At 46.9% G+C, this 54,265-nt stretch overlaps 2 protein-coding genes across 2 annotated transcripts; both read right to left on the bottom strand.

Moving 5' to 3' along the window:
* Positions 1-18,075: 18,075 nt before the first annotated feature.
* Positions 18,076-25,790, bottom strand: LOC311126444 (uncharacterized protein; the record flags this gene model as incomplete). The annotated part of the gene is made up of 8 exons (XM_084200439.1): positions 18,076-18,223; positions 18,540-18,775; positions 18,872-18,935; positions 19,018-19,108; positions 19,633-19,896; positions 20,172-20,258; positions 20,364-20,423; positions 25,661-25,790. The coding sequence occupies 8 exons, from the start codon at positions 25,788-25,790 to the stop codon at positions 18,076-18,078; spliced, it is 1,080 nt and encodes a 359-aa protein (XP_084056565.1).
* Positions 25,791-35,052: 9,262 nt separating this feature from the next.
* LOC311126443 (B-cell receptor CD22-like) lies at positions 35,053-41,461 on the bottom strand (the record flags this gene model as incomplete). The annotated part of the gene is made up of 12 exons (XM_084200438.1): positions 41,426-41,461; positions 40,318-40,395; positions 39,699-40,040; positions 39,345-39,542; positions 38,794-39,120; positions 38,380-38,634; positions 37,926-38,186; positions 37,554-37,817; positions 37,254-37,344; positions 37,092-37,155; positions 36,769-36,995; positions 35,053-35,131 (listed from the first exon to the last, which is right to left on the bottom strand). The coding sequence occupies exons 2-12, from the start codon at positions 40,370-40,372 to the stop codon at positions 35,053-35,055; spliced, it is 2,163 nt and encodes a 720-aa protein (XP_084056564.1). The 5' UTR covers positions 40,373-40,395; positions 41,426-41,461.
* Between the last annotated feature and the right edge of the window lie 12,804 nt (positions 41,462-54,265).

The raw sequence follows: 54,265 nt of genomic DNA, 5'->3' as shown, positions 1-54,265 counted from the left end.
GGACAGGTTGGACCCGAGGACGAGAGGAATGAAGGGAGGGGACCATCGTCAGAACACATCCATTAAGATGTTAAAATGACATCAATTGCACTGGTGTTATCCAGACCTGGGTTCAAATAGTATTTGAAATCATTCAAATATTTTGAGCGTTTGCTTGTACCTACTTGTGGTGTCAGATTTATGTTTTTTGCACTTTTGGGACTATTCTGTTGGTTCCATTGCATCAAACAAGCTCAATCTTTAAGTACAGCTAGTTTGAGTATAGGAAATACACTATTTTCACCCAGGTGTGGTTCCCACCCCTTCTAAATTGGTAATGCTACCTGGGTAATGTTCTGAGGCTTACCCAGTGTTCCCAGGATGTTGCGTAAATAGTGTGTCAGGCGGGTTGACAGTAATAATACTCATTTATGTTGTACTGATAAATAAAGAGCTATTCGAAGGGACTTTTATTTGGAAAATTCCTTAGGGATGATGTTGAAAAATGTGCTATGACTGTTGTAGTGAATGATACTGCAACACTAATGAAGGGGTTATGACTGGTTACATAAAGGTGTAATGTATACCCCCTTCATATGATGTGGTCCTGAGGGAATATGGGACATTATTTTATCACATTATCATCATGGCTGACCATTATTATGTTTGATTGCTGCATACTATTTAGACAAGTCATTTATGTCAATCACCAGTAATACATCAAATATGCCTATGGTACACATTTCAGACTGATTAACTGAATAAGGAAAATGAAACATGTGTTTGACAGTTTGACGTCTCAATGTGTTACTCATGTGATGAGTGTGATAGAAGGAGTCAGGCGCAGGAGGGTAAATCACCGAATACAGAGTTTATTCCGTCGTACACAATTGCGCTAGATAGCGACACACGAAAACAGGCACAGGGGAAATATCTACCCTGGCAATAACAACGTGCGAGTAGCTCCACCGAGCTACACTACTCTCACAATAAACAATCACCCACAAGGACAAGGGGGACAGAGGGAACACTTATACACGGACTAATGAGGGGATAAGAACCAGGTGTGCGTAATTGACAAGACAAGACAAATGGAATGATAATATATTGAGCGGCAGTGGCTAGTAAGCCGGTGACGACGACGCCGAAGCCTGCCTGAACAAGGAGGGGAGCCAGCCTCGGCGGAAGTCGTGATAGTACACCCCCCTTGACGCGCAGCTCCAGCAGCGTGCCGACCCTGTTCTCGGGGACGGCCAGGAGGATGCGGAGCAGGTCGAGCCGGATGGCGACGGTGGAAATCCCGCACCGGGAGCCAGCACCGTTCCTCCGGACCGTACCCCTCCCACTCCACGAGGTACTGAAGGCCCCCCACCCGACGCCTCGAATCCAAGATGGAACGGATAGAGTACACCGGGGCCCCCTCGATGTCCAGAGGAGGTGGAGGAATCTCCCGCACCTCAGACTCCTGGAGCGGACCAACCACCCCCGGCCTGAGGAGAGACACATGAAACGAGGGGTTAATACGGTAATCAGGGGGAAGTAATAACCTATAAGTGACCACGTTGATTCTCCTCAGGACTTTGAACGGCCCCACAAACCGCGGGCTCAGCTTCCGGCAGGGCAGGCGGAGGGGCAGATTCCGGGTTGAGAGCCAGACCCGATCCCCCGATACGAAGACCGGGGCCTCACTGCGGTGGCGGTCAGCATTGGCCTTCTGACGACGCACGGCGCGCTGGAGGTGAACTTGGGCAGTGTCCCACGCCTCCTCCGCGCACGGAAACCAGTCATCCACCGCAGGAGCCTCGGTCTGGCTCTGGTGCCACGGTGCCAGAACCGGTTGGTAACCTAAAACACATTGGATTGGCGTTAGGTTAGTCGAGGAGTGGCGGAGAGAGTTCTGGGCATATTCTGCCCATGGCAAGAACACCGACCACTCCCCCAGCCGGTCCTGGCAGTAGGACCGCAGAATCCTACCCACATCCTGATTTACCCGTTCCACCTGCCCATTTGACTCGGGGTGGAACCCAGAGGTCAGGCTGACCGAGACCCCCAGACGTTCCATGAACGCCTTCCAGACATTGGACGTGAACTGGGGACCTCTGTCGGACACTATATCCTCTGGTACCCCGTAGTGCCGGAAGACGTGAGTAAACAGGGCCTCCGCAGTTTGCAGGGCCGTGGGGAGACCGGGCAGAGAAAGAAGGCGGCAGGACTTTGAAAAGCGGTCCACAAAGACCAGGATGGTGGTGTTACCTTGGGAGAGGGGAAGATCAGTCAAAAAATCAACACTTAGGTGAGACCATGGTCGTTGTGGAACTGGTAAAGGTTGTAACTTACCCGCTGGGAGGTGCCTAGGTGCCTTACTCTGGGTGCACACCGAGCAGGAGGAGACATACACCCTCACGTCCTTAGCCAAGGTAGGCCACCAGTACTTTCCGGTCAGGCAGCGCACTGTACGACTGATACCTGGGTGACCAGAGGAGGGTGACTTGTGTGCACAGTAGATCAGACGATCACGGATAAGAGCAGGCACGTACCGCAGCCCAGCTAGACACTGAGGTGGAGATGGATCTGTAAGTAATGCCTGCTCTATATCCGCGTCCATCGCCCATACTACCGGCGTCACATTGCAGGAGGCCGGGAGTATGGGGGTGTTGTCTCTGGGCCTCTCCTCTGTGTCATACAGCCGGGACAGTGCGTCTGCCTTCACGTTCTTCGATCCCGGAATGTATGACAGTGAAAAATCAAACCGGGTGAAGAATAGGGCCCACCTGGCCTGGCGAGGATTCAGCCTCCTCGCTGCCCGGATGTACTCCAGGTTACGGTGGTCCGTCCAGATGAGGGAAGGGTGTTTCGCCCCTTCGAGCCAATGCCTCCACACGGTCAAAGCTCGGACAACAGCCAACAGCTCCCGATCACCAACGTCGTAGTCCTGCCCTGCCGGGCTGAGCTTCTTAGAGAAGAAGGCACAGGGGCGGAGCTTGGGTGGCGTGCCCGAGCGTTGAGATAGGACAGCGCCTATCCCTACCTCAGACGCATCCACCTCCACTACGAACGCTAGTGATGGATCGGGGTGGGCCAGTACCGGGGCTGAGGTGAACAGACCCCACAGTCTACTGAAGGCCAGGTCAGCCTCAGCAGACCAGCGGAGCCGGGACTGCCCACCCTTCAACAGGGATGTAATGTGAGCTGCAACCTTGCCAAAGCCCCGGATAAACCTTCGATAGTAGTTGGCGAAGCCAAGGAGGCGCTGCACCTCCTTAACCGTGGTTGGAGTCGGCCAATTACGCACGGCTGAAATGCGATCTCCCTCCATCTCCACACCTGAGGTGGTAATGCAGTATCCGAGGAAGGAGACGGACTGCTGGAAAAACATACACTTCTCTGCCTTGGCATGAAGGTCATTTTCCAACAGTCGGGCCAGCACTTTGCGAACCAGGGACACATGCTCGGCGCGCGTAGCGGAATACACCAGGATGTCATCGATGTAGACCACCACACCGCGACCAAACATGTCCCAAAACACCTCGTTCACAAAGGACTGGAAGACGGATGGAGCATTCATCAAACCGTAGGGCATCACCAGGTATTCATAATGCCCCGTGGTTGTGGTGAATGCTGTCTTCCACTCATCCCCCTCACAAACACACACCAGGTTGTATGCACTCCTGAGATCTAATTTGGTGAAGAAGCGCGCCCCATGCATTGACTCAATCACTGAAGGAATGAGGGGGAGAGGATAACTCAATCTTATCGTCTCCTTGTTCAGTGATCGATAATCAATGCACGGGTGCAGACCACCGTCTTTCTTCTTCACAAAGAAGAAACTCGAGGAGGCGGGTGAAGTGGAGGGACGTATATACCCCTGGCCCAGGGGACTCGGTGACGTATGTTTCCATAGCCACCGTTTCAGCCATGCGACAGGGGGTACACATGACTCCTGGGAGGTACAGCGTCTACCCGAAGGTTTATCGCGCAATCCCCCGCCCGATGAGGTGGTAATTTTGTCTCCTGCGTCTTAGAAAACGCGTGCGCCAGATCGAGGTATTCGGGGGGAATGCGCACGGTGGATGTACCGTCTGGACTTTCCACCGTGGTTGCACCAACGGAAACACCTAGACACCTACCCTGACACTCTTGCGACCACCCCGTGAGAATCCTCTGCGGCCATGAGATGGTGGGGTTGTGGAGTGCTAGCCAAGGGATACCCAATACCACAGGGAAAGCAGGAGACTCAATAATAGAAAAAGTAACCTGCTCACAATGAGTCTCCTGGGTGATCATGGTGACTGGTACAGTAACTTCCTTAACAAAACCGGACCCTAATGGTCGACTATCAAGTGCTCTGATGGGGAGTGGAATGGATAGGGGAACCAATGAAATGCCTTAACGGCGTGAGAATGCCCTGTCCATAAAGTTCCCAGCTGCGCCTGAATCGACTAGCGCCTTACACTGGGGAACTACCATGTGATCGGGAAAGTAGATAGGTAGGGTACAGTGCACAGCAGAGGGCACTGAATTAGTGTGGGTGTTCGATACCTGGGGTGATGCGAGAGTGCCCTGCCTGCCGCCTCCAGACCCAAAAGACCGTTGACGACTATGTGTGGTGTACTGTCCCTTCGTGCCACCGGAGTGGCACTGTCGCTGTAGTCCTCCGCTCTCTCGGACGGCGGCTCCACCCAGCTCCATCAGCTCAGGATCCGAGTCGTCCGGGGTGGAAACGGGCAGACCCTCCCAGGACGTCCTCTGGCTGCCAGCAGGATGTCCAAATGGATGGCCATGTCCACCAGTTGCTTCCGCAGATAGCACCGGAAATGATCGATTAGGGCCCGCTCGTTCCACCTGGACCCCGCTGCAAGCGTCCGAAACTCCAACGCGAAGCCCTGCGCGGTCCTCGTCCCCTGCCTCAGGTGGACCAGCCGCTCGCCCGCCTCTCGACCTTCGGGCGGGTGATCGAAGACCGCCTGAAAGAGGCGAGCGAACTCCCCGTAGTTCTCCAACGCGGCTCCTCCTTTGTTCCAAACCACGTTGGCCCACTCTAAGGCTTTCCCCGAGAGGCAGGAAACAAGGACGGACACCTTCTCCCGCTCCGATGGGGCCGGCCTGATGCTGGAGAAGTAGAACTCCAGTTGGAGGAGGAATCCTTGGCAGAGTGCCACCGTCCCGACGAACGCCCGTGGTCGGGATATCTGGATCCCTCCGGGTGCTGGGGTGTAGGTGGCTGGATCCTGTTGGCCAGCTGGTCTCGACAGATCGGGTTCTCTCCTCTCCAGGCAATGTACGAACTGAAGAACCCGATCCATCGCTTCCCCCAAGCTGGCCAGCATCGTGGAATGCTCCTGGACCCGTGCCACGACTCCAGGCATGCGCTCCTCTCCCGCTGACTCCATAACGGGTGGGTGATTCTGTGATGAGTGTGATAGAAGGAGTCAGGCGCAGGAGGGTAAATCACCGAATACAGAGTTTATTCCATCGTACACAATTGCGCTAGATAGCGACACACGAAAACAGGCACAGGGGAAACTATCTACCCTGGCAATACACAGTACGGGATACTCCAACAATATACAGGCACAGGGGAAATATCTACCCTGGCAATAACAAGGTGCGAGTAGCTCCACCGAGCTACACTACTCTCACATTAAACAATCACCCACAAGGACAGGGGGGCAGAGGGAACAGTTATACACAGACTAATGAGGGGATAAGAACCAGGTGTGTGTAATTGACAAGACAAGACAAATGGAATGATGATATATGGAGCGGCAGTGGCTAGTAAGCCGGTGACGACGAACGCCGAAACCTGCTCGAACAAGGAGGGGAGGCAGCCTCGAAAAAAGTTGTTGCTCACCTGACAACATAATAACCACCGGAAAACTTATTACAGTGAACAAAAATATAAATGTTCCATGTTTCATGAGCTAAAATAAAAGATCCAAGAAATTTCCCATATGCACAAAAAGCTTATTTTGCTGAAATGTTGTGCCCAGATTTCTTTACGCATCTGGTGAACAGGTCAGGGTTCCATAGCCACAGGCAGAACAGCAGAAAACAACACAGGCCCTGATAGAACAGCAAAACACAGGCCCTGATATCACAGCTAAAACACAGGCCCTGATATCACAGCTAAAACACAGGCCCTGATGTAACAGCACCTTTGGCAGCGATTACAGCCTTGTGTCTTCTTGGGAATGACGCTACAAGCTTGGCACACCTGTATTTGGGGAGTTTCTCCCATTCTTCTCTGCAGATCCTCTCAAGCTTTGTCAGGTTGGATGGGGAGTGTTGCTGCATAGCTATTTTCAGGTCTCTCCAGAGATGTTCGATCGGCTTCAAGTCCGGGCTCTGGCTGGGCCACTCAAGGACATTCAGAGACTTGTCCCGAAGCCACTCCTGCGTTGTGTTGGCTGTGTGCTTAGGGTCGTTGTCCTGTTGGAAGGTGAACCTTCGCCCCAGTCTGAGGTCCTGAGCGCTCTGGAGCGGTTTTTCATCAAGGATCTCTCTGGACTTTGCTCCGTTCATCTTTCCCTCAATCCTGCCTAGTCTCCCTGTCCCTGCCGCTGACAAACATGCCCACAGCATGATGCTGCCACCACCATGCTTCACCGTAGGGATGGTGCCAGGTTTCCTCCAGACGTGACGCTTGGCATTCAGGCCAAAGAGTTCAATCTTGGTTTCATCAGACCAGATAATCTTATTTCTCATGATCTGAGAGTCTTTCGGTGCCTTTTGGCAAACTCCAAGCGGGCTGTCATGTGCCTTTTACTGAGGAGTGTCATCCGTCTAGCCACTCTACCATAAAGGCCTGATTGGTGGAGTGCTCCAGAGATGGTTGTCCTTCTGGAAGGTTCTCCCATCTCCACAGAGGAACTCTGGAGGTCTGTCAGAATGACCATCCGGTTCTTGGTAATCCATTTTAGAATAAGGCTGTAACGAAACAAAATGTGGAAAAAGTCAAGGTCTGAATACTTTCCGAATGCACTGTAACAGCTAAATCACAGTCCCTGATATAAGAGCTAAAACACAGCTCAAAACAAAACGAAATGTTAAAGGATACGTTAAGACATACCCTCAAGAAAAATTACTCAAGTGCACACTTCGGGAAGGTTGAAGAATCAGGACGCAGTCAGAAAGGGCTGGGGCCAGGGACAAGGGGCAGAGAGGAAGAGGTGAAGCTGAAATCTTTGCCAGGGGCCAGAGAACCGGGTGAAGGATTTACATTTTCCACAAAACTCTTTCATCAATGGGGAGATGGAGGGGAAGGGGTCATTGCAGGTCAGACCCTACAATGACCCCCTTTAGTGTCTACAACATGGTCGTCGTAAAGGTGGTTGCCTGGCAACCCCTCAAGGTTCTAATGATGACATCATCTCCATTATCTGACATCAACAATGACATGTTTCACAGCTCAGGCCGAGGGAGAGAAGGGGGAAGGAAATCAGAGGAGCACTTCACACACTCATACTGTATGTCCAGTGTTCGGTTTGTGTTGTGTGTCAGAGGTCTACAAAAGGGGTGACACCCCCAACACCCCATTCTATCCAAGCCTCCTGTTCCCTTTTAAAGTAGGTACACGGTCCCTCCTCGTCTTCCACAATCTTAATATTCATTATTCTGTTCTTCGTCCTCCTCTTCCTCCCTCTGTAAGGGTGGTCAGAGTTGTCAGGGTGGTCAAACAACAACACAATTAGACCCAACCAGATCATGAGAAAACAAAAAGAGAATTACTTGACACATTGGAAAGAACAAACAAAAAAAAACAGAGCAAACCAGAATGCTATTTGGCCCTAAACAGAGAGTACACTGTGGCAGAATACCTGACCACTGTGACTGACCCAAATTTAAGGAAAGCTTTGACTATGTACAGACTCAGTGAGCATAGCCTTGCTATTGACAAAGGCCGCCGTAGGCAGACCTGGCTCTCAAGAGAAGACAGGCTATGTGCACACTGCCCACAAAATGAGGTGGAAACGGAGCTGCACTTCCTAACCTCCTGCCAAATGTATGACCATATTAGAGACACATATTTCCCTCAGATTACAGCGATCCACAAAGAATTCGAAAACAAACCCAATTTTGATAAACTCCATTATCTACTGGGTGAAAAACCACAGTGTGCCATCACAGCTGCAAGATTTGTGACCTGTTGCAACAAGAAAAGGGCAACCAGTGAAGAACAAACACCATTGTAAATAAAACACATATTTATGTTTATTTATTTTCCCATTTGTACTTTAACTATTTGCACATTGTTACAACACTGTATATATACATAATATGACATTTGAAATGTCTTTATTCTTTTGGAACTTCTGAGTGTAATGTTTACTGTTAATATTTATTGTTTATTTCACTTTTGTTTACTATCTACTTCACTTGCTTTAGCAATGTTAACACACATTTCCCATGCCAATAAAGCCCCTTAAATTGAATTGAAATTGAATTGAGAGAGTGAGAGAGAGAGAGAGAGAGAGAGAGAGAGAGAGAGAGAGAGAGAGAGAGAGAGAGAGAGAGAGAGAGAGAGAGAGAAACTTGAAAGTGAAAGTGCTCAATGGTGCTGCCCATGCTAAAACTTGCTTTTGGGCACTAGAGTCCTCTATCTATCTCTATGGAGGACACATGAAAACACCTTTAACCGCATGCCAGTGCTCCCGCCTGCACAATCTGGCATTTGTCTGTCATTTTTTCTGTGTCAAAAGTTATGATATGAGTTGATTGGTAAAACTTCAGAATAACTCATAATTAACCAATTATAAATGCTTATATATGATTATAAATGATAGTTGATGTTTTGACAGAGACAGATGTCCTTACCCTGTGGAGGCGTATTGGGAGGCTGAGGAGGTGTTGAGGCCTCTAGGGTTGGTCCTCTGGGGAGAGGGAGGGGTTCTCTGCCTACAGCGGTCTGGGTACCAGATCACCAGCCTGGTGCTCTCCAGCTCCACCCCCTGGACAGGAGGACAAACAGCAGGCAGAGTCCAAATACATACAATGGAACTAATAGCATAGTCCTAAAAGGTTGTGCAGCCTGTCTATACTATCCACCCTGTGGTGGGGTCTGGTAGTGCATCCTGTCTATACTATGTCCCCTGTGGTGGGGTCTGGTAGTGCAGCCTGTCTATACTATGTCCCCTGTGGTGGGGTCTGGTAGTGCAGCCTGTCTATACTATGTCCCCTGTGGTGGGGTATTGTAGTGCAGCCTGTCTATACCATGTCCCCTGTGGTGGGGTATTGTAGTGCAGCCTGTCTATACTATGTCCCCTGTGGTGGGGTCTGGTAGTGCAGCCTGTCTATACTATGTCCCCTGTGGTGGGGTCTGGTAGTGCAGCCTGTCTATACCATGTCACCTGTGGTGGGGTCTGGTAGTGCAGCCTGTCTATACTATGTCCCCTGTGGTGGGGTCTGGTAGTGCACCCTGTCTATACTATGTCCCCTGTGGTGGGGTCTGGTAGTGCAGCCTGTCTATACTATGTCCCCTGTGGTGGGGTCTGGTAGTGCAGCCTGTCTATACCATGTCCCCTGTGGTGGGGTATTGTAGTGCACCCTGTCACTACAGACCCTGGTTCGATTCCAGGCTTCATCACAATCTGGCCATAATGGTGAGTCCCATGGGGTGGCGCGCAATTTGCCCAGTGTCGGCAGGGGTAGGCCGTCATTGTAAATAAGAATTTGTTCTTAACTGAAATGACTACTTAAATAAAAAATTCACAGGGTCTGAGCTCTCCACCTGAAATGAGACAACACAGTTAACAGTGCGTGTGATTTCTGATGAATTATTATTGATCTATGATAGTTTATCTCCTGACAGTAATGGCTACGTGGTTCAATAGAGCCATCATGTGTCCAATAGGCAGAAATACAAGAAACAACATCGAAGTGGAAATAGTCAAGAATCAATGTATTAATAGTTAATCAAATAATCAATGTCTATATTGTCTAATTTTTGTTTTATTTACAACATTATGTTTATCCTGTATTGACACTGAACATCACTGTAAAAACTGCAAATGTAAAAATATTTGATGTATCTAAATAGTTAATAATGTATATTTTTTAATAATAAAACAAGCAATATCATGACACTGAACAATATGGTATTACATAATATAAAATGCGGAACAATGTCTGACAACAATACAAAGTAAATCATCATTAAACACATCAGGAGCAACTTGGCCCAAGAGCTACAAGTATTAAAAAGCTGTTAACAGTATTATTCATGTTAGTCGCTGAAAAGTATCATCCTGCATCCTTTGACTCTCTATATCCCCTATCATCCCGGCCGGCTCGGTCCTCCCCTCCTGCTCCGTGGCTTGACGACTCATTTCGAGCTCACAGAACAGAAAAATTGACTCCCTGCGGACCTGGCATCTTTTCACTCCCTCCTCTCTACATTTTCTTCATCTGTTTCTGCTGCTAAAGCCACTTTCTACCACTCTAAATTCCAAGCATCTGCCTCTAACCCTAGGAAGCTCTTTGCCACTGTCACGAACGTCGTATGAAGGAGTGGACCAAAGCGCAGCGTTAGTTGCGAACATACTTGCTTTATTTAATTAAAGCATACACACGAAATAACAAAACTATAAACGACTCGTGAAGTCCACGGTGACAAAGACCGACAAGGAACAAAAACCCACAAACACAAAGTGAAACACAGACAGTTAAATATGGCTCCCAATCAGAGACAACCAGCACACAGCTGACACTCGTTGCCTCTGATTGGGAGTCACTCAGTCAAACATAGAAAATGACGAACTAGAAACACCCAACATAGAAACAGAACACATAGAATGAACACACCCTGGCTCAACATATAGAGTCCCAGAGCCAGGGTGTGACAGTACCCCCCCCTAAAGGCGCGGACTGCGACCGCGCCTAAATACGAGCAAAACAGGGGAGGGCTGGGTGGGCATTCCTCCTCGGCGGCGGCTCCGGCTCCGGGCTTGCCCACCACCCTCCAACAAACCCCCCATAGCGCCCCTGGTCCGGTCTGGCCCCGCTGGCTGGAGCTGGACTGGACGTAGCAGGAGCGGTAGGCTTCAGCTCCTTAGTGGAGCAGTTGAGCGGTACCTGAATTGGCACCGATGACCCAGGCACGGGTTGTGCCGGACTGACGACTCGCACCCCTGGCTTGGTGCGAGTGGCAGGAACGGGCCGGGCCGGGCTGGCGACGCGCACCGTAGACTTGGTGCGAGTGGCAGGAACAGGCCGGACCGGGCTGGCGACGCGCACCGTAGACTTGGTGCGTGGAGCAGGGACAGGCCGGGCCGGGCTGGCGACGCACCCCGTAGGCTTGGTGCGTGGAGCAGGGACAGGCCGGGCTGGCGACGCACACCGTAGGCTCGGTGCGTGGAGCAGGAACAGGCCGGACTGGGCTGGCGACGCACACCGTAGGCTTGGTGCGTGGAGCAGGGACAGGCCGGGCCGGGCTGGCGACGCACCCCGTAGGCTTGGTGCGTGGAGCAGGGACAGGCCGGGCTGGGCTGGCGACGCACACCATAGGCTTGGTGCGTGGAGCAGCAACTGGCCGGACTGGGCTGGCGACGCACACCGTAGGCTTGGTGCGTGGAGCAGGAACAGGCCGGGCTGGGCTGGCGACGCACACCGTAGGCTTGGTGCGTGGAGCAGGGACAGGCCGGGCTGGCGACGCACACCGTAGGCTTGGTGCGTGGAGCAGCAACTGGCCGGACTGGGCTGGCGACGCACACCGTAGGCTTGGTGCGTGGAGCAGGGACAGGCCGGGCTGGGCTGGTGACGCACACCGTAGGCTTGGTGCGTGGAGCAGCAACTGGCCGGACTGGGCTGGCGACGCAAACCGTAGGCTTGGTGCGTGGAGCAGGAACAGGCTGGGCTGGGCTGGCGACGCACACCGTAGGCTTGGTGCGTGGAGCAGAGACAGGCCGGGCTGGGCTGGCGACGCACTCCGTAGGCTTGGTACGTGGAGCAGCAACTGGCCGGACTGGGCTGGCGACGCACACCGTAGGCTTGGTGCGTGGAGCAGGGACAGGCCGGGCTGGGCTGGCGACGCACACCGTAGCCTTGGTGCGTGGAGCAGCAACTGGCCGGACTGGGCTGGCGACGCACACCGTAGGCTTGGTGCGTGGAGCAGCAACTGGCCGGACTGGGCTGGCGACGCACACCGAAGGCTTGGTGCGTGGAGCAGGAACAGGCCGGGCTGGGCTGGCGGCGTGCACCTTACACTTAGTGCGGGAAGCAGGAACGGGCCGGACCGGACTGGTGACGCACACCACTTGCTTGGTGTGAGGAGCGGGACTGGGTTTCGTCATAACCCCCCGCTCCCTCAGCTGCCTACCGAGTTCCTCTCGCCATGCCTCATTTCTCACCCTTTCCCTTATCGCCTCCAAATGCTCCATCCTATGCAACACTACCTCCTGCTCCCTCGTCGTCCCTGCCGTGTGCCCCCCCCTAAATTTTTTTTGGGGTTGCCTCTCGCCTGTCCGACGTTGACCCTGCTGACGCCGCTGCTCCTCTCTCCGTCGCCTCTCCACCGTCTCACTCCATGGCCGGCGATCCATCCTGGCCAGGATCTCCTCCCAGGTCCAGGACCCTTTCCCGTCTAATATCTCCTCCCATGACCAGGCTGCCTGCTCCTGGACACGCTGCTTGGTCCTGGTATGGTAGGTTTTTCTGTCACGAACGTCGTATGAAGGAGTGGACCAAAGCGCAGCGTTAGTTGCGAACATACTTGCTTTATTTAATTAAAGCATACACACGAAATAACAAAACAATAAACGACTCGTGAAGTCCACGGTGACAAAGACCGACAAGGAACAAAAACCCATAAACACAAAGTGAAACACAGACAGTTAAATATGGCTCCCAATCAGAGACAACCAGCACACAGCTGACACTCATTGCCTCTGATTGGGAGTCACTCAGTCAAACATAGAAAATGACGAACTAGAAACACCCAACATAGAAACAGAACACATAGAATGAACACACTCTGGCTCAACATATAGAGTCCCAGAGCCAGGGTGTGACAGCCACCTTCTCCTCCCTGCTGAATCCTCCTCCCCCTCCACCCCCCCCCCCCCCCCTCCCTCTCTGTGGATGACTTCGCCAACCATTTTGAAAGAAGGTTGACGACATCCGATCCTCGTTTGTTAAGTCAAATGACACTGCTGGTCCTGCTCACACTGCCCTACCCTATGCTTTGACTTCTTTCTCTCCTCTCTCTCCAGATGAAATCTTGCGACTTGTGACGGCCGGCCGCCCAACAACCTGCCCGCTTGACCCTATCCCCTCCTCTCTTCTCCAGACCATCTCCGGTGACCTTCTCCCTTATCTCACCTCGCTCATCAACTCATCCTTGACCGCTGGCTATGTCCCTTCCGTCTTCAAGAGAGTGAGAGTTGCACCCCTTCTCAAAAAACCAACACTCAATCCCTCTGATGTCAACAACTACAGACCAGTATCCCTTCTTTCTTTTCTCTCCAAAACTCTTGAGCATGCCATCTCTCTCAGAATGACCTTCTTGATCCATACCAGTCAGGTTTCAAGACTGGTCATTCAACTGAGACTGCTCTTCTCTGTGTCACGGAGGCTCTCCGCACTGCTAAAGCTAACTCTCTCTCCTCTGCTCTTGTCCTTCTAGACCTGTCTTCTGCCTTTGATACTGTGAACCATCAGATCCTCCTCTCCACCCTCTCCGAGTTGGGCATCTCCGGCGCGGCTCACTCTTGGATTGTCTCCTACCTGACCTGTCGCTCCTACCAAGTGGCGTGGCGAGAATCTGTCTCCGCACTACGTGCTCTCACCACTGGTGTCCCCCAGGGCTCAGTTCTAGGCCCTCTCCTATTCTCGCTATACACCAAGTCACTTGGCTCTGTCATATCCTCACATGGCCTCTCCTATCATTGCTACGCAGACGACACACAACTAATCTTCTCCTTTCCCCCTTCTGATAACCAGGTGGCGAATCGCATCTCTGCATGTCTGGCAGACATATCAGTGTGGATGACGGATCACCACCTCAAGCTGAACCTCGGCAAGACGGAGCTGCTCTTCCTCCGGGGGAAGGACTGCCCGTTCCATGATCTCGCCATCACGGTTGACAACTCCGTTGTGTCCTCCTCCCAGAGTGCGAAGAGCCTTGGCGTGACCCTGGACAACACCCTGTCGTTCTCCGCTAACATCAAGGCGGTGACCCGATCCTGTAGGTTCATGCTCTACAACATTCGGAGAGTACGACCCTGCCTTACACAGGAAGTGGCACAGGTCCTAATCAGGCACTTGTCATCTCCCGTCTGGATTACTGCAACTCGCTGTTGGCTGGGCTCCCTGCCTGTGCCATTAAACCCCTACAACTCATCCAGATTGCCGCAGCCCGTCTGGTGTTCAACCTTCCCAAGTTCTCTCACGTCACCCCGCTCCTCCGCACACTCCACTGGCTTCCAGTTGAAGCTCGCATCTGCTACAAGACCATGGTGCTTGCCTACGGAGCTGTGAGGGGAACGGCACCTCCGTACCTTCAGGCTCTGATCAGTCCCTACACCCAAACGAGGGCATTGCGTTCATCCACATCTGGCCTGCTGGCCCCACTACCTCTGCGGAAGCACAGTTCCCGCTCAGCCCAGTCAAAACTGTTCGCTGCTCTGGCACCCCAATGGTGGAACAAGCTCCCTCACGACGCTAGGACAGCGGAGACACTTGAAACCCCACCTCTTTAAGGAATACCTGGGATAGGATAAAGTAATCCTTCTATCCCCCCTTACCCCACCCCCCCAGAAAATAAAAATAAAAAATAAAAACATATTGTAAAGTGGTTATCCAATTTCACAACTCTTAGTACAAAACTCAAAACAGATAATCAAAAAGGTGTTTTTTCACAACTTTAAGCTCATTTTCAAATGACTGAGTAAAACACAAAAAATCACACAGTAACTTTTTCACCAAACATAATCAGTATTTCATCTAGAAATACCTTTCATATAAAGTCATTGCCCTTCACAATGCAATGCTCACAATACTTTTCATATGATTCTCTTCTCATTTGTTTAAATACATTTGACCATCACTTAATCCAGCTGTGCTTAATGGTTAATCACTTAACCGTTTGGTAAACCTATAGATTTTTAACTGGTTTGTCTACTATATTATGGATTTTGAGAACTACAGAAATAAAATGTGTGTTTGTAAAGTATAAACATCTAAATTACATGTATGATACATGATAATCATACATAATGACAACTCGTTATTGCTAACTGATATCACATAGTGGTAACCACAATTGGTCACCATATAAAAGGGGGTGTGTGAACACTTGCAATTTCTTTCAACATGGAGCAGGATAGACAGCAAGGGAGAGGAATAAATCAAAGAGCTCGTGGACAACGGACCCATCATAGAGGTCAAAGAGGTGGACATGGGCCCCATCAAAGAGGTCAAAGAGGTGGACATCAGAGAGAGGGAGGCAGACGGCAGGGAACTGTCGTGTCTAATGAAGTCCGGGCCAAGAGGCCTTGCCATGGCAGAGGCTGCCAGATTAGTTCATCCCAATCTGAAAAAGATCAGCTGTTAATTAGATTATGAAAACATTTCGCCAAGAAAACCGGTTAATCTGCAGGATATGCACTATGCTTTACCATTACATTTAAAGTAAATTACACATTGTAATGCATGTGGTGACCGTGGTAGTGTGCTGACCTACCAGCAGGAGTGGCAGTTGTGGAAATGGTGAGGGCCAGGAATGACATATGGCTGTCTGAAATAAAGCAGGCCATTGAGGAGAATGATGACACCTTTGCCAATGTGCATCCATCAGCCTACTAATAATCACCTGCCTTTTGAAGAGGCAGCAGGTATCTATGGAACACATTTACCTGGTGCCTTTTGAGAGGAACAACCACCAGATAAAACAGCTGTATGAGTATGTTCAGGTACAGCACTATATACTGTATCACTGTTACTATGTGATGCACATGCTACTTCACAATACATTACTGGAACTATACTATAAAAGCACTAAAGATGGTGTGGTAGGACGTAGGCCATGACTTGGATCCTACAACGCTGCACACCTCATTGTGTTTCTCAGTGAAATTGAGCAGGCCTGTCAAGGTGAAGGGGTCACCTATGTCATTGTATGGGACGATGTCAGGTTCCACCATGCAGAGGTGGTTCAGGTATGGTTTCGGGCCCATCCCCGATTCGTGACCCTATACCTGCCCCCATACTCTCCTTTCCTCAACCCTATTGGGGAATTTTTCAGCATGAAGGTGTATGATGTCCTGCAATGCATGAACAATGAGGACATTCACTATGATGTGGATGAGAATTTATAGCCAAATGCTCAAGACAGGCTTGATGCAAATTAATGCGTGCTAAAGGTTGTTTAATTTTCATTCATTTTATTTGTTTCATTTTTGCATGAATTATGTGTAGAGGATGTCTTCATTGATCACCTTTGATTGCACATTGGATATATATTATGGAAATTATAGCTCTTCTGTCAATTTTGTTGGGTAATGTAAGTGTATTGCCTAATGTGAAAACGGTGCAATTTACAGTACAGTAGCATATTACTTTCAGCACTTCTAAGGGCGATTTGAAACACATATCTTGCATTGTTTGCTATTGGATTAACTGGTAGTTAAAATGACTAAATTGAAAATATAGTATGTTGTGTTTTGGTGATTAAACCAATGTTCTCATTACATTTCAGAATGAACTTATATTTTGAATTAATGGATGTGTGGTGATAGATGTTTACAATCAAAATTAATGTACAATGACAGGTTTTGAATGAAAGACTGGCTGCGTTATAAGTGTGACCAGTTTGGAGTTTTGTACTAAGAGTCGTGAAAATGTACCACGTATGGGTGAAAATAAAACCAAAACGATTTTAAAAAACGAGAACCTTTTGCATGTAGTGTTGATAAAACACGTTTGTGTGCGTGAATGTTTGTGTGTGTCTGTGTGTGTGCATGTTCATGTGTATGACTGTCTGTCTGTGTGTGTGTGTGTGTGTGTGTGTGTGTGTGTGTGTGTGTAGGCATTTGGATTTGATGTTTAACAAACATATAGATGAGCTGGTTAAGAAGATAAGATTTAAAGTTGGCTTTTTTTACGGAAACAGGTCGTGCCTTTCTCTAAGCACTAGGAAGCAGATTATTCAGTCAACCTTTTTATCTGTTCTTGATTATGGTGATATTATTTATCAAAGTGCAGCTGCTACTACTCTTAACCCTTTGGATGCCATCTACCATAGTGCCCTTTGTATAATAACAGGAGACAGATTTGATACTCATCAACGCATACTGTATCAAAAGGTTGGCTGGCCTTTGCTAAAGACTCCACTGAAGATAGTGTTATAATAAGGTCAAAACAATGACAATTACTTTTATTCTTTAAAATGTATCAGAAAAAATGTCACACTTTACACAGTTTACAAAAAAAAACATTTCATAAAAGCGTTAAGAAATGTTGCATCAAGCAGAACCCTTTCCTGGACATTGAGGCAAAATTGTGCCATAGTTTGTAATAAAAACAATTAAAAATATTTATAAAAAAATCAAGCAAACTTCTAGGATGTGTATCATCTAATAGTAGCATATGAAGTAATACAATATAATAGAAACACAATAACTAGGACCTTGAGGTTGCCTACTTCAGAAATACATATATTTTTTAAAGATCTGGTACTCAGAAATATTAACGATTTTACTTAAGAAATATTAAACTTATAAAATGTTCAACTATATTATTATATACTATTATAAACTGGTTAGTTTGGGTCTTGGATGCTGACTGACTGAAATTGCATTTCAGAAGTGAATACTGTATATCAGACAATATACCACGGGTATGGCGTAAAAAATACTATTTATGTTGGTAACCAGTTTCTAATAGCAATCAGGCCAATATACGACGGCATATCCGCTTTGTGTCAAGAACAGCCCTTAGCCGTAGTATAAACACCCCAGTTTATAATGGCCAATATTCCACACCCCCTCAAGCTTTATGGCACTTATTTTGAATATAAGGGTTTTTGTCAAACTTGTTGAGTTCAGGTCTTCTTGGTTCTGGGTTTGTTGTGTTCAGGTCTTCTTGGTTCTGGGTTTGTTGAGTTCAGGTCTTCTTGGTTCTGGGTTTGTTGTGTTCAGGTCTTCTTGGTTCTGGGTTTGTTGTGTTCAGGTCTTCTTGGTTCTGGGTTTGTTGACTGCCTTGACTGTAGATCACAGAGGGGTCCTCCTCAGCTGATTGTGCTGCTGCAGGTCTGAAGAGAGAGAAACAGAAATGAAACAAAGGTGCGTCCCAAATGTTGGCACCCTATACCCTTTATAGTGCACTGCCTTTGTAGTGCACTAAATAGGGAATTTGATGCCATTTGGAACGCAAAATGAGCAGTTCCTCAAAACCATCATTACATCAATACATGTCATAGTAATTTTCTTGAGATGTCCATTGTTGCGTTCGTAGTTTAAGGAAATGACATCACTAGTGGTCACTATGGGTCAACTGTTTTCCTTATTGATGACATCTCCTACAATAAGCAGCAGCATATGAATTACCTTAATGCAGAATATGCTTACTGGGTGGCAGCAGTGGGGCGGTTGAATTTCACAGCAGCGTACTGGACATCCTCGTCCTGTTTCTGGGGTTGAGGCAGTTGGACGGTGGAGTACAGAGGGACTTCCTGGTTTTTGGAGCGAGAGAAGTGGACGCTGGTGTAGTGAACAACATCCTGGTCTACGTTGGCTGCTGTCTGTGTTGCAGTAGGGGTCATGGCCATGCCTGAGACGTTGTCATACACTGGACTAGAGTCTCCCTGATGGGGTGAGAGGACAGACAACATGAGGAGTGGAAATGTTCCACAAAGCAATACCCAGACATCACAGTCATCTTCTGATTCAAACAGACTCACCTGTCCATCGTCTGCTGTGTCTCTTGTGTCTCTCGTGTCAGAGGTGGATTTGGAGGACTTCTTCCTGTTTGTTAACTAATGAATTAATCAATCAATCAATGTTACTAAAGTTAAATAATAAATAATAAATAATACAATTCACTCACCTAAACCACGTGAAGCCAGAGAGACAGAGGATGAGAACCAGAACAACCACTATGATTCCAACAGCTGTAGTCATAACTGAGGTTTGTTTCCCTGTAATATAATATGGATGATGTGAGTACATGGCATGATATAATAAACTAAAAATAAACTGAAATACAGGACATTAAAGCAATACTTGTTAAGGGATCTTATAACATTACATTTACATTTTAGTCATTTAGCAGACGCTCTTATCCAGAGCGACTTACAGTTAGTGAGTGCATACATTTCTTTTTCCATTTTTTTTTTTCATACTGGCCCCCCGTGGGAATCGAACCCACAACCCTGGCGTTGCAAGCGCCATGCTCTACCAACTGAGCTACATCCCTGCCGGCCATTCCCTCCCCTACCCTGGACGACGCTGGGCCAATTGTGCGCCGCCCCTTGAGGTCTCCCGGTCTAGTGGCACAGCTAGCACTGCGATGCAGTGCCTTAGACCACTGCGCCACTCGGGAGATTCAAAAATATAACCCAATGTATAGTTATAAACTAAGGAGTAATAACACAAAGTATAATGATTAAGATTAGATTGAAACATGTAGTTTTGTAATGAAGTATTGAAGATGAAACTTGACCTGCTACAATGATCATCAGAGCTGTAGAGTTCTTAGATGCTATTTTATTCCGGGCCTCACAGTAGTATTCTCCACTGTCCTCAGAGCGTATGTTAGTGATATTGTAACTCTGTCCTGATGCTTTTGGTGAGGTTATGTTCTTCTTGTACCAGGTGTATTTGTACACAGGTGGGTTGGCATCACTGCTGCAGGTCAGAGTCACTGAACTGCCCTCCACTATTTCGCCAGAGGGACTGACTGACACTGAGCTGTCCTTTGGGCCATCTGGCAGACAATATGTATCAACACATTGTTCATACATATTGCTTTACATGAGGAGCATCATGGAACTTACACTTATGATTGAAATAATTGAAATATTAATATAAATATGTGTAACTTAGAAAATAATGTAACAATACAGTGTTTGTGTAGTACCACAGTAGTGAGATGAGTACAATCATGGAACTTGGACATAGATTGAAATAATAGATAGATAGAATAGATAAGAGAAGATGTTACTAAAAGAATACAACTGGAGATGGATCACACATACTCACATCTGACAGTGAGAGTCTCTTCAGGAGAGTGGAGATCCTCATGGCCTTCCACAGCACAGGAGTATCTGCCTGCATCCTCACTGCTGGCTGGGTTTAGGAACAGACTGTTAGATTGGTTGGTTACATGTCCGTTCTTGTACCAGATGTAGGTGGGGTTGGGGTTGTCACTCAGAGTACAGGTGGTGGTGCTACAGGTCAGTGTCACCTTCTGTCCCTCTGTCACAGTGGCAGGAGTCACCTTCACCTGCAGACCTAAATGAAAGGGGATTAAAACACATATCATGAAGTAATAGTTTGCAGTATTGATAAGATGTGACATGCAGTGTTTGTCAGAGCTGGCGTAGGTGTGGTGTGGGAATCAGATGCAGGATGCAGAAGTAGTCCAAAATACTTTAATAGAGTCCACAGAATGAACGGCTATAAACAGAGCCGGAGGCACAAGAAAAATAACGCACTCAGCCTAATAAACAAACAGGCACAATAGTGCGGACTCTCTTACAGAAAAATTAGCACAAACTTGACATGGAAACACCTGCTGACAAAGAACAACTACACACAACCACAAGACAGAAACAATGAGAACTTAAAGGACACATAATCAAGACAAAATGAGAAACAGGTGTACCAAAACAGACCAAACCAAACGAACACAGAAACAACGAACGGTGGCAGCTAGTACTCTGGGGACGACGACCGCCGAAGCCTGCCCGAACAAGGAGAAGGAGCAGCCTCGGCAGAAACCGTGACAGTACCCCCCCCCTTGACGCGCGGCTCCAGCCGTGCGCCGACCCCGGCCTCGGGGACGACCAGGAGGACGCGGAGCAGGGTGCGTGGGATGACCACGATGGAACTCAGTCAGAAGAGACGGGTCTAAGATATCTCTCCTCGGCACCCAGCACCGCTCCTCCGGACCTTACCCCTCCCACTCCACGAGATATTGGAGACCCCCCATCCGGAGTCTCGAATCCAGGATGGACCGAACTGTGTACGCCGGAGCCCCCTCGATGTCCAGCAGGGGCGGAGGAGTCTCTGCTATCTCACAGTCCTGGAGTGGACCAGCTACCACCGGCCTGAGGAGAGACACATGGAACGAGGGGTTAATATTCTCATAATCAATAGGAAGTTGTAATCTGTAACACACCTCGTTCAACCTCCTCAGGACTTTAAAAGGCCCCACAAACCGCCGACCCAGCTTCCGGCAGGGCAGGTGGAGGGGCAGGTTTCTGGTCGAGAGCCAGACTCGATCTCCCGGTGCATACACCGGTCCCTCACTGCGGTAGAGATCGGTGCTCGCCTTGTGTCGACGGATGGCTCGCTGCAGATGTACGTGAGCAGCGTTCCATTTCTCCTCCGAGCGCCGCACCCACTCATCCACCGCAGGAGCCTCGATCTGGCTCTGATGCCAAGGTGACAGAGCCGGCTGGTACCCTAGTACACATTGGAAAGGAGTGAGTCTGGTGGAGGATTTGCGAAGGGAGTTCTGGGCCATCTCGGCCCAGGGAACATACCTCGCCCACTCCTCAGGCCGGCCCTGGCAATACGACCTCAGAAACCTACCCACATCCTGGTTTACCCGTTCAACCTGCCCATTGCTCTCCGGGTGGTACCCCGAGGTAAGGCTCACCGAGACCCCCAAGCGCTCCATGAACGCTCTCCAGACTCGAGAGGTAAACTGGGGGCCTCGATCAGACACTATATCCTCGGGTACCCCGTAATGCCGGAAGACGTGAGTAAATAGTGCCTCAGCGGTCTGTAGGGCAGTGGGGAGACCCGGCATGGGAAGGAGACGACAGGCCTTCGAGAACCGATCCACAACGACCAGGATGGTGGTATTTCCCTGGGAGGGGGGAAGGTCAGTAACGAAATCCACCGAGAGGTGAGACCAGGGTCGTTGTGGAACGGGCAGGGGTTGTAGCTTACCCCGGGGCAGGTGTCTGGGTGCCTTACACTGGGCACACACCGAGCAGGAGGAAACATAAACCCTCACATCCCTGGCTAACGTTGGCCACCAGTACTTAGTGCTAAGGAAGTGCACCGTCCGACCAATCCCTGGATGTCCAGAGGAGGGTTACGTGTGAGCCCAATATATAAGTCGATCCCGAACCTCGAGCGGAACGTACGTCCGACCCACAGGACACTGTGGAGGGCTAGGATCGGTACGCAACGCCCGCTCGATTTCGGAATCGACCTCCCAAACCACCGGTGCCACCAGGCAAGACGGCGGGAGTATGGGCGTGGGCTCAACGGACCTCTCCTCCGTGTCATACCGCCGGGACAGGGCATCTGCCTTACCGTTCTGGGACCCAGGGATGTACGTGATCTTAAAAACTAACCGGGCCAGAAACATGTTCCACCTAGCCTGGCGAGGGTTCAGTCTCTTAGCTGCCCGGATGTACTCCAGGTTTCGGTGGTCAGTCAAAATGAGGAAAGGGTGTTGAGCCCTCTCAAGCCAATGCCTCCACACCTTTAGGGCCTGGACCACGGCTAGCAACTCCCTGTCCCCCACGTCATAATTTCGCTCCGCCGGACTGAGCTTTTTAGAGTAAAAAGCACAGGGGCGGAGTTTCGGTGGCGTGCCAGACCGTTGCGAGAGCACGGCCCCTATACCAGTTTCAGATGCGTCTACCTCGACCTGGAATGGTAGCGCGGGATCCGGATGCGCCAGCACCGGCGCCGAGGTAAACAGGTCCTTCAGTCTCCCAAAAGCCCTATCAGCCTCAGCAGACCACTGCAAGCGCACCGGATCTCCCTTTAGAAGAGACGTTATGGGAGCTGCCACCTGTCCAAAACCCCGGATAAACCTCCTGTAGTAATTCGCAAAGCCCAAGAACCGCTGCACCTCTTTAACAGTGGTTGGAGTTTGCCAATTACGCACGGCCGACACACAGTCAACCTCCATCTTTACCCCTGACGCAGACAACTGATAACCCAAAAAGGAGACAGACTCCTGGAAAAACAGACATTTCTCTGCCTTGACATATAGGTCATGCTCCAACAATCTCCTCAACACTCGGCGCACCAGGGCTACATGCTCGGCTCGGGTAGAAGAATACACCAGAATGTCGTCAATGTACATGACCACTCCTTGCCCCTGCATATCCCGGAAGATCTCATCTACGAAGGATTGGAAGACTGAAGGAGCATTCATTAACCCGTATGGCATGACGAGATACTCGTAATGACCCGAGGTGGTACTAAATGCTGTCTTCCATTCGTCTCCCTCCCTAATACGCACCAAGTTGTATGCGCTCCTGAGGTCCAATTTTGTGAAGAACCGCGCCCCGTGTAAAGACTCCGTCATAGTCGCAATCAGAGGGAGTGGATAACTGTATTTCACAGTAATCTGATTGAGACTGCGGTAATTCAATACACGGGCGCAAACCTCCATCCTTTTTCTTCACAAAAAAGAAACTCGAGGACGCAGGGGAAGTGGAGGGCCGTTTGTATCCCTGTCTCAGAGACTCGGCTATGTAAGTCTCCATAGCTCTCTTCTCCTCTTGAGACAAAGGATACACATGGCTCCGCGGAAGCGCAGCTCCTACCTGGAGGTCTATCGCACAATCCCCCTGTCTATGTGGTGGCAATTGCGTCGCCTTCGCATTACTAAACACAAGTGCTAAATCCTCATACTCGGGGGGAATGTGCAATGCGGGCACTTGGTTTGGACTCTCCACCGAGGTCGCCCCTACGGAAACGCCCAGACATCGCCATACACACTGGGCAGACCACTCCTTAAGAGCCCTCTGTTGCCACGAAATAGAGGGATTATGGGTAATCAACCAGGGAAGCCCCAGCACCACTGGATACGCAGGAGAGTCAATAAGATATAGCTGTATAGTCTCCTCATGACCCTCCTGCGTCCCCATCCTAAGTGGAGCTGTGACCTCCCTAATCAACCCCGAGCCCAACGGACGGCTATCTAGAGCATGTACAGGGAAAGGATTGTTGACAGGAAGGAGGGGAATCCCTAACTCTGCACAAAATCTCTGATCTATAAAATTCCCAGCTGCGCCTGAATCTACTAGCGCCTTATGCTGGGAACGAGGTGCATCCTGTGGGAAGCAAACAGGTATGGTTAGGTGCACAACAGAGAGCTCTGGGTAAGTGGGGCGCCTACTCACCTGGAAGGACTCCCCAGTGCGTGGCCTGCCGTCTCGTCCCCTAGGAGACCCCCCCCAGCACCTGGCCGCAGTGTGTCCTCCACGGCCACAGTTGGAACAGGGGTTGGTCCCCCTGGGGCTCCTTCTCCTCTCCTCTCTAGCGCCAGCACCCCCGAGCTCCATAGGACTAGGCTCGGAGGTGCTGGAGGGTGGAATGGACGACCCCCACTCAGGACGTCCGCGGGTGGCCAGCAGGGTGTCTAGGCGAATGGCCATATCCACCAACTGGTCAAACGTGAGGGTGGTGTCCCTGCAGGCCAACTCTCTGCGGACGTCCTCCCGGAGGCTGCAGCGGAAGTGGTCTATGAGGGCCCGCTCATTCCACCCTGCGTCTGCCGCTAGAGTCCGGAACTCCAGTGCAAACTCCTGTGCGCTCCTCTTTCCCTGTCGGAGGTAGAATAGACGTTCTCCCGCCGCCTTCCCCTCAGGTGGATGGTCGAATACAGCCCTGAAGCGACGGGAGAACTCCGCATAGGTGATCGTCGCGGGGTCTATTCTCCTCCATTCGGCGTTGGCCCACTCCAACGCCTTGCCGGTGAGACAGGAGATGAGGGCGGAAACGCTCTCGTGTCCCGAGGGCACCGGGTGTACGGTGGCGAGGTAGAGTTCAACTTGTAGGAGGAAACCTTGACACCCGGCAGCGGTACCATCATACGCCCTCGGGAGCGAGAGCCGAATCCCACTGGGTTCCGGAGCGTGGACAAAGGGACTGACTGGTAATGGTGGTAATGTGGGAGGAGACGTGGGTGCCCAACTGGTCTCCAGGCGATGCAGGGTATTCATTACTCCCTGAAGAGCGTTGGTGATTTGAGCTATCCTGTCATCCTGTCCGCGGACGCGCTCCTCCCATGACGCGGTCGCTGCTGCTGCTCCTGCTGATTCCATGAGTGGTGTGTAGTTCTGTCAGAGCTGGCGTAGGTGTGGTGTGGGAATCAGATGCAGGATGCAGAAGTAGTCCAAAATACTTTAATAGAGTCCACAGAATGAACGGCTATAAACAGAGCCGGAGGCACAAGAAAAATAACGCACTCAGCCTAATAAACAAACAGGCACAATAGTGCGGACTCTCTTACAGAAAAATGAGCACAAACTTGACATGGAAACACCTGCTGACAAAGAACAACTACACACAACCACAAGACAGAAACAACGAGAACTTAAAGGACACATAATCAAGACAAAATGAGAAACAGGTGTACCAAAACAGACAAAACCAAACGAACACAGAAACAACGAACGGTGGCAGCTAGTACTCCGGGGACGACGACCGCCGAAGCCTGCCCGAACAAGGAGAAGGAGCAGCCTCGGCAGAAACCGTGACAGTGTTACCTGTGACAGTCAGAGATGTTCCAGGGAAGGTGGGCTCCCAGTTTGTCTGATCTGTTATGACTCTTAACTTATACTCAGCTGAATCCTCCTCTCTCAGGTCTGTGATTCTCAGGGTGGAGTCACTCTGCATATTTCTCAGGTACTCCACACGACCTCCATACCCCGGGCTCAGGATTTGTGGCGCCTCATCAAGTTTTCCTTTGTATACCAGTTTGTTTCGGAGACTCAATGACCACTGGGATATGTATAAGAGCAGGATATGTCCACAGATGACCCCTTCAAGGCACAGATACTCTGATGGGTGTAAGTCACGTGGAAATAACTGTGACCCCCAACATCTGAAACACAAGTACATTTTTCAAATGGAGTACATATTTTGAACTGTCAACATCCATTCATCGAAATGAAATAGCAGCCCTATTTCATGTCTGTTTCACTGCACATCAACACTGACCAATGATGTATTGGATGATTTTGTAAGACTTTAAAAAGTGTATTAGTCACACTCACACACTGCAGGAGAATTGATGCCTTTTACAGCACAGTAGAAGCTGTCTTCAGTTTTTAAGTAGACTGAGTATGAGGGGGAGGAGTCCTCTTGTACAATCTTACTGTTCCTGTACCAGATGTAGGTGGGGTTGGGGTTGTCAGTCAGAGTACAGGTGGTGCTACAGGTCAGTGTCGTTGACCACCATGTAGTGGTCACCTTCACCTGCAGGTCTGGAGTAGATAACAACATTAAATACCTCAATTACCTGTTGTCTAGTTCAAATGAGGCAGGAGTGGACGTTCTCAAATCATCAATTCAGACATTCCTATTTTACGCATACTTTCATATTATTTATATTATTTAAATACAAATTAAGACAATTTTCCAGAACCAATTAAACAGATCAGCACTATATATAACATCACTGTACCTGTAACAGACAAAGTGACTCCAGGATCCCTTCGGTCTGATCTGTAATAAATCTGAACTTGTACGTAGTGGAGTCACTCTCTCTCAGGTCTGTGATTGTCAGGGTGTGGCCATTCTTCTTATCTCTATGGTACGTCACACGACCTTTGTATACTGGGTCATCACTCAGACTCACATAATTCTCCACAGCAACAATTTTTAGTGAACCAGAAGGTTGTTGTGACTTTATACCAACTGGGATATGTGTAAGAGCAGGACAGTTCCACTGATGACCCCTTCAAGGTACAAATACTGTGGTGTTAGTCACACTCCAGCCATTCTGCCCCAGTACAGCTGAAACCCAGTTAGACATCACAAGGACATTACATTAACTTCAATGTCCTTTGACTCACACTAACACTTTGTTCCCGTAGTAGCTGAGTTGAGACATAGATACTCTTTGGTTGAGTGTGAATGGAAACCGTTTAAAGTGAAGCGGACACGCCAAATGTGTCACTAGTAGAACATGAAAATGTTTTGCTTTTAGAAATATCTGTAGATTGACAAACCAGGCATCTAAAAGATACGAATGAGACCATACCTGCTACAGAGCAGAGAAAGACCACCAACACACTTCCTGCTGTTCTCAAGGCCATTGTTGCATCTCCCACCCTGCAGTCTTAGAAACATAAACAACAGCTCACTCTATAGCTGGTGAATAACTACACCTGATACATTGAAGTATAAACTGTAAATGGGGTACAGGGCCTCATTACTGAAAATGAACCAGGCTCATATTGTGTTGAGTTGTATTGTGCTATATGGTTGTCTATGTGATTACTGTCTGTCTGTTAGTCTATTGCACTATATATGTATGTATGTATGTATGTATGTACTGTATGTATGTATGTATGTATGTATGTATGTATGTATGTATGTATGTATGTACAGTTCAAGTCGGAAGTTTACATATGCCTTAGCCAAATACATTTAAACTCAGTTTTTCACAATTCCTTACATTTAATCCTAGTAAATATTCCCTGTCTTAGGTCAGTTAGGATCACCACTTTATTTTAAGAATGTGAAATGTCAGAATAATAGTAGAGAGAATGATTTATTTCAGGTTTTATTTATTTCATCACATTCACAGTGGGTCAGAAGTTTACATACACTCAATTAGTATTTGGTAGCATTGCCTTAAAATTGTTTAACTTGGGTTAAATGTTTCGGGTAGCCTTCCACAAGCTTCCCACAATAAGTTGATTGAATTTTGGCCCATTCCTCCTGACAGAGCTGGTGTAACTGAGTCAGGTTTGTAGGCCTCCTTGCTCGCACATGCTTTTTTAGTTCTGCCCACAAATGTTCTATAGGATTGAGGTCAGGGCCTTGTGATGGCCACTCCAATACCTTAACTTTGTTGTCCTTAAGCCATTTTGCCACAACTTTGGAAGTATGCTTGGGGTCATTGTCCATTTGGAAGACCCATTTGCAACCAAGCTTTAACTTCCTGATTGATGTCTTGAGATGTTGCTTCAATATATCCACATCATTTTCCTTCCTCATGATGCCATCTATTTTGTGAAGTGCACCAGTCCCTCCTGCAGCAAAGCACCCCCACAGCATGATGCTGCCACCTCTGTGCTTCACGGTTGAAATGGTGTTCTTTGGCTTGCAAGCTTCCCCCTTTTTCCTCCAAACATAACGATGGTCATTATGGCCAATCAGTTCTATTTTTGTTTCATCAGACCAGAGGACATTTCTCCAAAAAGTACGATCTTTGTCCCCATGTGCAGTTGCAAACCGTAGTCTGGCTTTTTTATGGCGGTTTTGGAGCAGTGGCTTCTTCCTTGCTGAGCGGCCTTTCAGGTTATGTCGATATAGGACTCGTTTTACTGTGGATATAGATACTTTTGTACCTGTTTCCTCCAGCATCTTCACAAGGTCCTTTGCTGTTATTCTGGGATTGATTTGCACTTTTCGCACCAAAGTACATTAATCTCTAGGAGACAGAACGCGTCTCCTTCATGAGCGATATGACGGCTGCGTGGTCCCATGGTGTTTATACTTGCGTACTATTGTTTGTACAGATGAACGTGGTACGTTCAGGTAGTTGGAAATTGCTCCCAAGGATCAACCAGACTTGTGGAGGTCTACCATTTTTTTTCTGAGGTCTTGGCTGATTTATTTTGATTTTCCCATTATGTCAAGCAAAGAGGCACTTAGTTTGAAGGTAGGCCTTGAAATAGCTGCTATCCATATATAGTCTAATGTAGACTGTTATCAATATATAGTCTAATGTATTCTGCTATCCATATATAGTCTATGGTAACATGTTACATATATATTGTCTAATGTAGCCTGTTATCCATATATAGTCCAATGTAGCATGTTATCCATGTATAATCTAATGTAGCCTGTTATCCATATATAGTCTAATGAGGCATGTTATACATATATAGTCTAATCTAGCCTGCTATCCATATATAGTCTAATGTATTCTGCTATCCATATATAGTCTAATGTAGCCTGCTATCTATATATAGTCTAATGTAGCCTGCTATCCATATATAGTCTAATGTAGCCTGTTATCTATGTATAGTCTAACGTAACCTCTTCTCAATATAGTCTAATGTAGCCTGTAATCGATATATAGTCTAATGTAGCCTGCTATCTATATATAGTCTAATGTAGCCTGCTATCTATATATAGTCTAATGTAGCATGTTATCCATATATAGTCTAATGTAGCCTGTTATCCATATATAATCTAATGCAGCCTGTTATCCATATATTGTCAAATGTAGCCTGCTATCTATGTATAGTCTAATGTAGCATGTTATCCATATACAGTCTAATGTAGCCTGTTATCTATACATAGTATAATGTAGCCTGTTATCCATATATAGTCTATTGTAGCCTGTTGTCAATATATAGTCTATTGTAGCCTGTTATCCATATCTAGTATAATGTAGACTTTTATCCATATATAGTCTAATGTAGCCTGTTATCCATATATAGTATAATGTAGCCTGTTATCCATATATAGTCTAATGTAGCCTGTTATCCATATATAATCTAATGCAGCCTGTTATCCATATATTGTCAAATGTAGCCTGCTATCTATGTATAGTCTAATGTAGCATGTTATCCATATATAGTCTAATGTAGCCTGTTATCTATACATAGTATAATGTAGCCTGTTATCCATATATAGTCTAATGTAGCCTGTTATCCATATATAGTCTATTGAAGCCTGTTATCCACATCTAGTCTAATGTAGCCTTTTATCCATATATAGTCTAATGTAGCCTGTTATCCATATATAGTCTAATGTAGCCTGTTATCCATATATAGTCTAATGTAGCCTGTTATCCATATATAATCTAATGCAGCCTGTTATGCATATATTGTCAAATGTAGCCTGCTATCTATGTATAGTCTAATGTAGCATGTTATCCATATATAGTCTAATGTAGCCTGTTATCTATACATAGTATAATGTAGCCTGTTATCCATATATAGTCTAATGTAGCCTGTTATCCATATATAGTCTATTGAAGCCTGTTATCCATATCTAGTCTAATGTAGACTTTTATCCATATATAGTCTAATGTAGCCTGTTATCCATATATAGTCTAATGTAGCCTGTTATCTCTATATAGTCTAATGTAGCCTGTTATCCATGTGGTCTAATGTAGCCTGTTATCCACATATAGTCAAAGGTATCCTGTTATCCATAAATAGTCAAAGGTAGCCTGTTATCCATTTATAGTCTAATGTAGCCTGTTATCCATATATAGTCTAATGTATTCTGTTATCCATATATAGTCTAATATAGCATGTTATTCATATATAGTCTAATGTAGCCTGTTATCTATATATAGTCTAATGTAGCCTGTTATCCATATATAATCTAATGTAGCCTGTTATCCATATAGTCTAATGTAGCCTGTTATCCATATATAGTCAAAGGTAGCCTGTTATCTATATATTATCTAATGTAGCCTGTTATCTATATATAGTCTAATGTAGCCTGATATCCATATATAGTCTAATGTAATCTGTTATCCATATATAGTCTAATGTAGCATGTTATCTATATATAATGTAATGTAGCCTGTCGTCTAGATACTGTAATGTGAATATAAACTGCATATATTGTCAATATAAAGAAGTATAGAATTACATATTATAACTATTAACTAGTAATTTTTAGGATCTCTGTTTAAAGAACTCTGATTGGTCTATCTAGGACGGGAAGTTAGGACAGGAAAATGACGCTTAGTGTGATCTAAACCAACAAAACCACAACCCACCATCACTGTGTTTCATGTTAATACTACTCCTAAACACAACCCACCATCACTGTGTCTCATGTTAATACTACTCCTAAACACAACCCACCATCACTGTGTTTCATGTTAATACTACTCCTAAACACAACCCACCATCACTGTGTCTCATGTTAATACTACTCCTAAACACAACCCACCATCACTGTGTCTCATGTTAATACTACTCCTAAACACAACCCACCATCACTGTGTCTCATGTTAATACTACTCCTAAACACAACCCACCAACACTGTGTCTCATGTTAATACTACTCCTAAACACAACCCACCATCACTGTGTCTCATGTTAATACTACTCCTAAACACAACCCACCATCACTGTGTCTCATGTTAATACTACTCCTAAACACAACCCACCATCACTGTGTCTCATGTTAATACTACTCCTAAACACAACCCACCATCACTGTGTCTCATGTTAATACTACTCCTAAACACAACCCACCATCACTGTGTCTCATGTTAATACTACTCCTAAACACAACCCACCATCACTGTGTCTCATGTTAATACTACTCCTAAACACAACCCACCATCACTGTGTCTCATGTTAATACTACTCCTAAACACAACCCACCATCACTGTGTCTCATGTTAATACTACTCCTAAACACAACCCACCATCACTGTGTCTCATTTTAATACTACTCCTAAACACAACCCACCATCACTGTGTCTCATGTTAATACTACTCCTAAACACAACCCACCATCACTGTGTCTCATGTTAATACTACTCCTAAACACAACCCACCATCACTGTGTCTCATGTTAATACTACTCCTAAACACAACCCACCATCACTGTGTTTCAGGTTAATACTACTCCTAAACACAACCCACCATCACTGTGTCTCATGTTAATACTACTCCTAAACACAACCCACCATCACTGTGTTTCAGGTTAATACTACTCCTAAACACAACCCACCATCACTGTGTCTCATGTTAATACTACTCCTAAACACAACCCACCATCACTGTATCTCATGTTAATACTACTCCTAAACACAACCCACCATCACTGTGTCTCATGTTAATACTACTCCCAAACACAACCCACCATCACTGTATCTCAGGTTAATTCTGCCCATAAACTCATCATTCTTACTCTTACTGTTACTCATAATTCAGGCCATTTTCTAAAAAGTCCCCACTATATTATATTCTTCTCATCACCATGCCCATAACAGAGGAATATGGTTCATGGATACAGACATATAATAATAAAATATACATATTTTAAGATATTGTCAAGCATACTTACAGAGTGAAGGGGAGAGAGGTCTTGTGATGAACTTTCTGGCAGTCTAAGGAAACAGACACTGACTGTGAGGTTTTAGGTCTGTGGTTGACACAACTTTGAAGTAATGAGAGACCATAGAGTTGGATAAAAGACACACTAGCTACAAAGACTGTTTAAGCATTGACATGACATTGTATGCATCCTTTCAGTATGTTTATCGACTGTCATTATACTCATGGAGGTTGAACAAGAAGAAATTGACAACTTTAAAATGGAGATAGCCCTCAAATGTGCTGCCGATGTTGTAACAGAAGCCAGCATGAAAAGATGCCAAGCTGTGCCCTCTGTCCAACTCTATGTCAGGGACCAAGACGCTGATTCAGAGATGGCTTGCTTCCTCATTCACAGAGGCTGTATTCAAGAGCATCCAAACTGTGACGTGTCATGGGTAAATTGTGACTGACTGACTGATCTACAAATCACCTTGCATGATAAATAACTACTTCATATTATTTGTAGATCAGTCAGTCTCGACTTTAAAGTCGGCTGCAATGTCGAACGCGGCCACATTTACATGCTTGACAACCAATGATGTCATACGATATTATAATAACTTTCTACAGTACTGTGGAAAGATGTTTAACTTCTGTTTCTTTTTTGTTTTATTTTAAGGAAACAGACGATATAGAATGACAGGATAACCTGCAATATTTAAAAGAAAAAACATTAGTATGTATTGTCTTTAGCTTTGAGCTTATTTACAACATGATGCATACATTACACTGAATCACACTTCATCTAAAATAGGTAATAATGCATAATTTTACAATAAAACAAGCGTGATTATGGTATTAATATTCCTTCTCATAAATGCCATTGCTCAATAATGTCTGACAGCAATACAAAGTAAATCATTTTAACACATCAAGATAAACTTGGTCCAAGATTGTACACATTAAAAAGCTGTTATCAATGTTATCAATATCAGTCACTGAGAAAAGTACATTAGGTAATTAAAAAATCTGGAAATGTCAAAACCCCATAGAAAAATAGCAGAAGCATAATCTATCCCATTTATCATCAATATACATAATTATCATTACAAGGAAAGAGAATTCAACTCCACATTTACTCAAAAGTTAAAGCTATGGAAAACATTCTGGATCTGATAGCAATATGATAGTAGGAGAATAGAGGTGTGAGGCCTAGTTTTGGACTCCATCACATTGTAGAAACATCTCAAGTATGATCAATGGAAACAGGATGCACCTGAGCTCCATTTCTAGTCTCATAGCAAAGCGTCTGAATACTTATGTAAATAAGGTATTTCTGTTTTTATTTTTAATACATTTGCAAAAATGACTGAAAACCTGTTTTCACTTTGTCATTATGGGGTATTGTGTGTAGATGTATTTATTATTTTTATTTAATACATTTTAGAATAAGGCTGTAACAAAAATGTGGACAAAGTCAAGGGGTCTGAATACTTTCCGAATGCGCTGTACACTACAAGGTTTTTGTGAAACTTGTTGTGTTCAGGTCTTCTTGGTTCTGGGTTTGTTGTGTTCAGGTCTTCTTGGTTCTGGGTTTGTTGTGTTCAGGTCTACTTGGTTCTTGTTTTGTTATGTTCAGGTCTTCTTGGTTCTGTGTTTGTTATGTTCAGGTCTTCTAGGTTCTGTGTTTGTTGTGTTCAGGTCTTCTTGGTTCTGGGTTTGTTGTGTTCAGGTCTTCTTGGTTCTGGGTTTGTTGTGTTCAGGTCTACTTGGTTCTGGGTTTGTTGTGTTCAGGTCTTCTTGGTTCTGTGTTTGTTGTGTTCAGGTCTTCTTGGTTCTGTGTTTGTTGTGTTCAGGTCTTCTTGGTTCTGGGTTTGTTGTGTTCAGGTCTTCTTGGTTCTGTGTTTGTTGTGTTCAGGTCTTCTTGGATCTGTGTTTGTTGTGTTCAGGTCTTCTTGTTTCTGGGTTCGTTGTGTTCAGGTCTTCTTGCTTCTTGGTTCTGAGTTTGTTGTGTTCAGGTCTTCTTAGTTCTGTGTTTGTTGTGTTCAGGTCTTCTTAGTTCTGTGTTTGTTGTGTTCAGGCCTTCTTGGTTCTGGGTTTCTTGTGTTCAGGTCTTCTTGTTTCTGGGTTCGTTGTGTTCAGGTCTTCTTGCTTCTTGGTTATGAGTTTGTTGTGTTCAGGTCTTCTTAGTTCTGTGTTTGTTGTGTTCAGGTCTTCTTGTTTCTGGGTTCGTTGTGTTCAGGTCTTCTTGCTTCTTGGTTCTGAGTTTGTTGTGTTCAGGTCTTCTTAGTTCTGTGTTTGTTGTGTTCAGGTCTTCTTAGTTCTGTGTTTGTTGTGTTTAGGCCTTCTTGGTTCTGGATTTCTTGTGTTCAGGTCTTCCTGGTTCTGGGTTTGTTGTGTTCAGGTCTACTTGGTTCTGGGTTTGTTGTGTTCAGGTCTTCTTGGTTCTGTGTTTGTTGTGTTCAGGTCTTTTTGGTTCTGGGTTTGTTGTGTTCAGGTCTTCTTGGTTCTGGGTTTGTTGTGTTCAGGTCTTCTTGGTTCTGGGTTTGTTGTGTTCAGGTCTTTTTGTTTCTGGGTTCGTTGTGTTCAGGTCTTCTTGCTTCTTGGTTCTGAGTTTGTTGTGTTCAGGTCTTCTTAGTTCTGTGTTTGTTGTGTTCAGGTCTTCTTAGTTCTGTGTTTGTTGGGTTCAGGCCTTCTTAGTTCTGTGTTTGTTGTGTTCAGGTCTTCTTAGTTCTGGGTTTGTTGTGTTCAGGTCTTCCTGGTTCTGGGTTTGTTGTGTTCAGGTCTTCCTGGTTCTGGGTTTGTTGTGTTCAGGTCTTCCTGGTTCTGTGTTTGTTGTGTTCAGGTCTTCCTTGTTCTGTGTTTGTTGTGTTCAGGTCTTCCTGGTTCTGGGTTTGTTGTGTTCAGGTCTTCCTGGTTCTGGGTTTGTTGACTGTACTGTAGAAAACAGAGGGGTCCTCCTCAGCTGCTTGAGCTGCGGGTCTGAAAAGAGAGAAACAAAAATGAAACAAAAGTTGTGTTCCAAATGGTGGCACCCTATACCCTTTATAAAGCACTATCTTTCACCAGGGCCTATGGGCTCAGGATAAAAGTAGTGCACTAAATAGGAAATAGGGTGCCATTTGGAACTCATCCGAACTGTTCATCAAAACCGTCATCACATCACTCCCTCATTATAGACATGTCATAATAATTGTCTTGAGATGTCCATTGTTGGGTCCATAGTTTAAGGAAATGACATCAGTAGTGGTCACTAGGGGTCAACTGTTTTGCCTATTGATGATATCTACAATAAACAGCAGCATATGAATGACCTTATTGCAGAATATGCAGAATATGGCAGCAGTGGGGCGGTTCCATTTCACAGCAGTTTATTGCACTTCCTCTTCCTGTTTCTGGTGTTGAGGCATGAATGCACAATATGCATCACTCATGACATCATCATTGTCTACTCCTCCAATGAGCACATGGCCGTTACTACGTTTGAGGACACAGAGGTCGTTAATGTTTTTCTAATTTGGAAATAATAATAATAATAGCCTAATACAAATACTGTACACAGTAAAGAAAATGAATTACGGATCAACATCTAAATATTGCTCCCAGCGTTGGTCAAAGCTCAGAACGCTTATTTTCTTGATCTGACTAATCGCGCCTGCCTCTTTGTGAATGAGTGGAATCATGAACAGTGGTTTGTTTTGTTATGATCTCTGGCATCCCCCCAGATATGCCTCCCTAATTTTATCAGCACATTCACCACTCTCTCAAACGGCTAATTCCCCTTCTCGTGGCACTTGCCGAGGGCGACGTGAAACGAACTACCCCAGGCCGCAGGTTGCTCTGCTGACAGTGTGTTTGCGAGATGCTGTGTCCCGCGACTCCTGCCTTGTCTACAGTCAGTCAGGTCTAGAAGGATAAAGTAAGAATCTAATGTTAAACGGAGCCTACCTCAGCAGGAGAAAACCAAACACTACTAAGCTAGGCTACTGAGACAGACAGTGATGTGGTGCTCATTGGAGAGGCTGAGGCAGGCTGCAATGCATGCAGGTGGAAGTAGAGGAGACAGAGAGAGAGAGGAAGCAAGCAGAGAGAGAGGTTTTTACAGTGGTTCCCAAACTTGGGGTCTGATCAAACAATTTAGGAACATAAAAAAAGATATGTTTCAATATGAATATCTCCACTTGGCCTATCTTCCCTATAGGCATACATTAAAATGCTATCAACATGTGAACAATACAGTTATAAAAATGTCACACGTTTTTGTTTTGTTGCTGATGCTGCGTGTCAGTGTGAATCATCTCCCATATTTCCTCCCTTTCAGGGGTATAACATTACAACTGTATAGCTAATAGGCTATGTGTTTGTAGATGGACTGAGGTGAATGAACCTACAGCAGCCAAGGTGATAATGGCTGGGGTCATTTTTGCTTGTTTTTGCTGTTTTCCAAATAACATTTTAAAGTGTTTTAATTGTATAGAAATGCAGTAAATAAGAATCTACTTTCCAACCCCCTGGACATCCAGATTTGGTTGTAAACAAACAAACGTATCCTTAAATGCTGTGTGTTTCCAATGTTCTAGTATTGGTTCTATGTTGCTGTAATGGCAGAATATGCTCACTTGGTGGCAGAACTGGGGCGATTCAATTTCACAACAGCGTATTGGACATCTTCGTCTTGTTTCTGTTTCTGGACGGTTGAGTACAGTGGGACTTCCTGGTTTTTGGAGTGAGAGAAGTGGACGCTGGCGTAGTGAACATCATCCTGGTCTACGGTGGCTGCTGTCTGTGTTGCAGTAAGGGTCATGGCCATGCTTGAGATGTTGTCATACACTGGACTAGAGTCTCCCTGATGGAGAAAGAGGACAGACAACATGAGGCGTGGAAATGTTCCACAAAGCAATACCCAGACATCACAGTCATCTTCTGATTCCAACAGACTCACCTGTCCATTGTCTGCTATATCACTTGTGTCTCTTGTGTCAGAGGTGGATTTGGAGGCCTTCTTCCTGTTTTGCACATTGATTAATTAATTAATGAAGTTAACAACAAATCAGAGTGCTACATTTAAAAAATAAACAACATAAAAATATGAATTTTCACTCACCTGAACCACATGAGTCCAGAGAGACAGAGGATGAGAACCAGAACAACCACTATGATTCCAACAGTTGTAGTCATAACTGAGGTTTGTTTCCCTGTAATATAATATGGATGATGTGAGTACATGGCATGATATAATAAACTAAAAATAAACTGAAATACAGGACATTAATGCAATACTTGTTAAGGGATCTTATAACACAATGTATAGTTATAAACTAAGGAGTAATAATCCAAAGTATAATGATTAAGATTAAATTGAAACATGTAGTTTTGTATTGAAGTATTGAAGATGAATCTTGACCTGCTACAATGATCATCAGAGCTGTAGAGTTCTTAGATGCTATTGTATTCTCAGCCTCACAGTAGTATTCTCCACTGTCCTCAGAGCTGATGATAGTGATATTGTAACTCTGTCCTGATGCTTTTGGTGAGGTTACGTTCTTCTTGTGCCAGGTGTATTTGTCCACAGGTGGGTTGGCATCACTGCTGCAGGTCAGAGTCACTGAACTGCCCTCCACTATTTCACCAGAGGGACTGGCTGACACTGAGGTGTTCTTTGGGCCATCTGGTGTTGAAGGTGACAGAAAATAATCAACTCACGTAACATGGAAGGTACCAAGAGATCATGTGCATGATTCTCTGATCAAAAGATGAGATGGTTCGGTGAACTTACACTGAACGTCCACAAACACAGAAGAGTTGAGACGTCCATATTTATTCTCAGCCTCACAGTAGTATTCTCCACTTTCCTCAGAGCTGATGTTAGTGATGTTGTAACTCTGTCCTGATGCTTTTGGTGAGGTTATGTTCTTCTTGTACCAGGTGTATTTGTACACAGGTGGGTTGGCATCACTGCTGCAGGTCAGAGTCACTGAACTGCCCTCCACTATTTCACCAGAGGGACTGACTGACACTGAGGTGTTCTTTGGTCCATCTAATGTAAAATACAGTGGATTTAAAAAGAGTAAAAAATATTATATATACTTTCCACAATTGTACTTTTCCACACAATGACTTTTAAATTCACCCTCTTATTGAAGATGATCAATTCAAGTAGCAAGTGGAGCTAATATCTGTCACTATAATGTTAACATAGCAAACTAAAGATTTAAACCACATGTACTTACATCTAACACTGAGAGTGTCTTCAGGAGAGGGGAGATCCTCATGGCCTTCCACAGCACAGGAGTATCTGCCTGCATCCTCACTGCTGACTGGGAATAGGCTATAGACAGGAGAGGAGGTGTTGCTGTTTGGTATAGGCTGTCCATTCTTATACCAACTGTAGACTGTGATGGGGTCCAGTGTACATTTGGTTCTACATGTCAGTGTGACTCTCGCCCCCTCTGACACAGATGTAGGATCCATCTCCAACACAACATCTAGAGTAAAAGGAAACACATCATTATTCTCCTCCTATATATGTCCTCTTATATGATATACTAGATTTGTTTTTTTCTGTCACATACCACTACTGTGTCTGGATGACTGCGATTAATAAGGTCATTACAGTAATAGATGTGAGATGAGTGACAGATTACCTGTGACAGTCAGGGAGACAGGTGAGCCAGCAAACTTTCCTCCGGATGTTATGAATCTGAACCTGTATCCAGCAGAGTCACTCAATCTCAGGTCTGTGATTCTCAGGGTACAGTCTCCCTTCTTATCCCCAAGGTACTCAATATGACCCTCATACCTTGGCACTGAGCTCAGATCTTCAGCATCTATACCAGACCATTTAGTAAACCAGAAAGCTTTTTTGATCTCATGATAACTGGGATATGTGTAAGAGCAGGATATGTCCACTGTTGACCCATTCAAGGCACAGATACTCTGATGGGTGTAAGTCACACCCCAACACCCCTTACCTGAAACACAAAAAGACAACAGAACACCTTATATACATCTTTAATTACAATATCTACTGGTATACACTGATGGTTTTTATAAAGTAGTAGAAAACAAACTAGTTACACACTTTACAGTAGTGAAAACCTTCAATATTGAATAATGATCAATATTTATTATTTATTTATTAGTCTCACAACCTGAAACAAAATTGTATTTGCATTTTTAAAAAGTCCACACTCACACACTTGGCCTTTTACAGCACAGGAGTAGCTGTCTCCATAGTTACTGTAGACTGGGTCTTTGTACTGGGGGGAGGTGCTCTCATCTAGATGTTGTCCGTTCTTGTACCAGATGTAGGTGGGGTTACCAGGCAGAGTACAGGTGGTGCTACAGGTCAGTGTCTTATCCTGATGTCCACCAGTCACCTTCACCTGAAGACCTGGAGAAAAACAATATCACTGTAAATCCCTTTCATCACTGACTTATCACGCTAATACAAAGAAATCTTATGTTATACAGACATAAATACAAACCAAGACAATTCTCCTGAACTAAATGGAATTCAATAGTTTAGCTTTATTGAATGTAACTTTACCTGTGACAGACAGAGTGACTCCAGGTTCGCCAGTATATCTCCCTACGGTCTGATCTGTTATAAATCTGAACTTGTACGTAGTGGAGTCACTCTCTCTCAGGTCTGTGATTGTCAGGGTGTGGACAGTCTTCTGATCTCCATGGTACGTCACACGACCTTTGTAGTCTGGGTCATCACTCAGACTCACAGGATTCCCAGCAGCATCATTTTTAGTGAACCAGAGGGTTGTTGTGACTCTACCACTGGGATATGTGTAAGAGCAGGACAGTTCCACTGTTGACCCCTTCAAGGTACAGATACTCTGAGTGGAGTAAGTCACACTCCAGCCATCTACACCCATCACTGAACAGTCACACAACACAAGGGTTTTACATTAAGCCAAGGCATATTGGCTCACACTGACAGTAAGGTTTGTCCACACTTTGTTGCCTAGTTGCTGAGTTGAGTGTCAATTAAAACCACAGATAAGCATCACTCAGTGAGGTGTGAAAGATAACTATTTAAAGTGAAGTGGAGACGCCTTACAGAACACACCAGAATAATGTTATGATTCTTAACCTTTTAGACATATTTGTAGATTGTTAAACAGAGCAACTAAAATATAAGAATGAGACCATACCTGCTACAGACCAGAGAAACACCACCAACACACTTCCTGCTGTTCTCAAGGCCATTGTTGCATCTCCCACCCTGCAGTCTTAGAAACATAAACAACAACTCATTCTATAGCTGGTGAATAACTACACCTGATACATTGAAGTATAAACTGTAAATGGGGTACAAGGATTCATTACTGAAAATGAACCAGGCTCACACACACATGTACACACACACACACACACACACACACACACACACACACACACACACACACACACACACACACACACACACACACACACACACACACACACACACACACACAACCACACACAACCACACACACACCCACCCACAGGGAAGGCCCATAAGGCCCATGGAGTCTGTATCAGATTCTAGAGAAACACACATCCTACACAGTATAGATGTCAACCCTACTCCCTATCAGTCTGGTCCTAAAGGGCCCTCAGCAATACTGAACAAAAATATAAACGCAACATGTAAAGTGTTGGTCCCATGTTTAATGATCTGAAAGAAAAGATTCCAGAAATGTTCTATATATATATATATATTCTACCAACAGCCTGACCAACTCTATGTGAAGGAGATGTGTCGCGCAACATTAGGCAAATAGTGGTCAAACCAGATACTGACTGGTTTTCTGATCCACACCCCTACCTTTTTTTTAAAGGTATCTGTGACTAACAGATGCATATCTGTATTCCCAGTCATTTGAAATCCATGGATTAGGGCGTAATTAATTTATTTCAATTGACAAATGTCCTTATATGAACTGTAACTCAGTAAAATCTTTGAAATTATTGCATGCTGTGTTTATATTATTGTTGAGTATAAATCCACTGTGTCTCACACACACACACACACACTGAGCAGGGATTCAAATGTATGTTTGCATGTCTTTTTTACCCTGGTTAATAATCTCATCCCTATGTAGATCAACACTCCTACACTGAGACACTTTATGAATACTGGCCCTGATGGAACAACCAAAACACAGCTCAAATAGTAACAAGAAGTAAAATGATACATTACCCTCAAGTATATGACTTACGACTAAAAACAAATAACTAAAAACTATTTTTCAAGATATTGTCAAGAGTACTTACAGAATGAAGTGAAGGGGAGAGGTCTTGTACAGTGAGTCTACTGACTGGCAGTGCGGGAACTGCTAGTAAGTGTCAGTTCTGTGGTTGATACATATTTAAAGTAGTCAGAACACAAGTAGCTGAAACAGAACTGTCCTTTCCTTCCTCTTTAAGACATTAACATGCATGATGACAAGAACAGCATGTGAGAGAAGGGAGGTTACTGTATTAGAGTGGGCCCTACATTTCTAAAATGGACAAAATGTCCCCCATTTCCACTTTTCTTTAATACAGAACCATGATAACCCCCTAAGGTTGATGTAGCATAATCCAAAAATCGCCATACAAATCTGTCAGTTTAAGGTAGAGATATCTGTTTTTGGTCTCAATCCACCGCGTTCACCTATGTTGCACTTCTGCATCTGTGGTGAAAGGTGACAGAGCTAGACCATGTTTGTCAGACCATGTGTCACACCCTGGCTCTGGGACACATTATGTTGAGCCAGGGTGTGTTCATTCTATGTGTGTATTTCTATGTTGGTAATTCTGTTGTGTTTAATTCTATGTTTGCCTGAGTGACTCCCAATCAGAGGCAACGAGTGTCAGCTGTTGGCTGGTTGTCTCTGATTGGGAGCCATATTTAAACTGTATGTTTTTCCCTTTGGGTTTGTGGGTTTTTGTTCCGTGTTCGGTCATTGATACCGTCACGAGTCGTTTCTTGTTTTGTATTGAGTTTAAACTTTAACTAATTAAAGTATGTTTGTTCATCACGCTGCGCCTTGGTCTGTTCCATATGACGATCGTGACAGAAAAACCCACCATGCAACGACCAAGCAGCGTGTCCAGGGGCAGCCCTTGGGCTGGACATGGGAGGAAGCGCCGGGAAAGGCCCTGGCGAAAGAGGAGCAGCATGTCCAGGAGCAGGCAGCCTGGACATGGGAGGAGATATTGGACGGTAAAGGGTCCTGGACTTGGGTGGAAATCCTGGATGGATGGATCGCCGGCCATGGAGTGAGACAGTGGAGAGGCGACGGAGAGAGGAGCAACGGCGTGATCAGGGTCGTCGTCGGACGGTCGAGAGGCAACCCCAGAAAATGTTTAGGGGGTGGGCACAAGGCATGGACGACGGGGCTGACGGAGGAAAAAAAGGGGCGGATCCAGAAGGCCACCAGGCCAGGGGTACACCGTCCTGTACGTCCTGTGCGGATGCCTCACACAGAGTGTGTGAGGGTAGGCATTCAGCCAGGACGGGTTGTGGCCGCTCTTCACTCCAGGCCTCCTATCCGTCTCCACAGCCCGGTTCGGCCTGTCCCTGGTCCACGCACCAAGACTACGGTGTGCGTCGCCAGCCCGACCTGTCCCTGCTCCACGCACCAAGCCTACGGTGTGCGTCGCCAGCCCAGTCCGGCCTGTCCCTGCTCCACGCACCAAGCCTACGGTGTGCGTCGCCAGCCCAGCCCGGCCTGTCCCTGCTCCACGCACCAAGCCTACGGTGTGCGTCGCCAGCCCAGTCCGGCCTGTCCCTGCTCCACGCACCAAGCCTACAGTGTGCGTCGCCAGCCCAGTCCGGCCTGTCCCTGCTCCACGCACCAAGCCTACGGTGTGCGTCGCCAGCCCAGACCGACCTGTCCCTGCTCCACGCACCAAGCCTACGGTGCGCGTCGCCAGCCCGGCCCGGCCTGTTCCTGCCACTCGCACCAAGTATACGGTGCACGTCGCCAGCCCGGCCCGGCTTGTTCCTGCCACTCGCACCAAGTATACGGTGCGCGTCGCCAGCCCGGCCTGTTCCTGCCACTCGCACCAAGTCTACGGTGCGCGTCGTCAGCCCGGCCCGGCCTGTTCCTGCAACTCGCACTAAGCCAGGGGTGCGAGAAGTCAGCCTGGTAAGGCCCGTTCCTCCTCCACGCACCAAGCCAGGGGTGCGAGTCATCAGCCTGGTAAGGCCCGTCCCTCCTCCACGCACCAAGCCAGGGGTGCGAGTCGTCAGCCTGGTAAGGCCCGTTCCTCCTCCACGCACCAAGCCAGGGGTGCGCGTCGTCAGTCCAGCACAACCCGTGCCTGGGTCACCGGTGCCTGGTAAGGTACCGGTCAACTGCTCCACTATGGAGCTGAAGCTAACCGCTCCTGCTATGTCCAGTCCTGCTCCAGCCGGCGGGGCCAGACTGGACCAGGGGCGCTATGGGGGGTGTATTGGAGGGTGGTGGTCAAGGCCGGAGCCAGAACCGCCGCCGAGGAGGTATGCCCGCCCAGACCTCCCCTATTTTGTTTAGTTGAGGCGCGGTCGCAGTCCGCGCCTTTAGGGGGGGGTACTGTCACACCCTGGCTCTGGGACTCTATTTGTTGAGCCAGGGTGTGTTTATTCTGTGTTTATTTCTATGTTGGGGGTTCTAGTTTGTTGATTTCTATGTTTGCCTGTGTGACTCCCAATCAGAGGCAACGAGTGTCAGCTGTTGGCTGGTTGTCTCTGATTGGGAGCCATATTTAAACTGTCTGTTTTCCCTTTGGGTTTGTGGGTTTTTGTTCCGTGTTCGGTCATTGATACCGTTGGACGTCACGAGTCGTTTCTTGTTTTGTGTTTAAACTTTAACTAATTAAAGTATGTTTGTCCATCACGCTGCACCTTGGTCTGTTCCATATGACGATCGTGACACCATGAGACGTCCCGAAAATCGGTCTTCTCATAAAATGTTGCTCTACGAACCCCTCAAGCGTCTTGGGACTCGTCTGAAGTCGGTACAGTCGATCTGTAGCATCCAAACATTTTGGGCTACACACTAATGTGTGGAAAGATGAGACTATCACGAACATGTCTGTTGTTTTTCTCTAGGACACCCAAAGGCCACACAAGACAAAATTATGGAAGTATATACTGTTCAGTGCCAAAAATAAGGGGTTAAATCCATGTTAAAAAAATATATATATTACGATCTTACTTATATCTCTCAGGTATAGGACAGACTGTTAAGCTATGGTTAAACCCAGCACTCAGAGAAACAAAACACGACTAAGGGAGTGGAAGAAACAAAAATTATTTTAATAAAAGTTCAATTTGTCTTGGTCCAAAAACAACTGAAGAAAAGGAACAGAGTGGGCTAGTCGGCTCCGGAGGAAGTAGAGGCTGAGGCAGGCAGGCAGGCAGGCAGGCAGGGAGGCAGGCAGGTTGGGAGGTATGTCTGAACTGAAGACAAAACAAACGACAGGTTAAGGAGAGTAAAGAGCCAGGCTGAAGACAAAGACAATTTAACTCTACTGGTGAGCCAAGTTACCGCTCTAGTAAGAACAACGATCTGGTGACGGTGGAGAGCCATGCCCAGGAATTAGTAGTGCAGGTTGATGAGAGAATAAGATGCAGCTGCGTAGGCAGGAATCACTGGAAACAACCCGCAGCTGCACAGGAGAGGCAGATCCTGAGCACGCCCCCCGATCCACTCCAGACACACACCGGCAGATGCACCAACATAATGGGGACAAACACACATACAGATACAACAGACAAAGAGGGGACAAAACAAGGAGGAAGGGAAACAGAAAAGGGAGAGACAAGCTGCCCACATAACACAGACACTTCAGAATAAACTTCCTTTAGATTTTTTTTGGGGGACTATATTTTATTCCATGTAGTGAATCTGCTATTCAATGCGTTTGTATGGGCTAATAGCAGTAAGGCCAACAATATTTTTTAATCAAATAATCGTTGTATCTATTTTTTGGATAGTTAGGTTTCTTAACATTCTAAATCAAATAGCTAAATTATCCTTGGTATGACCTTCTTAAAAATAATCAATATAGGAGGCACTCTTTCCTCTGGTCTAAAAAATAATATCCTCCAGATGAAACACTTATCACCATTGACGGGAGCCATCCTCCTGGACCTGGGAGGGAGAGAGACACACACACAAACAGTATGAAAACACAAGCACCTGCATGCCTGTGCTCCTTCCGTCATTTATCTGTCCTTTTGTACATTTCAAAAGATTATTTGAGTTGATTGGTAACATTTAAGAATAACTCATAATTAACCCATTATAAGTGCTTATATATGTTTATAAATTATAGTTGATGTTTTGACAGACAGACAGATGTCCTTATCCTGAGGAGGCATACTGGGAGGCTGAGGAGGTGTTGAGGCCTCTAGGGTTGGTTCTCTGAGGACTGGGTACCTGATTACCAGCCTGGTGCTCTCCAGCTCCACCCCCTGGACAGGAGGACAAACAACAGGCACAGTCCAAATACATACAATGGAACCAATAACATAGTCCCAAAAGTACAATGGGACTAATAGCACTGTCCCAAAAGTACAATGGAACCAATAACAACGTTTTTTTCCTTTGCCACCAGAAAGGAGTTGAATTGTTGTACTTTACTCTCTGTGTTGGACAATGGTGATAATTTTTGATACAGGTCTTGACCCTGTGTATTATGCAGAGACATCTAACTCCCCATTGTGATCTCTACAGTGCTGTCAGGTGGACATCATTAGCAACACGCAAGCTCAAACACTGGTACATTCTTATTCAGAAGGCCATTTAAGGAAAACTGCCATTTTATCTATCCTCTATTCTAGCACGAAATGAGAACACATTCAAGCTCAGATCTCAATCTTGTTTTATGCTAACAGTCCTGAAATGTAAAACCAAGCATGGAAAAAGGTCCTTTCATTATTCAGCCCCCTGATCTTGGAATTCCCTCCAAGCCAACATAAAACTCCACGACCTGGTGTCCCTAGAGGAGTTCAGGACAAATAGATGAATAGGTTGTTGAGACATGTATCTGTTTCTAGTTGTCACCCCATGTCACTAGTTTGCATTGCCTTATTTAAGGAAGCTTGTTGTTTTACACCACACACATGCCTGCACACACACACACACACACACACACACACACACACACACACACACTGCTTGTTTGCTGTTGTATTTGTGCTTTTTTTTAAAACTTAGAATGACGCACCGGTGCGGGTTAAATAAATGTGTTCCTAAAAGTACAATGGAACCAACAGCATAGTCACAAAAGTACAACGGAACCAAAATTATAGTCACAAAAGTACAATGGAACCAATAGAATAGTCACAAAAGTACAATAGAACCAATAGCATAGTCCCAAAAGTACTTGGAACCAAAATTATAGTCCCAAAAGTACAATGGAACCAATAGAATAGTCACAACAGTACAAACTAAATAATTGAAAGCACATCTCACATAGTTGAAGGCATTTTGACAGCATTATGTTTCATCCCACCACTCACCTGGAGCCTCTCCAAGGCGAGAGCGGCCATGTTGGCATTCTTTAAGTTGATGAAGGCACAGAATCTCTCATGAAGAACACTGATATTCTCTATCTCCCCACATCTGCAGTACAGGACATAGAATTAGAATGTAGAACTCTGATACTCTCTATCTCCCTACACCTACAGAACAGAACATAGAATTAGAATGTAGAACTCTGATACTCTCTATTTCCTCGCACCTACAGTACAGAACATATAATTAGAATGTAAAAGAATGATGATTCCCTTTCCATAAACGTCATTGGATTAGAATGGTGGACCGGCGGCCATTTTGTGTTAACCATTTCAAGTGTTAATTTTATGTTACTTGATGATTATCACACCACATCATGTAAGAAACAAAGAAAGTCACAGCAAGAGAAGCCTAAGCAGTGGACATGGAGATATATATATATATAGAAATAGAGATGTAGCTACAGAACTAAAACAGATAGAAATCGGGCATGGTGGTCGTACGTTTTGAAGAGGTCCCATATGTGTGTCTCAGTGACGTTCCCCGGAGAGAGGGACAGGTTGGACCTGAGGACGAGAGGAATGGAGGGAGGGGACCATCGTCAGAACACATCCATTAAGATGTTAAAATGACATCAATTGCACTGGTGTTATCCAGACCTGGGTTCAAATAGTATTTGAAATCATTCAAATATTTTGAGCGTTTGCTTGTACCTACTTGTGGTGTCAGATTTATGTTTTTTGCACTTTTGGGACTATTCTGTTGGTTCCATTGCATCAAACAAGCTCAATCTTTAAGTACAGCTAGTTTGAGTATAGGAAATACACTATTTTCACCCAGGTGTGGTTCCCACCCCTTCTAAATTGGTAATGTTACCTGGGTAATGCTCTGAGGCTTACCCAGTGTTCCCAGGATGTTGCGTAAATAGTGTGTCAGGGGGGTTGACAGTAATAATACTCATTTATGTTGTACTGATAAATAAGGAGCTATTCGAAGGGACTTTTATTTGGAAAATTCCTTAGGGATGATGTTGAATAATGTGCTATGACAGTTGTAGTGAATGATACTGCAACACTAATGAAGGGGTTATGACTGGTTACATAAAGGTGTAATGTCTACCCCCTTCATATGATGTGGTCCTGAGGGAATATGGGACATTATTTCATCACATTATCATCATGGCTGACCATTATTATGTTTGATTGCTGCATGCTATTTAGACAAGTCATTTATGTCAATCACCAGTAATACATAAAATATGCCTATGGTACACATTTCAGACTGATTAACTGAATAAGGAAAATGAAACATGTGTTTGACAGTTTGACGTCTCAATGTCTTACTCATGTCATGAGTGTGATAGAAGGAGTCAGGCGCAGGAGGGTAAATCACCGAATACAGAGTTTATTCCGTCGTACACAATTGCGCTAGATAGCGACACACGAAAACAGGCACAGGGGAAATATCTACCCTGGCAATAACAACGTGCGAGTAGCTCCACCGAGCTACACTACTCTCACAATAAACAATCACCCACAAGGACAAGGGGGACAGAGGGAACACTTATACACGGACTAATGAGGGGATAAGAACCAGGTGTGCGTAATTGACAAGACAAGACAAATGGAATGATAATATATTGAGCGGCAGTGGCTAGTAAGCCGGTATCGACGAACGCCGAAGCCTGCCTGAACAAGGAGGGGAGGCAGCCTCGGCGGAAGTCGTGATAGTACACCCCCCTTGACGCGCAGCTCCAGCAGCGTGCCGACCCTGTTCTCGGGGACGGCCAGGAGGATGCGGAGCAGGGCGAGCCGGATGGCGACGGTGGAAATCCCGCACCGGGACCCAGCACCGTTCCTCCGGACCGTACCCCTCCCACTCCACGAGGTACTGAAGGCCCCCCACCCGACGCCTCGAATCCAAGATGGAACGTATAGAGTACGCCGGGGCCCCCTCGATGTCCAGAGGAGGTGGAGGAATCTCCCGGGGGTGGTTGGAGCGGACCAACCACCCCCGGCCTGAGGAGAGACACATGAAACGAGGGGTTAATACGGTAATCAGGGGGAAGTAATAACCTATAAGTGACCACGTTGATTCTCCTCAGGACTTTGAACGGCCCCACAAACCGCTGGCTCAGCTTCCGGCAGGGCAGGCGGAGGGGCAGATTCCGGGTTGAGAGCCAGACCCGATCCCCCGATACGAAGACCGGGGCCTCACTGCGGTGGCGGTCAGCATTGGTCTTCTGACGACGCACGGCGCACTGGAAGTGAACTTGGGCAGTGTCCCACGCCTCCTCCGCGCACTGAAACCAGTCATCCACCGCAGGAGCCTCGGTCTGGCTCTGGTGCCACGGTGCCAGAACCGGTTGGTAACCTAAAACACATTGGATTGGCGTTAGGTTAGTAGAGGAGTGGTGGAGAGAGTTCTGGGCATATTCTGCCCATGGCAAGAACACCGACCACTCCCCCAGCCGGTCCTGGCAGTAGGACCGCAGTATCCTACCCACATCCTGATTTACCCGTTCCACCTGCCCATTTGACTCGGGGTGGAACCCAGAGGTCAGGCTGACCGAGACCCCCAGACGTTCCATGAACGCCTTCCAGACCTTGGATGTGAACTGGGGACCTCTGTCGGACACTATATCCTCTGGTACCCCGTAGTGCCGGAAGACGTGAGTAAACAGGGCCTCTGCAGTTTGCAGGGCCGTGGGGAGACCGGGCAGAGGAAGAAGGCGGCAGGACTTTGAAAAGCGGTCCACAAAGACCAGGATGGTGGTGTTACCTTGGGAGAGGGGAAGATCAGTCAAAAAATCAACACTTAGGTGAGACCATGGTCGTTGTGGAACTGGTAAAGGTTGTAACTTACCCGCTGGGAGGTGCCTAGGTGCCTTACTCTGGGTGCACACCGAGCAGGAGGAGACGTACACCCTCACGTCCTTAGCCAAGGTAGGCCACCAGTACTTTCCGGTCAGGCAGCGCACTGTACGACTGATACCTGGGTGACCAGAGGAGGGTGACTTGTGTGCCTAATAGATCAGACGATCACGGATAAGAGCAGGCACGTACCGCAGCCCAGCTAGACACTGAGGTGGAGATGGATCTGTGCGTAATGCCTGCTCTATATCCGCGTCCATCGCCCATACTACCGGCGCCACAATGCAGGAGGCCGGGAGTATGGGGGTGTTGTCTCTGGGCCTCTCCTCTGTGTCATACAGCCGGGACAGTGCGTCTGCCTTCACGTTCTTCGAACCCGGAATGTATGACAGTGAAAAATCAAACCGGGTGAAGAATAGGGCCCACCTGGCCTGGCGAGGATTCAGCCTCCTCGCTGCCCGGATGTACTCCAGGTTACGGTGGTCTGTCCAGATGAGGGAAGGGTGTTTCGCCCCTTCGAGCCAATGCCTCCACACGGTCAAAGCTCGGACAACAGCCAACAGCTCCCGATCACCAACGTCGTAGTTCTGCTCCGCCGTGCTGAGCTTCTTAGAGAAGAAGGCACAGGGGCGGAGCTTGGGTGGCGTGCCCGAGCGTTGAGATAGGACAGCGCCTATCCCTACCTCAGACACATCCACCTCCACTACGAACGCTAGTGATTGATCGGGGTGGGCCAGTACCGGGGCTGAGGTGAACAGACCCCACAGTCTACTGAAGGCCAGGTCAGCCTCAGCAGACCAGCGGAGCCGGTACTGCCCACCCTTCAACAGGGATGTAATGTGAGCTGCAACCTTGCCAAAGCCCCGGATAAACCTTTGACAGTAGTTGGCGAAGCCAAGGAGGCGCTGCACCTCCTTAACCGTGGTTGGAGTCGGCCAATTACGCACGGCTGAAATGCGATCTCCCTCCATCTCCACACCTGAGGTGGTAATGCGGTATCCGAGGAAGGAGACGGACTGCTGGAAAAACATACACTTCTCTGCCTTGGCATGAAGGTCATTTTCCAACAGTCGGGCCAGCACTTTGCAAACCAGGGACACATGCTCGGCGCGCGTAGCAGAATACACCAGGATGTCATCGATGTAGACCACCACACCGCGACCAAGCATGTCCCAAAACACCTCGTTCACAAAGGACTGGAAGACGGATGGAGCATTCATCAAACCGTAGGGCATCACCAGGTATTCATAATGCCCCGTGGTTGTGGTGAATGCCGTCTTCCACTTATCCCCCTCACGAACACACACCAGGTTGTATGCACTCCTGAGATCTAATTTGGTGAAGAAGCGCGCCCCATGCATTGACTCAATCACTGAAGGAATGAGGGGGAGAGGATAACTCAATCTTATCGTCTCCTTGTTCAGTGATCAATAATCAATGCACGGGTGCAGACCACCGTCTTTCTTCTTCACAAAGAAGAAACTCGAGGAGGCGGGTGAAGTGGAGGGACGTATATACCCCTGGCCCAGGGGACTCGGTGACGTATGTTTCCATAGCCACCGTTTCAGCCATGCGACAGGGGGTACACATGACTCCTGGGAGGTACAGCGTCTACCCGAAGGTTTATCGCGCAATCCCCCGCCCGATGAGGTGGTAATTTTGTCTCCTGCGTCTTAGAAAATGCGTGCGCCAGATCGAGGTATTCGGGGGGAATGCGCACGGTGGATGTACCGTCTGGACTTTCCACCGTGGTTGCACCAACGGAAACACCTAGACACCTACCCTGACACTCTTGCGACCACCCCGTGAGAATCCTCTGCGGCCATGAGATGGTGGGGTTGTGGAGTGCTAGCCAAGGGATACCTAATACCACAGGGAAAGCAGGAGACTCAATATTAGAAAAAGTAACCTGCTCACAATGAGTCTCATGGGTGATCATGGTGACTGGTACAGTAACTTCCTTAACAAAACCAGACCCTAATGGTCGACTATCAAGTGCTCTGATGGGGAGTGGAATGGATAGGGGAACCAATGAAATGCCTTAACGGCGTGAGAATGCCTTGTCCATAAAGTTCCCAGCTGCGCCTGAATTGACTAGCGCCTTACACTGGGTAACTAACATGTGATCGGGAAAGTAGATAGGTAGGGTACAGTACACAGCAGAGGGCACTGAATGAGTGTGGGTGTTCGATACCTGGGGTGATGCGAGAGTGCCCTGCCTGCTGCCTCCAGACCCAAAGAGCGTTGACGACTATGTGTGGTGTACTGTGCCTTCGTGCCACCGGAGTGGCACTGTCGCTGTAGTCCTCCGCTCTCTCGGACGGCGGCTCCACCCAGCTCCATCAGCTCAGGATCCGAGTCGTCCGGGGTGGAAACGGGCAGACCCCTCCCAGGACGTCCTCTGGCTGCCAGCAGGTTGTCCAAATGGATGGCCATGTCCACCAGTTGCTTCCGCAGATGGCAACGGAAATGCTCGACCTTCGGGCGGGTGATCGAAGACCGCCTGAAAGAGGTGAGCGAACTCCCCGTAGTTCTCCAACGCGGCTCCTCCTTTGTTCCAAACCTTGTTGGCCCACTCCAAGGCTTTCCCCGAGAGGCAGGAAACAAGGACGGACACCTTCTCCCGCTCCAATGGGGCCGGCCTGATGCTGGAGAAGTAGAACTCCAGTTGGAGGAGGAATCCTTGGCAGAGTGCCGCCGTCCCGACGAACGCCCGTGGTCGGGATATCTGGATCCCTCCGGGTGCTGGGGTGTAGGTGGCTGGATCCTGTTGGCCAGCTGGTCTCGACAGATCGGGTTCTCTCCTCTCCAGGCATTGGACGAACTGAAGAACCCGATCCATCGCTTCCCCCAAGCTGGCCAACATCGTGGAATGCTCCTGGACCCGTGCAACGACTCCAGGCATGCGCTCCTCTCCCGCTGACTCCATAATGGGTGGGTGATTCTGTGATGAGTGTGATAGAAGGAGTCAGGCGCAGGAGGGTAAATCACCGAATACAGAGTTTATTCCATCGTACACAATTGCGCTAGATAGCGACACACGAAAACAGGCACAGGGGAAACTATCTACCCTGGCAATACACGGTACGGGATACTCCAACAATATACAGGCACAGGGGAAATATCTACCCTGGCAATAACAACGTGCGAGTAGCTCCACCGAGCTACACTACTCTGACATTAAACAATCACCCACAATGACAGGTGGGCAGAGGGAACAGTTATACACAGACTAATGAGGGGATAAGAACCAGGTGTGTGTAATTGACAAGACAAGACAAATGGAATGATGATATATGGAGCGGCAGTGGCTAGTAAGCCGGTGACGACGAACCCCGAAACCTGCTCGAACAAGGAGGGGAGGCAGCCTCGAAAAAAGTTGTTTCTCACCTGACAACATAATAACCACCGGAAAACTTATTACAGTGAACAAAAATATAAATGTCCCATGTTTCATGAGCTGAAATAAAAGTTCCAAGAAATGTCCCATATGCACAAAAAGCTTATTTTCCTGAAATGTTGTGCCCAAATTTCTTTACGCATCTGGTGAACATGTCAGGGTTCCATAGCCACAGGCAGAACAGCAGAAAACAACACAGGCCCTGATAGAACAGCTAAAACACAGGCCCTGATATCACAGCTAAAACACAGGCCCTGATGTAACAGCACCTTTGGCAGCGATTACAGCCTTGAGTCTTCTTGGGAATGACGCTACAAGCTTGGCACACCTGTATTTGGGGAATTTCTCCCATTCTTCTCTTCAGATCCTCTCAAGCTTTGTCAGTTTGGATGGGGAGTGTTGCTGCATAGCTATTTTCAGGTCTCTCCAGAGATGTTCGATCAGCTTCAAGTCCGGGCTCTGGCTGGGCCACTCAAGGACATTCAGAGACTTGTCCCGAAGCAACTCCTGCGTTGTGTTGGCTGTGTGCTTAGGGTCGTTGTCCTGTTGGAAGGTGAACCTTCGCCCCAGTCTGAGGTCCTGAGCGCTCTGGAGCGGGTTTTCATCAAGGATCTCTCTGTACTTTGCTCCGTTCATCTTTCCCTCAATCCTGCCTTGTCTCCCTGTCCCTGCCGCTGACAAACATGCCCACAGCATGATGCTGCCACCACCATGCTTCACCGTAGGGATGGTGCCAGGTTTCCTCCAGACGTGACGCTTGACATTCAGGCCAAAGAGTTCAATCTTGGTTTCATCAGACCAGATAATCTTATTTCTCATGATCTGAGAGTCTTTCGGTGCCTTTTGGCAAACTCCAAGCGGGCTGTCATGTGCCTTTTACTGAGGAGTGGCTTCCGTCTGGCCACTCTACCATAAAGGCCTGATTGGTGGAGTGCTGCAGAGATGGTTGTCCTTCTGGAAGGTTCTCCCATCTCCACAGAGGAACTCTGGAGGTCTGTCAGAATGACCATCCGGTTCTTGGTAATCCATTTTAGAATAAGGCTGTAACGAAACAAAATGTGGAAAAAGTCAAGGTCTGAATACTTTCCGAAGGCACTGTAACAGCTAAATCACAGTCCCTGATATAAGAGCTAAAACACAGCTCAAAACAAAACGAAATGTTAAAGGATACGTTAAGACATACTCTCAAGAAAAATTATTCAAGTGTACACTTCGGGAAGGGAAGGGCTGGGGCCAGGGACAAGGAGCAGAGAGGAAGAGGTGAAGCTGAAATCTTTGCCAGGGGCCAGAGAACCGGGCGAAGGATTTACATTTTCCACAAAACTCTTTCATCAATGGGGAGAGTGGG

This window comes from Coregonus lavaretus (assembly GCF_964263955.1).
Source record: "Coregonus lavaretus genome assembly, contig: HAP1_SCAFFOLD_4080, whole genome shotgun sequence".
Lineage (NCBI taxonomy): Eukaryota > Metazoa > Chordata > Actinopteri > Salmoniformes > Salmonidae > Coregonus > Coregonus lavaretus.
This window is presented reverse-complemented; position numbering and strand designations above follow the sequence as displayed.